Source organism: Manis pentadactyla, chromosome 13, assembly GCF_030020395.1.
Source record: "Manis pentadactyla isolate mManPen7 chromosome 13, mManPen7.hap1, whole genome shotgun sequence".
Taxonomy (NCBI): Eukaryota; Metazoa; Chordata; class Mammalia; order Pholidota; family Manidae; genus Manis; species Manis pentadactyla.
In genome coordinates this window covers 95,626,910-95,697,767 of record NC_080031.1, presented here as the reverse complement: position 1 = coordinate 95,697,767, position 70,858 = coordinate 95,626,910, and the positions used below count along the sequence as shown (strand labels likewise).

General features: G+C 43.6%; 2 protein-coding genes across 5 annotated transcripts; both read left to right on the top strand.

Annotated features, from left to right (window-relative positions):
• Positions 1–11,909: 11,909 nt before the first annotated feature.
• VDAC1 (voltage dependent anion channel 1) lies at positions 11,910–35,266 on the top strand. Of its 4 annotated transcripts, none has more exons than XM_036898551.2 (10): positions 11,946–12,061; positions 17,434–17,463; positions 21,305–21,377; positions 21,918–21,967; positions 22,663–22,815; positions 22,911–22,963; positions 28,217–28,444; positions 31,484–31,634; positions 33,337–33,394; positions 34,334–35,266. In XM_036898551.2, exons 3-10 carry the CDS (start codon positions 21,311–21,313, stop codon positions 34,423–34,425), a joined length of 852 nt encoding a protein of 283 aa, XP_036754446.2. In that variant the 5' UTR covers positions 11,946–12,061; positions 17,434–17,463; positions 21,305–21,310; the 3' UTR covers positions 34,426–35,266. The 4 variants fall into 4 exon arrangements, with proteins under 4 accessions (XP_036754435.2, XP_036754446.2, XP_036754457.2 ...); XM_057490878.1 differs by having other exon boundaries at positions 12,028–12,061; positions 21,308–21,377; XM_036898540.2 differs by lacking the exon at positions 17,434–17,463 and having other exon boundaries at positions 11,910–12,061.
• A 3,202-nt stretch (positions 35,267–38,468) lies between these two features.
• Positions 38,469–55,688, top strand: C13H5orf15 (chromosome 13 C5orf15 homolog). Its single transcript, XM_036898589.2, has 3 exons — positions 38,469–38,667; positions 51,928–52,454; positions 54,211–55,688. The coding sequence occupies exons 1-3, from the start codon at positions 38,529–38,531 to the stop codon at positions 54,340–54,342; spliced, it is 798 nt and encodes a 265-aa protein (XP_036754484.2). The 5' UTR covers positions 38,469–38,528; the 3' UTR covers positions 54,343–55,688.
• The last annotated feature ends 15,170 nt before the right edge of the window (positions 55,689–70,858 follow it).

Genomic DNA, 70,858 nt, shown 5'->3' with positions numbered 1-70,858 from the left:
TTCTGAAGCTCTATTAGATTGTATGGATGGCTCTTCCACAGGATAAATGAACAACTGGGGAACACCCTTCCCACGTTGAAACACTGAACACTGTTACAAATGATCATGACAAACTCCATAGCAATGTGGGGGAAAAAAACTTTTATGATACAATATATACACTTGAGGGGTGGTTGAACTGCTGTAGCAATACATGGACAAGGTCTGGAGATGAATTTCTTATAGAAAAAAAGAGAACAAAGTTGCAGTTGTGATACATAGCAGGGAGGGAACTGTGAGTAATTTGAAGAAATGCTGTTGGTTATATTGTTTTTTCAGCAAACAAGGGTCATTCCTTCTTCAGACAGCTCAGCCATAGCCTCTCCAGAGACCTTTCCAACCTGTTGATTAAAGCTAGTCCTCTCCGTATTATTTGGTATCTTAGTGCCTTGTTTATGTGCACATAGCACTTGTCACATTTGCAAATATGTTGAATCTTCCTGTAGCCTATGAGCTCCATGAAGAAAGGTAGGGACTGTGCCTCCTTCTGTCCTCTCGGTCTCTCCAGGACCAACACGGTATCTTGGACGTGCTTGTCAGCCCCTGAACTGTGAATGAGGTGAGTTTTGAGGGAAGATGGAGGGAGATGCTGCAGGTGAAGGAGGCGATGGGAAGCCTTTCGTGCCTGGCGTGGGGGTGGAGCTCAGCTTTGGCCAAGGACCCCTGGTCCAGGATATCTAAGACTTCATGGACCTCTGACTCTCCAGTAGCCGATTAAATCTGTACTTCTCAACCCCGGCACTGTTGATGTTTGGAGCTAGATAATCCTTTGCTGTGTGGGGCTGTCCTTGTGAAATGTTTAGCAGCATCCGGGGTCTCTACCCAGCAGATGTCAATAGCACATCCTCCTCTGTCCTGACTATTAGAAATATCTCCAGATGTGGCCAAATGCCCCCTGGGGATTGCCCTTGGAGCTGGGTCAGAAAACCAGCCCAGCACCCTGTTGGGCCTGAAATCTTTGCATGAAGATGAACTGGGGATGTAAGTGAGGGAGATTGATGACTCTTACAAACAGGAAAATCTCCCTTGAGAAGTTGTTATTCCAAGCCTCAGGGGGAACAGGGACAGGGTGTGCTGCCACCTGTTGGTGAGTGGGTGGAAGTGCACCCGTGGCTTGGCCAGCCCAGCTCAGTGAGGCAACTTGCCTGGCAGATGGGCTGCATGCAGCTGGGCTGGCCCATAAGGGCCTCTCCTGAGGCTGGGCCAGGGAAGCCCCAAATAAGGCCAGCCAGGGCGTGCAGCAACTCGGGGGGTCAGCGGGAATGGGACATTTTCCTATCATTTTGGTCAAATGTTTGCTGATGTACTTGTTAGAAAATAAATCAGGCCAATTTCATTTATATCCCTCTTTCTTTTCTTTACAAACACTATGATCCCTCCTCCTTAGACACTCTCTGATTTGGGGAGTGGCCCCCAAGGGTTTGCATCAGGACAGGGACCCTGTGAGTGGGAGTCACGCCCAGCCTCTGGCTCCTTGACCCCTCCCCTTGGCCAGACTGGTGGTCATCCCAGGGGCAGCTCCCTCCCCACGGCTGGACTTGGGGGAAAAGGCAGAAGGTGGGCCCTTCCAGGGGCCAAACGCAAACTCACTCTCTCTCCCACACTCGCCTCTTGCTGGTGCTCCCAGCTCAGCAGAAACGTCACCACCAGCTCTGCATCCTACAGGCTCTGCTTCCCAGTCTACCTCCGGTGTTCCTCCGGTGTTCAGAGCAGGCACACCATGAATTTCTCTAAGTGAAGTTATGTAAGGTCACAGCATTTCTCCCAGCACTTCTCCCCCACCCACTGCTGCGTCCACCATTGTCCAAGCCAGGGCCAGTGCAGTAGCCCAGCCGAACGGGTCTCCTGTTTCATGTGGTACTGCCTGGGGTCGCACTTGTGGCCACATTTAGCTGGGAGCTTGTGAGGGCTGGAATGTTCTAGATGTCCACACTCACATATCTGGAACCTCAGCTGGCTGGGGGTAGGGTGGGGGTGGGGAGGCAGCTGGGCCTCTCTCTCGAGCAGGGTAGTTGAACTTCTTATTTGGGAGGTCTAGGGCTGCAAAAGACAGAATGGAAGCCGCCTGGCCTCTAAGGTCCAGAACTGGCACAGTGTCCCTTCTACTACATTCTGTTGGTCAGAGCAAGGCCCGAGGCCAGCCCCGTTTTACTAGGAGGGGAAGTAGACACTCTACCTCCTGTTGGGAAGATTTGGCCACCACCTCCGCAGGCAAGTCTCCGTGCCCTCTTCTCTCAGGTCAGGTCAAGTCCTATAAATACCCACTTGCTCACTTCTTTCTTTTCTGCTCAAAATTCACCTCTTTGGAAAGGCCTTCCTTGCCTGTCCTGAAAAGATCCTGCACTGCTCTCTGCACCCACCCTGCCTTAGTTTTCACAGAACACTTAAAGCACTTGACACTACAGTTCATATTTATTTGCTAATGTCAGTCTTGCCCACTAGACGGTAAGTACCAAGACAGCAGGGGCTGTGTCTGTTCCATTCACTGCTGAGTCCCCACCACCTGGAAGAGTGCCTGGCCCATTGTAGGAGCTGAATACATATTCATTGAATGAATAAGTGTTTTTAAGAAACTTTCTTCCACAGCACTTATCAAAGTTCACCGTTACCTGTTTGTATGATGGTTTGAGCAAAGTCTACCTTTCCACAGGGAGGAGACAGTGTCTGTTTCTATCCACCATTATACTGTACCTCCAGTTCTTAGGGCAGCCTCTGGAAAATAGCAACCTGCAATGAATATTGGCTGAATGAATGAATTGTGAATGAGAGGGGCAAGATGGAGGGCAAAAAGTGAAGCATCTTCCTGTGGAGTCATTGCTACACACAGATTTACAACACACAGATGCTGGATCTTGAAAAAGAGAGATGTAAATAAAATGGTTCTGAATGGATCTTCCTTACTCCCTTCACCATCACCCCCTGCAAGGAGCTGGTGTTCAGAGCAGGTACAACATGAATTTCTCTAAGTGAAGTTATGTAAGGTCACAGCATTTCTCCAAGCATGCTATTTCAAATCACCCCGGGGTGCTTTAAAAAATGCAGGTGCTGACCCCACCCCAGAAATATAAGTGAGGAACCTCGAGGGGTGGGACCCCACCACCAGCCTTCCAGGTGATTCTCTTGTGCACCACATTTTGAGAAACATTGCCTTTCCATTTCTGTGTTCTGGATTTTCTTGGGCTGGCTTTTCCTTTAGACCACCTGTGTCTCTCAAAACCTCGGTAGTTTTATTTCCTCCAGAAGGCTTTGTATACAAGTTGCCTGTTCCATTATCCCTGGAAAATAAGGGATGTTTTCTTACCTTTTGAGGAGCCTAATGCTCAGAACCATGGCGAGGTCATAAGGTCCAGTCCTCCGTGGTTCACGCTTTAACCCCCACCAGGCAGGGAGGAAGCAAAACTGGGTTCTCTCCTTCAGAGGTTCTGTGTGTGGGATTATGAGGTTTGTGCATAGGGGACAAGAGCTAGAGTCCTTGATATGGGGTGGAGGAGGAGCTTTAGCCCCGTTAAGGGGAAGTTCATTTCCTCAGGGGTGCGGAAGAGTTGGGAAGGGTGAGGGAGGGACTAAAGGCCTAATCTTCTTACGTAAGAGTCATGAAGAATTTGTTTTGTAATCCCAGGGCTGCAGGGCTGCTAAGTTTAGACTTGAATCTGAAACTTCTGAACTTCGAGAGGCATCCAGGCTGGGGATACCTTGGGCTGTGTTGGGACTCGTGGGAAGGGCTGCATCTGTGGCCCCAGTCTCCACCCCAGGCAGCTGGGGAGAAGGCGGACATCAGAGGAAGGATGGACCCAACAGGTTTTAGGAAAGCTGAGGCATTTCAGGAGAAAACCTGGGTGGTCAGCCCAGTCTCTCCTCCAGCACAGACTAGGGTAGTAGGTCCTGGCGAGGTGAGGAGGCTTGGGTGGGGGTGGGGGAGGAGACAATGGCAGGGACAGTTGGGCTCAGTAAACAACTTGGCCGCTGATTTATTATCTGTTTACATCAGAAGGTCCTTACCACCAGCCAGGACAGTAGAGGAGGTTCTGGTGGTGGGACCAGTGAGGAAGCAATGACTCGGCGCCCGGAGGAGGTCTGCAGGGAATCAGAACCAGTAGGGAGTGGGCTTCCGCCAGGGCAGATGCTGGGCCTGCCAGCAGATCTCGGTCAGCCAGGAGACACCAGGAGAAGCCTGTAGAGAGTGTGTGTGGCTTCGGGAGAATGCCACGTTAGAGGGCGTGCAGTCCACAGGACGTCCCCACTGCCTACACCAGTTGCCACCCTTACATTTGATAGTTCACTAGGACTCGCAGGACTCACCGAGGGCCATTATACTCACAGTTATGGTTTATTACAGGGAAAGAGTACAGATTGAAATCAGCCAAGAGAGGAGAAGTGTGGGGCACAGCCCAGGAAGGTCCAGCTCTTCTTGGTTGATCCCAGGAGGACCAGGAGCTCCCAGGGTCCCCTCCCAGGGCAGGCATAGGCAGTGGTAACTCCTCCAGCAGTGATGGGTGACAACACACGTAGCATACTGCCAACCAGGGACACTCACTCAAGCCTTGGTGGCCAGGATTTACTTGGGCTCTGTAGTCAACTGCCCACGTAGCTGACATTAGCTTCTGGTCCAGCTGATACCTTGTGACTCAAAGTCCCCACCCAAAACACACCGTTCATTTATCCAGCATGGCCAGTCCCCACCCTAATTCACGTTGTTAGTTTATCCAGTGTGGCCAACCCTTTTCCTAAATAAAGGTACTCTTTTGACATTGCAAGGGTTTAGAGATAACTTTCCAGAAGCTCAGGCCAAAGGCCAGACTTCTCCTTGAGTGAGCTGAGGTTCAATTCGTTACTGCACAGGCAGGGTAAACATTCTCTAGCCCACACCCAGGCTGTGAGTCCTTTCCTCCTGGATGATTGACAGCACATGGGGCAGATTCCTAGCTCTCTGGCCAATAGGACAGAGAACATCTGTCCCCATGGGGTACAACCTGCATGGGTAGGGTGTAAGTCACTCCAAGTCGGTCCCCTCCCTTTATGGTGTGTGTCATTCACCATCTATCCAGGCATGTGTTTGCTCACCATTCACTGCACACCTGCAATGTGAACAGCCCTCAGCCCAGTGGGGGAGACAGAATGAAAGGCAAGCTAACTATTGAATAATATAAAGATGTGCTACCTGCTATGAAGGAAACAAGGGGCTGGGGCTGATCTCAGAGTAAGGATGGAGGGGAGGAAAGAACCTACCTTAGATGGCGCGACAGGGGAAGGCAGCTTTGAGAAGGTCCCATTTAATCTGAGAATGAGAAGGCACAGCTGTGGGGAAAACTGGCAGAAGATCACACTGGGTACAGGGACACATGGGCCTTGGCCGCCACATGACACCTCCATATTGGCATTGTGAAAAGGTGCCCGGAAGCATAGTCCCTTCTTTGTGGCTGACATAGTCTTGTCAGGACCCGAGGCTCCATGAGCCATGTATGGACAGGAGGGCCCCACACGTTCCCTTGGCCTGTGCTTGAGCAGTGTGTAAACCATACGACCCTACAAGGCAGGCTTGGACAGACGGTGCCTGGAAGCAGCACCTCTGGGCAGCCCTATCAGGTTGGCACCATATACCAGGCCATTTTAACTCCATCTGATCTTGCCCACATTTTAAATACTAAAAAACCAAGTTGTGCCTATTAGCCAAGGCCATGGTGCAGAGATTGGAAAAATCCTCATTAAGCCCCAGACCCTTGGGCAGTAGACAAAAGTCAACCGGAAGAGGCAGCTCCATTTCTATCTTCAGGGAAAAGTGCATGTGTTCGCCCTCTGGGTGAGGGCGGGGGGCTCTGGAAAAGGGGTTCCTTGTCTTTTGCAATAAAGAGGATCCTAGCTGAATTCTTTCCTGGTTTTTCTTCATCTTTCTCAGGAGCCAGCACATGCTGAGCAAAGGATAAACTCTTGCCTTCTCTTAGCTCAGAGAGCTCTGGCAGGATTCCAGCTGAGGCCAATTCTACTTACCATCCTCGCCCCCCCCACCCCCCCCACCCCATGCGCACATGTGCACACATTGGTGTTCCTCCCAGGGGACCTTACAAGTACCAGAGCCAACCTGGATGGAGGCCTGGGTTGGCCATACAAGATTAGGAAGGTCTGCACTCCAAATAGTAGTTCGTTTTATACAATAGAAATCCCTGCCACTTTTCATGATTGTTTGATTTCAATGTTTACTACATTACTTCAACGTTGAAGAGTAGAGAAAATAAAATTGGAAAAAAACACTTAAAAACTTGCCATTTATTATGGACTGCTTGTGTTTCCCCCAAATTCAAATGTTGAAACCCTAACCCCCAATGGGATGGTGTTAGGAGGAGGCGCCTTTGGGTGGGGGATGAGGTCATGAGGGTGGGGGTCTCTATGATGGGGTTAGCACCCTCAGGAAAAGAGGAGACGGGATCTCCCTCTCTGTGTGCGCACACCAAAGACCACGTGAGGACATAACCAGCTGAGGCTCTCACCGGAACTGGGCCATGCTGGTCCCTGAGCGCAGACTCCCAGCCTCCAGAACTGTGAGGCATCTGTTGCCTAAGCCCCCAGGCTATGGTATTCTGTGACAGCAGCCCCAGCCCAGCTAAGACACCATTCTAACAAATCATTTATAGTATTGTCTTCCAGAGGTTTGTGTATTAGTTTCCCGTTGCTGTTAGAACAAACTACCATAGATACAGTGGCTTAAAACAATTTAAATTTATTATTTTACTGTTCTTGAGGTCAGAAGTCCAAAACCAGCCTTACTGGGCTAAAGTTAAGGTGTCAACAGGGCTGACTCCTTCCTGAGGGGAGAATCTGTTTCCTTGCATTTTCCAGCTTCTAGAGGCTGCCTGCATCAGGTGGCTCAGTCCCTTCTTTCATCTTCCGAGTCTTCAGGCTAGAATCTTTCAAACTCTCTCTTCCTGTTCTCTGCTTCTGTTGTTATATCGCCTTCTCTCACTCTTTTTCTTCTTCTTATAAAGACCCTGGTGATGGACCCTCCTGGGCAAATCCAGGTTACCCTCTCCATTTCAGGAGCCTTAACATAATCTCATCTGTTAAGTTCCTTTTGATGTGTAATGAACATATTTTAGGTTTGGGTGATTAGGATGTGGACATCTTCGGGAGGTCATTCTGCTGTCTACCATAGTTTGTCTCTATAGTTTTTAATATTGTGGTTGCAATAGTACTAACTATGTGATTGCCTTCTATTAGCATTGTAACAGAAGTATTTCCTACAGAAAGTCTTTGTAACCTTCTTTCCTCAAGGCTATGATTGCTTCATAGAGGGATGTGCTTCAGTTCTCTCAGTTCTCTCAACCTGGAAACCAGGCTGTCTTCCATTCAGGCTGTTCTACATCTGCCCAAAGCTGGCATTCCTCATACTTGGGATTATTGCATTAGCACAGGTTCCCAGGGCAGGTCAGAGGGAATAGGTGTATGGTTCTTATTACATATTGCCTAGTTGCATCCTGATCAATCTCATTTGGCTTTCTTAAGAAAAAAAAAATCTTTTTGCAGTAACGGTATTATACCCTCATTAAAGAATATTTGGGAAATACAGAAAGAGGCAGAGGGAAAAAAAATCACTCAAAGCCCCATAAATTGAAGCACAACTTTCACTAATACTTAATGTATTTCTTTCCAATATTTCTCTCTGGGTATATGTATATGTAGTTTTTTAAAAACATGACATGATGTTGGAACTTCTTGGAACTTTTAGATCTAGAACACCTCTTGCTTTTGGATATGGAGAAGAAAAAAATTTGTATTGTGCTTATCTTGGGATGGTTTCCACTCTGCTTTCCCAGTTGATCACTGATCTCCACGTCACACACAACCTGGAGGCCTGGCCAGGTCCTTTCCTGACCGAGTGTCAGATCCCAATGTGGGGAGTACGGCCTGAGATTCTTGACCACAAACCCTCAATCTTGATTCCTCCTATCTAGACTCCATTCAGGAAAATGGCTAGAAAGGTTAGATTTTATGACAATTTAGCTTTATAATCCAATTCACTCATGTTAGTTACAAGCATAGTATTTTTCCCTTTATCTCATCTTCAAGTTCTGGTTACTTGGTAAGAAATCACGGCTGGGTGGAGAGGTGCTGGTGTGGCCCCTCCTCCCTTGCTTGTCCCTGAGACGTCTGGCACATGCTGCCTATTTGGCCGACTGGTCTGGCCGGAAGCAGTGGCCCAAGGGACCTCAAGGCCAGGCCAGGAGCAACTGTGCCTGCTGGCTGAGCATCTAGAGCCTTCCAGGAGCCCCTAGGGCCTTGGCAGCCACCTGGTCTGGGACCTGAGGCCCCGTCCCACCTGTGCTTGCATGCAGGACTACAGCCCTGACTGGCCATGTGTCCTGGGAGACCATTGCATCCTGCCCTGGGGACCAGCCCCAGAGTACCTGGAGGCACCTGGGCCAGTGGACATTTGATCCTGGCACTCTGGCAGGAGGTCAAGGCTGAAGTCATCACTGGCAGAGTCATCGCAGCGTCATGACATCTGAGTACATGTGGTGCTGAACAGATCACCCCGGAACTACTAAGAAAATGGAGCACCATCCACCTTGAGATCTTCACAATCTCCAAGCTGGACACAGTCTGCAAAGGGCGCAAGCTGAGGAAACAGCTCTTTATGTGGGAGGTGTCCATTCTCATGGCAGAGGGAGAGAACAGGAGTCTGCTCTGAATCCTGCAATCACATTTAAAGTTTCTTCCCAGAGGTGGCACTTGGCACACCTGCTGCCGAACGTCTCTTGTGGGGTAATACTTTGTATCCCGAAAAGGAGAAGATACTCATGCGATGCTTTTGCAGACCCATCATCCATGACATTGATTGAAGACCATTGTGAGTGAGAGAAAACAAAGCAATCCTCACTGGTAATTTGTTTAGAGATTTGTATTGAGCATGGCAGAAGACACCAGCATGGACCGGTAAACTCAGTGGTGCCTTAGGAATGAACTTAATGAAAAATAGTAGTAAATGCAAATCAAAACTGCAGTGAGGTATCACATCACACATGTTAGAATGTCCATTATTGAAAAGACAAGAGATAACAAGCTTCCGTGAAGATGTGGAGAAAAGGGAACCTCATGTACTGTTGGCGAGAATGTAAACTGGTGCAGCCACTATGGAAAGCATGGAGGTTCCTCAAAACATTAAAAAGAGAAGTATCATAACCCGGCAATTCCACTTCTGTGTATATATATCTGAAGAAAATTAAATCGTTATGTGAGAAAAAAAATCATGTTGAGGTACAGGGACATCTGGTCCTGAAAAGAATATAGGTTCTTAGGAAGGTGACTGGCTGCTTCCCGTCTTGGTAAATATCTGTAGCAGGAGCCCTATGGCTGTAAATTAGATACAAGAAAGAACCTCCCTAAAATGAAATATTCTTACACGGGTTGGTCACCCACTCCAATATTCAAAACATAAGAAAGATTTCATCTTCCCTGGATGTCGTCCATCGTTCTGCTTGAAGCCGGGAGGGGACGAGAGTTAGGAACTGGGAGAAAACCTAACTCAAAGTGGACTCAGCAAAAAGGGAACTTTTTTGGCTGGGAGAGCTGGAAATTCGCACAGGGGGTAGCCTGAGGCTAGGTTCCTGAGCATGATGTCCCCAGAACATGACCTCTGTCTCTTTTGGTCATTCTTAGGTAATGTCTTTATTTCAAAAGCCCCAGAAGTCTGGCCTGGTCTCATTAGTTTCTCTCTATCACTAGGGGGGCCACACCAAGAACAGCCCTGGAGTCAGAGAGAGAGTCAGGCCCATCAGAACTTGAGAACCGAGAGGAGAAGGGTCATTCCCCCAAAGAAAAACTGTTAGACTTGGCCTGGGTTTCTTAGTTTAGAATTGCAGGGAAGGATCTGATTGGCTGGCCTTGGATCAGGGCCTGTTCCCAGCCTAGTCAGCTGTGGCAGACAAAGTGGAGGTCGGGGGGAAGCCTGGTATGACAGGCTGCCTTTCTTCAGCTCTTCCCTTAGGGTTGTGGTGGGGAGGGGTCAACACTAGGCCCTGAGCACCAGATTTTTCACTGTTTTCTGAGTGCTTACTTGTTAAGTGTCTTGCAACCCTTGGAAGTTGAAGCTGAGAGGTTCATATGGTGCCTCAAAGGGCACTCAGGTGATTATATGAAAGCAGCACCTAGGGGAGCCCCAGAAAGGACCCACAGCAGGTGGGGCAGGTGTACCTCTACCAGGGTCCAGGTGGTTGGCAGCGAAGTACTAGAGTGGAGGGAGCACCTTAGTCTTAGTATCACACCTGGGCTTCACTGACCCAGGGCGAGCATCTGCTTCCAGCTTCTATGAGGCTTCCAGAGCCCATCTTCCTGCACAGCCGGCTGGTCCTGCCCTGCCTCTCTGAGGTCCTGTCCTCCCAAACTCTCATCACCGTGTTCATGGGTGACCCAGCGTCAGTGGCTTTCCCTGCCTGACCTCTCAAGAGTGGTCTGAGGCCTCTGTGTGCAGTGTGGGGATGCCAGGTTGGAGATGCGCGAATCCCTAGTCAGCCATGGGGCAACTCATGGGCCAGGGGAGAGTTCTAGCATTGGCCCTCCGCTCTCCAGGGCCTCAAAAGAGGTTCAGGAGCTCCTCCTCACATTTTCAGTGAGACCCGAGCCTCCTGTCTGCACCCCACTCCCCCAAAGCTCTCTTCTTCCTCAGCACCCCGCCCCCACTGCAACGCCAGCAACCACTTTTCCATTTCAGCTGCCTGTCCCGATCGCCCCAGCTGTCTACTCCTTTAATGTGCCACAGTTGATTGTGAGTCGATGTCCTGATTCTGTAGCCCGGTGCCGCCTCATGGGGCTCCAGACGCCTCAAGCCCTGGAGAATGTTTGTTGTTTGAAAGAGAAGGCTGTGCACAATCTTCGCCCAGCCACGAATTCATTAGTTCTCAAAGTTGGCTTGGGGTGGGCGGGCCTCGCGCGGGCAGCCGGGCGGTTCAGTGGGGAACTAGACCACCCGCTTAGGCCCAACAGGGGGAGCGGGAGGCACTCTGCACGTTTAATCGTGCGCCGGCCGCAGGCCGCGGAAGGAGGCGGGTTCCCGGAGGGGTCCTCGGCTGACTGCAACCTGCGTTGCTCTGGCGCGGCCAGAGCGCCAGCAGAGGATGTCCTTGCAAAACGCAATGTGCAATTTTCACTTCTCAAATGCTCCGAAAATGGCTGCTAGCAGCTTCGGTACGGGGGAAAACTGCTCATCTGGAGCGCAAACTCGGCCCACAGGGGAGTTCTGGGCGCGTCGTCCCGGGCCACCGCAGGGCTCTGAAAGCAGGGCGCAGCGTGAGGCGGGGTTCGAGGCTCGGGAAACAGCTACTCGGGAGCGAAGCAGCAACTGTCCCGGCCGCTATTCGGTATCCACGCCGCCTCGGGCGCCCAGTGCCCTGGCCCTGGCCTGCTCCTGGGGCGTGGAGCCCGATTTCACACCCCGCGCGGGCTTGCTTGGCTGTGGGAGCCTGGGGATCACCTCGTCCATTCAGGCTAGGCCCTGGTCCAGCACCGCCCTGCACATCCACTCCCAGCCCCGAGGCCGAGCAGGAGTCGCGGGAGGCCCTTTAGCGCAGCAGACACCAAGCCACAGCTCGGCGAACCGGAAGGTCCTCCTCCCGAACGCTTCCAACCGGGCGGGATTTCCAGCCCCATGGCTGACTAGGGGGCGGGCGGGCAACACGCGTGTCCCGACGCACGCACACACCATGCGCACGTCAGCCCCGCGCCGTCCTGCCGCCCCGGGCGCACGTGGGCACCCACACGTGCCCGCCCACGCCCGTGGGCACACAAGTCGCTACGGACCCTGAGGGGCCCGGGAAGGTGAAGCGGCCCCTCCGCGGCAGGGCCGGACTCCGCGCAGAACTGGGCTGTGTCCGGGGCGGACCCAGGGGGCGGAGCTCGTGGGCGGGGCGCGCAGGATCGGGGCGGGTCCGCGCCGCCGCCCTCCGCGTCGTCCCGCCCCCGGCACCGCCGCTTGCTGGCTCGCTCGCGCTGCAGCCCCCGCGGGAGCCGCCGCCTAGCTCGCTGCACCTCCCGTGAGGTAGGCGCGGGGGAAACGGGTCGGGGCTCTGCCTGCGCCGCTGACCGGACCCCTGGGGTGTGGGAGGGGAGGAGGTGGCAGGAAGGACCGGGCGAGGGCCGGGGGCCGGGGGACGCAGCGGGAGCGGCCCGGCCTGTCAGCGGCGGGCAGAGCAGGCCGCGCGCGCCGGCGGCGAGCGGGCTGGGGCGGGGGAGAGTCCGGGCACTCGGAGGCGCCCGCGGCCAGGGGTAGAGCCAGCCGGGACCTGCGGGCGGAAGGGCGCGGGCCGCCGCGTGGAGGCCCGGCCGGCTGCTGGTCTAGGTGACCTTCCCTGGCGGCGCCCTCTGGCCCTGGTTCACGCCAGCGCGAGGCGGGTAGGGACTCGCCCGCCGCCCGCCGCCCACGGTTGCCTGCTGGGCCTACAGACCCGGGCCACGCCGTCGCCACGCGGTTGGGGTCATTGACGACCGTGGCTCCGCGCCCCCAGCCCCGCACACCCTGTCCGGCCTTTCCTGTCCACGCCTGGAAAAGCTGGCGCCAGGCACTGCCCGCGCGGTGCCAGCGCCTTCCGGGGAAGAAGGGGAGGCCAAGAGTCGACTTGGGCCGCAGAAGCCGGGCTTGGGGCCTGGACGGTAGGTTAGGCCTTGGAAAAGGAAGCCTCACTGGGAGAGATGTGGCTTCCTTGGCTTTAGGTTCGATTCCTGGTTCTGTTGCTCCTTCACTTGCCAAATGTGGCTGTGCGTGCACGAAACTGGTTCAGAGCCCTTTGGATTTGAGGGCTGCAACGCTAGTAGTGACTTAACCAAGGTCACATAGCTGAGAAGATACCAAGCCTCTGTTTACTCATCTGTAAAATGGGAGCAATTATACCTCTCCTTTCTTGGGTTTTGGGTGGACAACAGTGCCTGACAAGGAGAAGGCCCCCAGAAACCTTGACACTTACCCTTCAGACTTTTTGGAAGGATCTAGCTCGTCCCTAGCAGGCCATTTTGCTCCACATGGTGTTCTGGAAAGGGCTCAATAAGAGTAGCTCCAGTTAGTTTGGACATTATTATTAAGAATTTGTGTGCCAGGTATTCAGTAACTTTCAGGATAATTTATGAGAAACCTTTTAAGTTTACACACAGACATGGTGAGGCTGGAGCAGGAAGTTGAATATGAGTGCAGACCTGGGCTAAGCCTAGGCGTGTACTGCTTAGGGTCCCCATCCCCTTGACCACCTCCCCTCTCCAGAGGAGATAGGGAAATGGGCTCCTCTGCCCAATATAATGATGGCAAGGCCAGGGTAGACTGCCTTCTTTCTCTGCACTGCAGCTCTGGACTGAGTTCCTACAAGGTCAGGTTTAAGCCCTGTGTGGTTTTGTTTTCAGTGCCTGGAGTGGTCACCTGGCATGTGGTAGGTACTTGAGAAGGGTCTGTGGGGGTAAGTGCACTCTTTGCTTTTTACCCAGGAGTCAATGAACCCTTATTGATACGATAGTTTTTTGCCATTTCAGCATGTGGTTTATAGTAGGTGCTCATTAAGTGTTTGTGGAATTACTGAATGGGCATGTGGAGTGGCTGCAGGCCCAGACTGTAGTCCCTTGATCCTGGACATCCTTTCTAGGGGACACACACACGTCACTCACTTTCAGAAAATAGCCTTGCCTAGCAGAGTCACAAATATTTAAAGAGCTGCAATGGTATGTATAGCCCTAGAGCAGTAAGAGGCAAAACTGTTTCCTAATTTGAAAGAACTGCTTTCTCTGACTTTCCAAATCATGTGGGAAACTTGCTGAACTGGTGTTTCTGGGCTTGCAGGGGAAGGTGACCTGGGTGAATGGGATTCTCCTAAAGGCCTGGAGCCTGGTGCCTCTTTCCTCTGCGATGGTGGGTCATTGTCTTCTGCTGGAATTATCCTGAATAAGGTGCTTGGCCCTGGGAGGCTGATGTCTTAGTTTTATTTCTACTATTCTATAGGTTATAGGCAGGAACTATTGGTAGACACAGACATAGAGGCTCAGGAGGACCATATGGTGAGGTGTTGGCTGTGGGTCTCTGGTTCTGCTGGGCACTAGATAGATGTGGACAGTGACGTATAAGCTGGTGGTAATGAAGGGTGTTCCCCTCCAATCTTTATTGGTAAGATGCTCCTGAGACACTGAAGTGCATTTTGCCTTTGATGGAATTTCTCATGGTGTGTCATGTTTGGTGGTGGTGACCAAGAGAGGCATGTATGTTGCTGAGAGCCAGCCCAGGCCTGCAGGCAGCCCCTCTGGGTGCTTGGAGGGTCTGGGCCTTGGGCTCCCCACAGACTCCTCTGGTAGCCACTGAGGAAAGGTGGCCAGTGGAATCCGCAGCTGGGCCTGGGCACAGTCCTTATTTTATGGCTTGCTCTCTGGGGGATGAGGGTGAGTGGGAATCTTTACCCAGAACTGTGCTGAAGAGTCTGGAGAGCAGACTGAGCTCACAACACATCTCGGACAAGGACCACAGTGCCAAGCACAGGCCGGGCCACCTCCTTGTTCCTCAGCTTCTCCACTGTGACTGTCTTTGTCACGGTCGACCCCACTGGGGGCTTGAGTAGGTTCAGTGACATTGAATCCACCATCCTAAGAGGGAGGGACTGTTTCCATTTCACGAGTCAGTAGGCTTGAGCACAGAGAGGTGTGGTAACATAGCTCAGCAGGAGTGGAATTGGGATTCAAGGCCTGGTCAGAGCAGCTCCAGCCCTGGTGCTTTCTCACTGCAGTTGCCACTCAAGGGGCCATTGTGAAGAGGTAATTGTGAATGCCTTTTGGAAAGTAGAATTTACTGTTCAAAGGGAAAGTGTTCTTTTACACTTGTTAGAGTGAGGGTGTGCACAGCTGGGTGTAGACTAGCTGTCAGTGGTCAGTGGAGTCACCCCTGTTTGTTGCAAGGACATTGGGTGTCTACCAGGAGAAGGGTCAGCTTTCCCTGGGATGAAGTGGGAGGCATTCTTCCTGGACTTGGCTGGACAGTATTCAGCTGAACAATACCTCTTTGTGGTCAGGGAGGACACTGGACCCTGTGGTTCAGGGTGACCTTTTGGCAAATGTACAGCAGCCATAATTACAATAAGAAACATAAAAACTTGAAAAAAGAAAGTCTGTAAGAGAACACTATCTTTGTTTCATACTTACCAGATACCAGCCACTGTACCAAGTGCTTTTTATTCAGTCTCATTCAGTCCTCACAATGATGCTGAGTCAGGTACTCTTTCCTATATTGGAGCTGAAGAAAAATGAGGTGTGGATAGGTTGTGATTTGCCCGAGGTCACATTATCTAGCTAGTGGTGCAGTGGGACTGGAACTCAGGTTCATTCCTTTGTCTACGTGCCCAAGCGCTGTCTAGTTTAACCTCACTGGGTCAAGCCAGGCAGCAAGGCCCCGGGTGCCTGAGGTTAGGCAGGAGCCCCGTGAGCTCCTGAGACCCCTGCCGTGGCATGCTGCCCGTCAGCCCGTGGCTTCTCGATGGGTGGCAGGTAGGCTGCCCCCAAGTCAGCTACATTCTCATGAGTCTAGGGGAAGGCTGTGTTGGTGGTGGCCCAGCTCTCAGGGTGTTTTAAAATAGAAGCAACGCCTGGAAAGCTGGCTGTCCTGTGTGAACTGTTGTGGAAGGGGGAGGGGAGGACAGCTGCCCTGGGGCGCAGGCCTGCTACCAGAGCGTGGGGCATCAGCTTTGCCAGGTCCTGGAGACCCAACCAGGCACTCTTCTCCTGGGCTGCCTCTTTCTGGTGAGGAAGTGTGGGGTGTGGGATGTATGTGGAGGGAGCTTCTGATGCTGTTAGCTTCGCATAGGGGCTTTGGGGGCTGGGCTGGCCTCCTGCTGGGAAAATTGGAAGGGGAGGGGGAGGCGCTATTGCTCTAATTTCTGGCTGGCTAGTCTGATGCTCCCCCTGTAAACTGGCCCAGTTCTGTCCTGACAGATGACCTAGAATGCTGCTAGAGGAACAGCAGAGGTAAAGGCTTTCCTACAGTTCCCCACTCCTAAGGGGAATCCTGAGGGTGAGGATGAGGGTGAGGGTGACGACTGCTCTGTGGGTTGGGGTCCTTGCCGGAATCGGATGCTCACTCACCAGGGGTAGTCAAAGACAGAATAATGGGATCATTTATGGATCACAGAAGGATCAATTGCAAAGGTGTGGGCTGAGTGTGGGACACCTGACAAGGGTGTGGCCCCAAAGTCCTTTGGAACCAGGAGGGGGCCTCTTGGCAGGAGTTGAGGCCTTAGGTAGAGGAAAGTAGTCACTGCCCACAAAGTCCAACCACGTGGTTTGGGGAGTCTAGGGGATAAGTACCCTAACCTTACTCTCCCATCTTCTGCTTATGTCTCCTGTTGGCTGACCATAAGCCATTGATAGCAGTCCATAATGATCAGCTTTTGGGGCATACAGCAGGTTGGAGGAGGACGGTGGGTCTGGAGGGGCAATCAAAGAATATCTGGAATAATGGATTGTGGTTACAATTACGATTTATTGAGCACTCCCTGTGTGCAATTCTTGTGTGCTCTACCTATGTAACTTAATCCTTGTAACAGCTCCTGAGAAAGGCACTACTGTTAGCCTCAATTTATAGGTGAGCAAAATGAGAACTTGGGAGTATAAGTGGCTTGTCTAAAGTCAAGCAGCTAGTAAAGCCTGGTGCTGGCTAGAATCTCTGCCGGGCTCATAGCTCTTTCTGGTAGTCATTGTGCACTGCTGCCTGGGCACCTGGAGGGGCACTGTGGCAGAGTGACTCCTGCTGTTCAGGTCTTGGTCCTGCTACACCTTCCACAGCAGTCTCACATGGGCCCTGCTATATGTTTGCCCGTGAAGATGTTGTCTCTCAATGTATTGCGTGTTCTAGTGCTCAGAAGATTTTTCCTCCCAACTGTTACTAACTGAGCCTTGGGAACTCATGGCTACCCTGCTTCCTGTGTCAACTGCAGTGGCTGTTGGCTCTCTGGGGGCACTAAGACTTCCTGGCCTGGCTCCTTCTGAGGGAGCCTCTGCAGAGAAAAGAGCATGTTTCTGAAAAGGGCTTCTGGTGGGTGCTTGGTGCATGGAGCAGCTCCATTCCTCTCAGTTGTATGTGAGGGTTGCCCTGCCTCGGAATAGACCTTGGCTGTTAATCTTGCCACCTCTGTATAGTTTGCATTTGTCTTTGGAACCAGTCTATCACCTTCCAGAGAGCTTTTCCTTCTGGCACCTCCATTGCAACAGCTTTTTATATACAACTTGTGGCATTGCTAAGTTAACACGGCTTGTTTTCAGACATGTTGGTGGGTCTTTAAATTTTCTGTCCTAGAAAAAAAAAGCAGTGTACACAAACAACTTAAATAATGAAGTAGAATAAAAAATTAAATTCCTATTTTAACTCCCCTCCTTTTGTAAACCCCCTTACCTTTCCAGGAGCAGCTCTGAGGCAGCCACAGTTTACAGGTTGGTTCATATCCTTCCACATGCTTTTCTATCCATTCACAAATGTGTGAACATGTAACGATATGTATGTAAAATGGTTGTCCTTTAATTATATGGAATACCATATTTTCTCTGACTTGCTTTTCTCATGTAACTGTATTATAGCTAGCTTGCTTTGCTCCCACATATAAACCCACCTCATTCTTTTTGATTACCACATGGTACTCCTGAGTTTGCAAGTACCTTAATTTTTATTTACTTATTTCCCTATTGGTTGCTCCTGGGTTTTGTGTTACAAATAATGCTGCAGTGAGCATCCTCATGTACACATCTTTGGATGCTTTGGGTGCGACTGGGGGATGGGTTTGTAGCAGTAGAATTGCCTAGGGTTGATGTGTGCCCTCTTAGGCACTGCAAAGCAATTGGCTCCAAAGGGGTCGTACTATACATAGTATTCCCATTTGGTGTGGAATGGGAGTGACCACTTTCTGCAGCAACAGTAGATAATGTCATTTATATTTTTGGCCAGTCTGTTGGTTGAGTGAGCTTCCCAAACACAGATGTGTTAGTTACTCCAAAGTGGCCCACTGAGGCTCATAAAAAAAGTCTACACTTGGTTCTGAGGTTAGAAATGGCAGTGCTGACTTCTGAAGGCACTTGGTCTTCTCTGCCTGAGCTCAGCTTTCCTGAGGCCAAGGCTGGTGATTGCTAGTAGAGGGTGTGTGTCTCCCCACCGCATCCCTGGTGGTGCTGCACCTTCCTTGCAGAGGGAGCTCCTGCTTCCTGGTTACATTGTCTTTTACTTAGTCTCAATTGCAGATACTAAGTTTCTCTTTTTTCCTACTATAAAAGATACTTCGATGCTCATTGTGCATTACTCATTAAACAGACATTTATATTGAATACCTGCTATGTGCTAGGCCTTGGCATCTTTGTACACATAGCGTTTTCCATATTTCAGATACATTTATGCATGACAGGGTTCAAGGGTGTGATTTGGGGGTACATATGCATTTGTGGGGGTAGTGAGGGTGCTGAGAACAGAGCAGCTGTCACTGCCAGGCAGGTGATGAATCAAGAAGGATATGTCCCCCCAAGATGGAGGTTATATAAGTGTTAACACAGACAGTGGTGGACGATATCCTCTCTCTCCTCTGAGCTTCCAGTATGGGCTGGATTTTCATTCCTCGGCTGGAGTGGAGCTTGCATAATCTGTTCAAGGTCTTGGTAATCTGTTCAGGGTCAGCCGGGGAATGGTTGGATAGATAGGCAGGTAGGCAGTGGAGGGGAACCAGGGACTCTTGTCTCCTGGTGTGACTTAATGGTCCTGAAGTCATCAGTGACTGTAGGCAGGCTTGCCCATCTCTCACTTCCCACTTGTCCTTGGGAACCGTGCTTTGCCTTGAAGCCATGACCCAGGCAGAGACCTGGTGTCCAGCCTTCCCCAGGCACCCTTCTGACATCCATCTGTCCGGGGCTGGCTGCCTTGACCATGTCAGGGTGCCCAGCTGCACGCTCAACCTCTGGAGGCCAGGCTTCTGAAGGAAACTGGGGCTGGTGCTGCAGACTTGAGCGGTGAGCAGTTTGGAGCTGATCCAGGTAGAGGGAGGGGCCAGGGCCAGGGTTCAGCCTCCAAGTCAGTGCAGGCTGGGTGTTAAGTAAGAAGACAGAAGGCCACGTTCTCTTCCCTCTAGACCTGGACTGAGAAAACATGACTAGAAATCATTATTCCTACAATAAATCAGTTTTTGGAGCAGGTGCTGAGACCTGTGTAAGACAGGCGTTTTCTGGGTGCTGTAAGAGAGCTAAGTTGCTCAGAGGCACAGTTGCCTCAGGCCTGACAGGTAAATGCAGCAGAAGACGAGGCTGGGGAAAGAGGAAGACTGCACAAAAAAGCAGAAGGGGAAAGTCACAGCCCATAGCAGTGGGGACCTGCAGTGAAGGGGGAGGTGGCCCCTTGCCCTTGGTGGTGGGTGTCGCCTCAGGTCCAGGTGGGTTTGGCTCCACTCAGCCACTGGTTTCTGGGCATCTTCCCTGCCCAGTGCTGAGCTGGGCCACAGGTAGAGCCTGGCCCGGTCTCAGCTCCGTATGCCGTTCCAGCAACCTTGTCCTGGGATGGTAATCTGCTTAGTGGCCATGTTCTTTAGGGTGATGCTTGCTGTGGGTGGAGTGTTTTTTGACAGGTGGCTTTGTTTTTTGGGTGTTAGGGATTAGTGATGAGGGAGGTCATTTGGGAAACATTAAATGTTGAGTGTTCTGCCTTTTCCCTGAGGGGTGGACCAGTCCAGATGTGAAAGCTGCTTGTGTCTGGTGAGGCAGGTCCTGGGCCCTGTGGTTCAGGGAGGTCTTAGCTGACCCAGGGGCTACTTACCTTCTCACCCTGGGCTGAGTTTGTGCCCCAGCTGGCGAGGGTCAGCACTGAAGAGGGGTGCTTGGTCCACTGATACCTGTTAGCTGTTGAGGGGGTGGAGAGTGTTTTGGGCCCTTTGCTGAGATGTTTTGCAGGTTTCCTCGGGGCGGGGTTGTTGTTCCTTTGCTTCTCCTGGGAGGGACCAGGCTTATCTGGGGCTGGGCATATGGTTTAGGCAAGAGGGTATTTCTGGAGAACCCAGCTTTTTTCTCGTCTGTGTCTGGAGTGGGTGTGCCTATGGGTTTGTTTTCAGTGGAAGGGCAAGAGGTTGGTGGAGGAGAGTCCCCAGTCTTGCGAGAGCCAGTGGGGACAGCTTGAAATGGATTTTTCCCTTTGTGCCCAACTCTAATGTGGACTGAGTTGCCCATGGTTGCAGTCTGATCAAGTGCAACACGTAGACTCAATTTAGGTATATGTACTGTAATTTAAAAATGAATGGACCTGTCCTTGGGTTAATTTAATTCCTGGCTAATTGAAGGTAATGGTTTTGGAGATGCAGAAGATGGGCTGTCTCATGGCCCCTCTCCTCCTGGGTGAAGCACACAACATATGCTATCCCAGATTAGGATTTTAGTTCCGTGTTCAAAACATGTCAAAGCAAAGCCTCTCAGGGACTCAGTGTGGTCTTTAGAGCAAGGACTACTTGAAATACTTGCCTTTGAATAATGAGATGTTTAATAAATGCTTGTTGACTGACTTAGTGATATGCAGTAATCCCAAATAGTACTTTGATAGTTGGTTTTAAAAATAGTCACATTGGAGCTCAATAAATGTTTATTTGAATTAAATTTGGGGGAGCATGTGGTTGCATTTCCCTCCATGTGAAGAGTTGCCCAATTAGTTAGGCTTTACTCTCTCTCTGTGAGGAATATGATACTCTGAAAGTGCATTCCCCTAAAATGCAAAAGTTTTGTGAAGAGTTGGGTCCGTTCTGGCACATAGTAGGTTCTCCATAAATATTTGTTAAATGAATGTAGTCAGAACCATGTGGAAAATAGGTTGCCATGAAAAGCTCTGATTTTTAATTGATGCATTTAATAATGTCCTAGCAGTCAACATTTTGTAAGAAGATATGTTTTATTGGTGAGAGTCTTGCAATTCAGTTAAGTAGCTGGCTCATGGGAATGTGTTTTTGACAATTAATTAATTCAACAAATATTTACTAACTCCTACTACCTTCTGGGCCTGTGCTCAGTGCTTGAGGGTGCAGAAGAGAAGAGGTCTAAAGTCAGGCTGATCTGTTGTCAACAAACATTTATTGGGTGTGTCAAGCCCTGGCCGCAAAAAGAAACACGGGACAGCACAGGCTTCTCTCTCCATACCTGGGAGAATGAGACACCTGGAACTCTGTGCGGATGATTTTTATTGGTTGTTAATTATATCTAATAATTTTTATGGTGGAAAGTTAATTTCTGTAATTACCAATGTATTCTGATAGGTCTTTTATTGTAGCAGAAGATGGCTGTGCCTCCCACATACGCTGATCTTGGCAAATCTGCCAGGGACGTCTTTACCAAGGGCTATGGTGAGTGTTGCACAGAGCGGGCTTTCCGCTCAGACTGGGATGGTGTATTTGGGATTTTATCCATCACAGTTTGAGAGAACTGGGTCAGTCAGCTCTTAGAATTTTTCATGTCAAGGGTAAAAGGTATGCCATCTATGGCTAGTAACGAAGTTTTGGTTGTGCGCGCCATAGGGGCAGGCTTATGAATTGCTGCAGGCAAGTGGACATTTTTGTTTCTTCTCCCAGGCATGGGAGCAGCTCTGTATATGTTGCTGCAGTAGAGTATGGTTTCTAAATGTAGCCTGTCCTTAGGCACATGCCCACGCTGTCAGGAACCTTTCTGTCAGACTCTGCAGGGAGCACAGGTGGGGCATCAGGGGAGCCTATGCCTGTTGTGTCTGTCAGTTTCGTGGTACCTGAGCTCCGCACACGGGCAGGCAGCAAGCAGTGGAAACAGGCCCTCCACACCTATGACATTGTGCAACAGCGTCAGGGGGGGCAGAGGTGCTGCTCTTAGGTTACGTACTTAACCTGTTAACAGTTACTGTCTTCTGTCTTTAGGATTTGGCTTAATAAAACTTGATTTGAAAACAAAGTCTGAGAATGGACTGGTAAGTTGTCTGTCCCCAATGGAGCATGGGGATTATTATAGATCAGCAAATAACTGCCATGTCCTGGGTGGCAGTCAAATGAAAGGACTTAACTGTGCCAATTTGTGGTCATTACATTCATTGCATTTTCTGTGGGATGGGTGGTCCAGGGGACCCCCTCCCTCAGGAGGTCCCTAATTCAGCAGCTGTTAATACTCACAGGAATAGGGAGCAGGCCTGATTCATTTTTCCTTGTGTTTTTTATTTCACAATTGACCTGTGTTAAATGCCACTTTATTATTTTAAAAAAGTAAATCTCAGTAGTCCCTTTTAGACTGTGCACATGGTGGTTTTTGGAAGGAAGAAGTTTTGGGTTGAATTACTGTGGTGTCAGCTATATCCAATGCTTTTGCTCTGTGCTAGGCTGGAGGCTGCCTAGCACCAGGAGGAGTGCCTTCTTGTCTAGACTAAAGCTTTACAGGGGAAGCAGGAAGCTGTCCTGATAAAGAATTCCCCGTAAAAGTCCTTTAATTAGCAGACTCCTGTAGCCCCTTCTGTACTTAAATATCTAATTGAATTATGGAATGAACCTTTGTCCCCACACATTCAGGGTCTCATTTCTTGCACAGAGGGAAGGAAAGTCTGTGTAGGGTGGCATGATGTAAAGTGAAGTGCTGGTGTGGAGCAGGTTGTGACTCTCCCTCTCTCCTCTGTAGGAATTTACAAGCTCAGGTTCGGCCAACACTGAGACCACCAAAGTGACGGGCAGTCTGGAAACCAAGTACAGGTGGACCGAATATGGTCTGACGTTTACAGAGAAATGGAACACAGACAACACACTAGGCACGGAGATTACTGTGGAAGATCAGGTAATGGTTGCCTGCAAAAAGTCACAGTTTTATTACTGGACATCTTTGGGCCTGCCTTATGACTAAACCTGCTGGCAAATTTCTTTTCTGTTCAGCTTGCACATGGACTGAAGCTGACCTTTGATTCATCCTTCTCACCAAACACTGGGTAAGAATCTCATCTGTTATCTCTGCAAGGACATTCAGCAGTGTTTTATAGTAAGGTTCTACACTGTCTGTTACTGTTCTTCTCACCTCAGCTGTGGAGGTCCTCAATATTTCTGGCCCAGTAATGCTCCATTTTATGTGAGTGAGGCTACTGGTAATGTAAGTGGCCAACACTCAAGGGCAGCAGGTGACACTTCGAAGCTGGGGGGCTAACCGGTTACTGTCACCAGTTCCATTTTTGAGGCTTGGAGGGACTTACCCCAGCTTCCCACTAGTGACACTGAGAATGTGTGGGCTTTAACTGCAGGGTGGTTCCTGCGGGTGCCCTTTTTGTCTGAGGCCTCTGGCCACACACTAATGCAACTTGATGGTTATTGGGCAGATCAGGAGGCAAGATGGCATGTTGGTGTGCCTTAGCTCCTGGGTGCTTTTCAGAGTGAGGAGATGGAATTGTTCTCCTTTAGAGTACACTTATGTTTTTTTTCTACTCAAAGTTGTGGGTCTCCTCAACTTGGGGAAGTTTGTTTTGCATGCTGATGGCATGTACTGAATTTTATTTTGTAGTTTTTTAAAAAAATTGTGGTAAGATATACATAAAATTTACCCTCTCAGCCATCTTTAAGTGTGCAATTCAGTGGCATTACGAATTTCACTTTTTTGCCATTCCCTATTATTTTCCTCTCTCTCTCCTTTCTTTTTTCCTTTCTGACAGATGTTTACTAGAGGGAGGGTCTCCTGAGTTGAGGCCCTGTACTGTGTGTGTGGTGACTACCGGGGGCTGGGCAGACAGGGCTCCTGCCTCTGGAGGGTATAGTCTTTTTATAACTTGGTTATGGATGATCTGAATGCCATTGGCCAGGAGCTGAATTCACTCTTGTTCTCATCTCTGTTGTAGTTTCTCCTGCAGGAGCATTTGGTCTCTTGCTTGTCTACTTCCCCCAGGCACTCTGCTGTGATGGGGAAGGTTATCTGGAAAGACCTTTGTTAGGCCTAGAGGGCTGAAGGATATGCCCACATGCTTGAATTTGCTGCCTAGGATTTTTGCTTGCTACCCTGAGATGGCACACACTTTAGAATTTGTAAGGGATTTCCCACTACCTTTGGGAGGTTGCAGAGAAGTCTCCAGGTCCTGTATATGTGTAAGAGGAAAGGTTTTTGTTTTTTAAATTTAACTATTTTAAAATAATTTTATACTTAACATATATAGAAATGTTGCACAAATATGTGCAGTTCCCTTACATTCTCCATCCAGTTTCTCCTAACGTTAGCATCTTACATAATTGTAACATAATTATCAGAACCAGGAAATTGGTGTTGATATTATAGTGTTAACTAATCTCTTGTCCTACTGATCTCCTATTTCTGGTCCATAATCCAGTTCAGGACTCTACATTTACATTTAGTCTTCAGGTCTTCTTTGCCTCTAATCTGGGACATAGTCTTTCTTTGTCTTTTATGACCTTGACACTTTTAAGGAGGATTGTCCAGTTATTTTGTAGATTCTCAATTTAGATATATCTGATGTTTCCTCACGGTTAAACTCAAGTTGTGCATTTTTAACAACCACAGAAGTGATGTGTTGTGTCTGTTCTGGTGCATGATATGACAGTGTATATCAATATGCTTTCTTACTGGTAAAATTAACTTTGACCAGTTGATTAAAGTGGTGTTTGCCAGGTTTCTCTATAAAGCTACTCTTTTTCTCTTTGTAAGTAATAAGTATCTTGTGGGGAAATACTTTGAGACTTTGCAAATATTCTATTTCTTATATTTGGACTCACTATATTAACATTCATTGGTGATTCTTGCCTGCAACAAATAGGTTTGGCAAATGGTGATTTTCTAGTCCCATTATTCCTGCTACATTTATTAATTGAGATTCTACTGTAAGGAAGAGCTCTTCTGTTCCACTTACTCACTTAATCAATTATTTATATCAATATGGATTCATGGACATTTGTTTTATTCTGTGGGTTATAATCCATTACTGTATTTTGATACTCATGTTGTCTTGGATGTGGCCATTGGGAGCACCTTTAAGTTGACATCCTGTGTGTTTTTGACAAGACCCTGTCTTTTTTTTTTTTTTTTTTTGCATACCTTCAGAGGCTGTATCAGGTTCATCCTCTACTTGGTCTTCTCTAGTTCTACTGTCAGTCATTTCCCCAAGGAGCTTTGGTTTCTTTTATTGAAGAATGGTGTCTAGAAACCAAGATAGTGGGTGTAAGGTGTTCACATTGCTACTGAGCATTTGAAGAAAGTTTTGATGACTTGATGAAGATGGAAATGAAAGTTGGCTTTCCAAAGTGATTGAGGGGTATAGTCAGGGAAAGTGTCCTGCCTTCTGTGTGTGGCTAAGCATAGACCACTTCTAATGAGAGTGCAGACCTCATCTAGGTACCAGCTCATTAACCCCGAATCAGAGTCAGGCCCCTCTCAGGTGCTTGTCACATTAGCACTCCTGTTAAATAGCTTTAAAAAGACCCAACAATATTGGAAAGAGGAAAAGCTCTAAAGGTGGGAAGTGCTGCATTAGAGCAGAATCCTGGAGAGAAACCCGAGTAACTGTCCCAGCACTCCCTAGAGACCTGGTGGCCATGGCCAGAACCCAGTGGGACAGTGTGTGGAGGCACAGTGTAGTTGGTCCTGTGTGACTGGGGGCACCACTGGTCAGAGGCCCTGCCACCAGCTCATACTTCGTGGTCAGCAGCAGCATTCTACCTAGTGGTTGTAAGATGCCTAGTTTTTACATATATCCTTGTCTCCCTCTCTTTCTAAATGTCAGCTTCCCAGCAGCTGTCTTTTCATTCACCACCCCACTCAGGTTGATGCCAAATGGATGAGCCAAATCCCGACTTTTTCCCTCAAAGATCAGGCAGACCAGAATTAGTTTGAGTTTTTCCTATTGAGAGATGATTTTGTTGTTACTCCTTTTCTTCAAAGCTTGTGAAAGTGCCCAGCAGCTAATATGGATGAAAGTTTCAAGTTTTATTGTCACTTGGGAAGGTTGTTGGCTTTATTTTCAACTATGACCCTTGAAACTTTTGTTCAGAACTTGGAATATTTAACCTTTAAATGTTTTATTACAGCAGATTTCTAACAAATAAAGAGTGCAGAAAATTATATTTAACTCTCATTGTGTTCCAATCACCCACCTTTAATAATTGTCAATACATGGCCAATTATGTTTTATTTATATATCTAATTAAGCCCTCCCACCCTCAGATTATTTTGAAGTAAATAACAGATATCATATAATTTTATCTGTAATTATTTCAACATGTGTCTTTAAGATTCCTTTTAAAAAAGTATAACCACAGTATCATTAGATCGTAAAAAATCAATTGTAATTCCTTAAAATTGTCAAATCTGTAGTTTGTTCAAATTTACAAGATTTAATGATATTTTTTTTTGTAGAATCAAAAATTGTCCATGCCAAATTGCAAAAACTGGTTCATATGGCTCCTGTATTTCCTAATTTTTAGATTCCCCCTCTCTGTTTTTGTGCTCCTGCCATTTGTTTGTTAAGACGAAATCATTTGTCCTGTAGAATTACATATAGAGTAAATTTTGCTGTTTATATCTCTGTGGTGTCATTTAACTTGTTCCTCTGCCTGCCGTATTTCTTATGAATTGGTATGTCTAGAGGCTTCATCACATTTAGATTCCATTTGGGGTAGGGTGGGGGTGGTGCTAAAATATAAATGTGCTATGTGCTTCCTTTGGGGGTGCATATAGAAGGCCCAGTTTTCTCTATGTATTTTGATGCCATTTGTAATCCACTAATTAGGGGTTACAAATTGGTGATAAATACACTTTTGTCATTCCTTCTTCATTTATTAGTGGAATATTTCTATAAAGAGGAGATTCTCATCAACTCTTTGGTTACCTTAGGATACATTTAAGATAGTAATGGTGGCATAAATGTGGGATTCCTTTTTTATTGACTATTTCTAGAATAAATTGGTTCTCTAGTCTCTAAAGATGGCTGATGTGTGTGTTTTGAGTGTCATTATGAGCTCCTAGATTTGAACACAACTGTTTCAGTTCATCGCCAATATTAGTCTTAAGGATGCTGGCGTTGTCCCGCAGTTGCGGCCTGTGGGAGCCTCTTCAGGGCAGCTCCCAGGTCCTTTCCCAGACCCAGGAGTCTGTGACGGCTTTCAGCTTCAAGCTCATCTCGCACATTTCCTCCCTGGCCTGTAATCCACTCTTTCCCTGAGGAAAACTGGTTCCCTTTGGAGGGAATGGTATTTAGGGCGCACAGTCTGGGTGCTGGGGGTGAGGCTTTAATCTCAGTGTGAGTGAAGCTGGGGTGGGCAGGGCTGCACAGGCCTCGAGCCTCAGAGCAGACCTGGTTTCTCCTGTGGTCCCTGGTAAGAAGGCAGCTTGCAGCGGGAGATGTCCATTTTGTAGCTGAATGACTGAAACGATCAGGTGAAAATAGCCTAAATTTTATTTGAGAGCTGTGATCTTGTCTCCATTGTTGACTTTTGGTAAAAAGCATGGTGGTAATATATTTATGCAGGTGACACGACTCACCTACCCTTCCTGAGGAATTCTTCATCTTGAGCAGTGGGCAAGGGAAGCATGGTGCAACCCTCAAATCTGGGGCCAGCAGGCAAGACTGGGGTCTCCTGCCTCATCTGGTCAGACAAGGCTTGCTGACCTTCATGACTGCAAGGCCCCAGTTCTCTGAAATAATATTCACCAGGATCTCATGAGTACCGAATTTAAAGCTGTCTTAACTGTTGTAACTCCTTAGAAGGGATTCTTTACTGAGTGAGCCACAAAGTAAGATGATGACCGTCTCCTTAAAAGCTGCTGTTTGGATAGTTGCCTTCATGACAGATATACTGTACCTTTTTCCACAGACACGAGAAGAGCAAAGACCCATCTGTTCCCTAATTACATGGTGGCGTTCTAATAAATGCTTGTGTGGGCCACTAAATTAAGCATAGGGAGGAGATAATAACAGAAAATTACTTGCTTTTTTTTTTCAAGTGGTTTTTCAAGCTTTTCCTGCCTGTGTTCTCACTTTGTTTTTGTGGCATCTCTGCAGACTGGGTTCTGATTGCAGAGAGGTTGCGTTCAGGCTGTAGTGGTGCAGCAGCTGCTAAAGGGAGCTCTGGGGTCCCAACTGGCCCCCTAGGCCCGATATATACACTGAGATTGTTTTAAAATCTGCATTTCTTGGCATGGTTGTTGCAAGGTGAGTTAGCTTCTGATTTTAATATAATTTATTTTCCTTCAGGAAAAAAAATGCTAAAATCAAGACAGGGTACAAGCGGGAGCATATCAACCTGGGCTGTGATGTGGATTTTGACATCGCTGGGCCTTCAATCCGGGGCGCGCTGGTGCTGGGTTATGAGGGCTGGCTGGCTGGCTACCAGATGAATTTTGAGACTGCAAAGTCTCGAGTGACCCAGAGCAACTTTGCGGTTGGCTACAAGACTGATGAATTCCAGCTTCACACCAATGTGTAAGTGCATGGGAGTGTGGGTGAGAGTAGGGGGATTGTTTCTTGTAGCTCAGTTTTTAATCACTGTAAAATGAGTTTGTTGGAATCAGATGAGCCAAACAGCTTGCACATGGTTTTCTGTTTCCCACCTACCCATTTCCTGAAGTAACTTAGGGTCTTCCTGTTCTGTGAACAGTAAGTGTTGTCACTGGTACATACAGAATGACTGATCATTGCCAGCAAGGGCATGGTGTCAGTCCAGAGGAGCATCCCTTCCCTGAAGCTTTATGACATTGGAGGTCTTCTCAGTTTCAATTAACAAAATGCAGAAGCTGTTGCTCTCTCTCTTTTTTTGTATAGTGCCCAAGGATCAGCTTGGTGTGCTTAATGAAATGTAGACATGGCAGACAAATTAGGAGATGATTATCTCAGTTAAAGAGAGTATTTTTTCTGTATGGCAGAGCGCTTAAAAGTTTATTAACTACTGGACAGTGTAGTGAAGGGCAGACAAAACTACAAGTTAGGTTTGAGAGAGCCCCTTGTAATCAGGCTCGAGAGTTGAAGTAGAGTGCTGATTTAGGTTAAGAGAAACAAAAATGTCACCCATAAAATCCCTGTAGACCTGAACTCACCTGTGGCACATGTAGGGTACAGCTGCACCCGATTTCTTTCTTTCCACTAGAGGTCACTACAGAGGTGATTTCTTAAACTTCAAAGACAAGTAAATAGTGTTAGTGTCTAAACTGACAATATTTCCATTAATAAAATTTTTGAGAAATTTTACAGTGGTCCCCCTTATCCTTGGTTTCAGTTATCCGTGGTCAACCACGGTCTGGAAGCAGATGATCCTTCTGATGTGTGGTCAGAAGGTCAGTAGTAGCCTAATGCTAAGTCACAATGTGCACGTCACTCACCTCACTTCATCTCATCACATAGGTATTTTATCATCTTGCATCATCATCAGAAGGGTGAGTACAGTACAGTAAGATAATTTGAGAGAGAGAGACACCACATTCACATAACTGTTATTACAATACATAGTTTAAATAGCTCTTTTTTGTATTGTTAATTTCCTACTGTGCCTAATTTATAAACTAAACTTTATCATAGGTATGTATGTATAGGAAAAACATACTATATATAGGGTTTGGTACTATCTGCTATGTTAAACATCTACTGGGGGTCTTGGAAAGTATTCCCTGTGGTTTAGAGGGGACTACTGTAATTAATAAGTTGATATAATTAGCATAATATAATGGATCAATATAATAAATTTGGAGTCTTTTGAAACTACAGAGTCACAGGGAAACTAGAGACAGTCCAGTACTTGGGGTGGAGGCGGGGAGGGTGTGATGCTAAAATGGTGGCATGAGGGAGTTTGGGGTGAAACTGTTGTGTGTCCTGATTATGGTGGTGGTCACATGAATATGAATATGTGTTAAAATTGATGGAAATGTACTCCCAAAAAAGGTCAGAAAGGGTAGGTAATATACAAAAAAGTCAGGAAAAAATCACAAGCATTGAAGTGTTTTTTAAATTAGAGTTTTGACTGAAATGGAAAATACTTCCTTGGTTTGGAATTGGGGATTGGCTGTTAGCTGTTTTCCCCACATACCTGAGGTTCAAGATTTTTAATCGGTGGACATGGTTTATCTTTGGAACTGGCATGGAAACAGCGGGCACAACTAATCTGGGTTGCCCTCGTGCCTGCAGAGGCCTAGATGTGTAACAGACTTCTTTGTGCCTCCTATAGATGAATTTCCACGAGTTCTCTCTGTTTATGGTTTTGAGAACTCAATATAGGAAGGCAGTGTTGCTGGTTTTATAACATACTGGAAAATCAGACGTTTTTAAAACACATATTCAAAACCTAGAAAATTTTCCCATTTGAGTTGCACCAGTAATTCAAAAATCTATTACTTTTGACAAGCACGGGTGGATGAATCCTGTGGCATGCGTGGACTTCCTGAAGAAGTCAGTTTCCCTGTGCATCAGGTGGTGCCTGGGCTCTCTCAGTACTTGCTGGAAGCACAATGTCTTTCTGGCCGAATTTCTGGAAAAACAAGATTCAGAATGTATTTAATGAGCCTCTACTTTAGGGAGAGTGTATTGGTGAAGAGCAGAGTTTGCAATGAAATGGCAAAAATTTGTTCTTGGGTTAGTGAGTTCTAAGCTCTTTCCAATACCATTTCCACTGGAGATGCTCAAAATGCTGAGGCAGGACTATGACTGTTTCTTTTTTTAAGATTTTTTTTATGACTGTAAGGGAGGGGAGGGATTATTCCCCAAAGATGGAGTCAGTATAATATAGTGTGTTTGGAAGAGAGGAAGGAGTTTGGCCAGCTGGGTTTCATTCCATTTTTGAAAGATAGAAACACTTCATCATGGAGCAAGTAGTTCATTTTCACATCCCATCAGGACTGTAAATGTTGCAGCGGGGGCCAACAGTATGCGCAGGTGGGCAGGTCTGAAATGTAGGTTAAGCTCTTTGGTAATTGCCGCTCCTCCAAGGGTCAGTTCTGGCTGTGTCTCCCTGGTGGTGGCTGCAGCTAAGAACTATGATCTGCCTTCTGAGGAACATGAGTGGCCCAGCCTTTCTTGCCATTTCTGGCCATGTTCTGTTCTCATTTGCTTCCTCTCCTCGCTTGCCATATTTATGAGAGAAGCATTTATAAAAGTAATAACATTAGCTGCAGTAGAAAGAAATCACTCAGAATCCAGAATCCCAATCACTCAGAGTCCAGAATCTCAGAATAGAAGCTGTTCCCTCTGTTTTAGAGAATATGTTGGAAGCAGCCTTCAGGTTCTGTGCAGCTGGGGCAGCCGGCTGAGCTGCCTTTGGGTGCTCCCAGGGATGGGTTAAATAGCCCTTCCCTTCCTCACAACCTTCCCAGCTCTCGTGTCTGTTCCATTCCTATCGGTGCCTGTAATTTGGTACGTGTTTTGTGATCAGTTAAATCCATTGACAGCATCCTTGCCCTCTGTTAGATTTGGGCATCTCTGCCCAGCTTCAACCCACCTTCCCAGGCGGTTTGGCATGTGTTCTGTGCTTTTTTGCAGAAATGATGGGACAGAGTTTGGTGGCTCTATTTATCAGAAGGTGAACAAGAAGTTGGAGACGGCAGTTAATCTTGCCTGGACAGCAGGAAACAGCAATACTCGCTTCGGAATAGCAGCCAAGTATCAGATCGACCCTGACGCTTGCTTCTCGGTGGGTACCTATGGGATAATGCATTGTCCATGCGCAACCTGAACTCTTAGAGGTTGGAATCTCTTTTCATAGATTTTCTAACTATGAAAAGAGTTAAAAATGAGGAAAATAGTAGTAATAGTATGTACTGTGGGGGCCAGGCACTGTGTGGGGCCCATTATATGTGGATTAACTCAGTGCCGAACTCTTACACAACCCATTTGAGGTGGGTGCCTTTTTTTTCCTCAATTTTTCCATCCCTGTTTTCACAAATGGGGATCTGGGAGCTCAGAGAGGCTGAGTAACTTCCCCAAGAGCAGAAACTTGGTAAGTGCTGGAGCGTGGACTTGACCAGACTGGCTTGCTATGGAGTCCTCTAAACAGTCCCTATTTATGCTGCGGACTGTAAAGAGGGTTACTTTGAACCTTAAGGTTTTCAATATTTATTCTTCTCCTCATTTTTCATTCTCTTGTCCAGCTCCTTTATTTCATATTAAGAAATCAGGCCCTGGCATTTGCAGTTGGCATCTTACCTTGCAGACCATGTGGCATTGCTCATGGACCCTTGGGTTGCTACACAGTTTTTGCTTTAAATCCTGTTGAGCTCATCTCTTTTGTCACAGGGCACTGCTGCCTGTACCCCTTTTGGGGTGGAATGAAGAAATCTTGTGTTGCAGGATGGTTTCTGGGCTGGTTTGTGTAATTTACACACAGCCCACTTTTAAATCTTCTGAAATGGGAACTGAATTTTGCTCCCTAATGTTAGATACTTGAAAACAAAGGAAAAGGGGCCTCATTGTTTGGATGGTATGAACAAAAAGAAACAGCTAGATGGGGCACTGACTGCCAGGAGGTCTTTCTTCCCCTGCTTTACTCTTTCTTAAGGGAAATGTCAGGTCTGAAAACGGCATTTAAGCAGGAAAACATGCACGTTGACAGCTCCAGCTTTTGCCAGGACTCAGTGTTCTTACGGCTTGAGCCAATTCTGCACCTGACCCCCCCTTACTTCACCAAAAAGGGGTCAGGAAGAGGCCCAGATTCCCCTACAACTCAGGCAGAAGAATGAGGGCAAATTGTTATTGACTCAACTGCTTTAGTGAGCTTAATTATTAATCATATTCATTAAGTGAATGCTGAAAATTAAGTGAGTGGCTAAGTCTTTCTTCTGCTCAGTATGCAGTTTAAATTAAGGCTTGCCAGCCCAGAACTTTCTTGATGTCACTATGACTTCTGCTTTTCTTTTTCATGAAGAGAAAATTCCAAGAGAATATTCTGCCTTAAAAAAAAAGTCTCAAAACCCATCTGACGTTTGCTGTTTTCCCTGATGCCAACAAATAGATCTTGAGGAAATCTATTCCTACAAGGAAGGCTTTTATGTGTCTGGTCATAAACGGAAGTGTCCTTACCTGCCTGTTGTAACTTGAATACAGACCTACCCAGTATGAATGGAATTAGGCATTCATACCTTTAGGAATCAAATGTAAATAACTTCCTTTTAACTGAAGATTTTGTTGACTCTTTGAGTCTCCCTTGTGAGACCTAGCTCCCAAATTGGATACATTTCATATTGAATTTAATGAATCCTGTAAACAAACTGATCATGAAAAAAGAGAATTTGATTCTGAAGTTCAGAGTTGGTTGGTTAAAAAGCTCTTACTCATTTTAGGGATGGAAGTGTGAAATATTTAACATTTTTACTCTGTCTTGTCTTTTCCTTGACTAGGCAAAAGTGAACAACTCCAGCCTGATAGGTTTAGGATACACTCAGACCCTAAAGCCAGGTATGTGTTGGTTGTGAAAATTAATGAAATTAATTCTTTGTTTTAAAAAAAAAACTGTGGAGCTGGTTTGCTGCTTTATGTTATTTCTTATAACATGGCACAATGTAAATGAGCATATATAAAGTTTTATAATTAGATGTGTATACAGGAGTGCAGAGTCATTATAAAACATTTGGAAATGAGAGAAGTAGTAAGTAGAAAAAAAGGCTGAGACTAACATACTACATTTTTGGTTATTTCCCATCTTTTTTTTTCCACTGTGCACCTAATGCTTGATAATGTATTTCCAGCACATTCTTACTATAAGCTCATAAATCATCCCCATTGTAAAACTGGTTTGCAGGTTTTCCCTGCACAGTTGGCTAGGCCAGTCCACAGTGTGTTAGAGCTACAGGAGGTAATACCACCTTGCGATTAGTCTGGTCAGGTTGGGCATCTGAACTCTGGAAATCTAAAATCTTGATGGCAGAATCAAGTTATTCTAGGGAAAACATTAGTTAGTTGTGTCTGTGTGTGTGTGCATGCTGTGAATGCCAGTATCAGACCTTGGAGTCTGATTCATGGTTGGAATTTCATTTCAAGGAGGTATTGCTAAAGAACTTCCTGCATGGTGCCAAAGGTAGAGAGATTAATTGTAGCAGGGGACAAAGAGAGGAAAAAGGGAAAGTAAGTCCTTCAAGTGGATTTGGGTAAGCTGTGGAATAATTATTGTTTTATAAGCTCATTCTAGGCTACCTGTTAATTAGTCAAATGGTGTTAAGTCACAGGAATTGAAGGGCCATGTGGTTTTGCCCCTGCAAGTCACACACAGCTGGAACAGGTTCTGAATGTGGTATGGTTTTGCCATTGTGCTTAAGCACTCCTCAGTGTGTTGATCTGTCTTCTCTCTTCTTTCCTCCATCCCTCTCCCTTTGCTCTTTCTGATTTTTCCCCTTGCAGGTATCAAACTGACGCTATCAGCTCTGCTGGATGGCAAGAATGTCAATGCTGGTGGCCACAAGCTTGGTCTAGGACTGGAATTTCAAGCATAAACGAATATTGTACAATCGTTTAATTTTAAACACTTTTGCAGCATAGCTACCTTCAGACTTTAGTGTACCTTTCAATGTTGTATGTCTGGGACGCAAGTATTGCTAAATATGTTAGACTTCCAGGTTAAAGATGATTCAGCTTTAAGGTGTTACCCTTTCAGAGGTACAGAAGAAACCCAGTTCCAAAATCGGCCCTTTCAGCTGCGGACTTGGGGGGAACTTGGTGGCCCCTCTAGAGATGTCAGGTTTCTTTTTCAATTTAGAAATGGCTGCAAGTGGAAGCTGGTAATTTGTAGGCACTTTGTAAATTTATATTTACTAAATGAATGAAATTGTGACTTACTGAGAATTGAATCTTGGTATCATACCCTAATTGAGGTCATTGATGGTGTGTATAAACTTCTGAAATGGGCTTTTTTAGACAGATCTTCATAACCTGATTCTACCCCAGTCTATCAGCTCTTTTACATCAAAGGTAGTCTGCAGGGCGTGGTAGCTGTATCTTTTGTGCCATTTTGGGGTGGAGAAGGTGGATGTGATAAAGCCAATAATTCAGGACTTAATTCCCTTTCATGTGGTTTTTTGCTCTTGCACCAGAGTATGAAATAGCTTCTAAGAGCTCCAGCTGCAAGCTGGGAAGTCTCCGTGACTGTAATCACATGGTGACAAAACTTGGAATCTATATTGGACTTCTGTTATATTTTCAGCAGTCTGTTTATTTTTTAGCAGTTTAATGGGTACATTTTAGAGTCTTCCATTTTGTGTGGAATTAGATCCTCCCTTTCAAATGCTGTAATTAACATCACTTAAAATAAAACTTGAATAAAATATTGAAACTTCATCCTTTTGTGTTTATTTATAAAAGTCTAAATAAATGGCATTTATTTGGGCAGGGTGTGTGTGTGTGCGTGTGATATTTTTGGTTTTCTGTTGCTGCATAACAATTCCCACAATTTATTGACTTAAAACAGCACTCATTTATTTAGTTCACAGGTCTATAGGTCTGAAGTCCAGGCCTAGCATGGCTGGGCTTTCTATTAAGATATCTCAAAATGCTGAAGTTAGGATGTTAGCCAGACTTCTCATCTGGAGCCTGGGGGCCTCTCCCAGACTCACATAGTTGTGGCAGAATTCAATTCCTTGTAGGATAATGGTCCCTGTTTCCTTGCTAGCCGTTAACTAGTGGCCGCTCCCTCCCGGCAAATAGAGGCCACCTGCATTCCTTACCGTGTGGCCTCCTTTGTCTTCAAAGCTAGAACAGAAAAGCTCATTGTCAGACCCTTTTCACACACTTCACATCTCCTCCAGGAAGAGCCTTAACCCCCCCCTTTTTTTTTTTTTTTTGTGAGGGCATCTCTCATATTTATTGATCAAATGGTTGTTAACGACAATAAAATTCTGTATAGGGGAGTCAATGCTCAATGCACAATCATTAATCCACCCCAAGCCTAATTTTCGTCAGTCTCCAATCTTCTGAGGCATAACAAACAAGTTCTTACATGGAGAACAAATTCTTACATAATGAATAAGTTACATAGTGAACAGTACAAGGGCAGTCATCACAGAAACTTTCGGTTTTGCTCATGCATTATGAACTATAAACAGTTCAAATATGAATACTCATTTGATTTTTATACTTGATTTATATGTGGATACCACATTTCTCTCATTATTATTATTTTTAATAAAATGCTGAAGTGGTAGGTAGATACAAGATAAAGGTAGCAAACATAGTTTAGTGTTGTAAGAGAGCAAATGTAGATGATCAGGTGTGTGCCTGTAGACTGTGTTAATCCAAGCTAGACAAGGGCAATAAAACATCCAGGTAACCCCTTTTTAAAAGTTATTTTTATTTATTGAGGTACAACTGGCATATAACATTATATTAGCTTCAAGTATACAATGTAATTCCATGTTTATTTTGGAATGATCATTAAGTCTAGTTAACATGTCATGATACATAGTCACAGTTCTTTTATTGTGATGAGAAATTTTAAGATCTGATCTCTTAGCAACTTTCAAATACACAACACAGATTAGTTAGAGTCACCATGATGTACATTACATCCTCATAATTTATAACTGCTTCAACCTTTTAAATAATTCAACTGATCAGGTCAGGCCCACTGAGGTAAACTTCTTAAAGTTAACTACCATATAACATAACCTAATCACAGGAGTGATATCCTATTCACAGTTCCCTCCCATACTCAAGGGCAGGGGACCTTACAAAGGCTTGGGTCATTGGGGGTCATTTTAGAATTCTGCCATATACACTTTAAAACATAATTGTGGAAATTACATAAAGTAGAGTAGTAATAAACTCTACATATACATTATCCAACTTCAGCAAATACAAAATTTTTTCTATTCAATGATGTATATGTTTTTACGCAGAATTCCTTTATGGATGTTTGACATTTCCAAACAGGTACCAGATTTACTTTTAGTATTTTGTGTAATTGATCACTCCAAACCTTGTGGCCTCAGCATTTGCCATATTGTCTTCATCAGTTTCATAAGGACATGCAGCTATTTCAAAGTGAACTTTGTTGACTTAGTCTAGAGATTTTGACACATAATGGTTGTTGGGTACATCCCATCAGATGCCAGGTGCAGTAGTGGTATTTTGAGCTGTACAAAGGGCCCTCTTGAGTATAAGGGAGCATTTCCATCTCCATTTACATATTAAGTATCTGCCCATTGTATGCAGCATGTTGGAATATTGTGCAAAATACCTTGAGTTCATGATATCTCAACAATAAGAGAACAGTCTGTTATGGGGACAAAGGAACAAAATGGACCAAGAAGAGAGGACTGAAGGTGTGTTTATTTCACAGAAGGCCCTGTTTAACTGAATTTTCCAACAAGCAGAAGCTAGAATTGAGAAGCTTATGAATTAAACTGAGTTGGGGTTTCTGTACAGAAGGGAAAATGCCAGGGGAACTTGGAAAGACTGTACCTTGGCTACCCTGGAAGGTTTGCAATAAGGGCACCATTCAGTCTATCAGGGCTTGTGGTGGGCTTTGGGAAATGAACAGATGAATGACCTCTTAGTTTTCTTTAACAACACGGTTTGTGTGTTGGAGCTGTCACAGGGGCCAGTTAAATGTTAAAAGAAACCAGATTCAGGAGAATACAGGCCCTTCTCTCTTCAGAGAGGCAGCTCAGCTGTGTCTGGGGGAGAGCAGCAGCCTTCTGAAGAAATCAGGGAGACAAGAAGTGAAGCTATGGGTAAAATGTCTTGCTTCATGCCACGCTAGTTTCCCTATAATTCAACCAAGCGAAACCTTTATGATTTGAAGCTTGTAGACATTTACTAACGAAATATTCACAGAACAAACAGACCAAAGCATTGTGCCAGGGCAGTAAGGGAATTTCCTGTAAGTTTCTAAATTTGCATTTTCATAATGGGAATTTTAAGTTACAAAATACAAAAAGTAATAGAACTTATTGTAGGAAGTGTAGAAGCTGCATCCCTACTTCATCACGTCCTTGCTTTTCCTCCGTAATACCTTTACTATTATGTAGAGTGTATTTTACACTATAGTCTCCCGCACAAGAAAACACAAAAGTAGGGAGTTTGTTTTGTTCTGAAATATTAAGTATTTCCATACTGAAATATGGGAAGGTCCCCACTATCTGAAGTTATAAATAAGTATGGGGAAAGATAAAAAATAAAACATTTACCTATAATTCCACCACCTAATGGCCAGTGTTAACATTTGTGTTCCCTTCCTCTTTGGGAACGGGAGGACAGTTACCTTTCGGGATCAGTCTATTACACAGTTGGATTCTCCTCTTAAAAATGTCTTAAAACATTTTTAACTGTACAGTATCCCATTATGTGGGAGCTGGGAGGTGCTTGTTCTCATCCTCTCCACACCTTACACACGACACGCTTCATCCGCAGAGAAGTTTGGCCCGCGGATCTCACTTCACTGTAACTTCCAACATGCTTTCGCCCGGGTTCCAAGAGTCCCGCGCCAGGCGATGACGTTATCGCGCCGGGACGTAGACGCCAGGGGCCGTGCTGCCTTACGCAGTGCCTGACGTCATGACGTAGAACCTAGCAACCGTGCAGGCTCCCGGCCGAGTCCGTTATGGCCGCTGCCACCCTGAGGAGGATGAGGCAGGTCGCGCAAGCGAAGCTGCCGTTCTGGCCAGGCGTCCAGGTGCCCGGGGAGTCGGCGCGGTCGCTGGTCCTGGCGCTGCTGTTTGCGTCCGCCACCATGTCCAGCGGTAAAGGAGGCGCGGCGGCAGGAAGGGCGTGGGAAGACTCGGAGGGCTCCGGCGCGGGCGAAGAGACTGGCCGGGTCAGGGAAAGGGCGCTTCCGAGGGTCTGAGCAGATGGCGTTGCCTGCGGGGCAGGATAGCCACGGCCCGAGGTGTAAGAGTGCGCTGTCTGAAGGAGTCTCCTAAGGCGTCTGAGAAGTGGGGTTGAGAGATGCAGGGACCTGAAGAGCAGGAAGCAGAGTGTAGATGGGCGGGGAGGCGGAAGTGGTGCTGTCTAGAGAGAATGGGTTGCTACCCGGAATGGCGGTGGTGGGGTCTCTGAAATTTCTTGGAGCTGGTAGTTAGGAGAGTCTAGAAGAGGGGGCGGAGGAGACAGGTGCTGAAGAGATGGCCGTGGTTAGGAGGTGTGGTGTCTAGAGACAGACCAGGGTGGGCAGGGGCAGTGACCGGTCTCAGCTGATGGAGTATTTCCTAGGGCGAATGTGAAGGGGAAGAAGCATCGGGTATGGGGCATCTCAGGTCTGGGAGGTTCTGATGCTTGGTAAAGAGCCAGAATACAGGGGCGGTAGGCTCTTGAGGGGATTGGGGGAAGGAGAGTTGTTCTTGGAAAAAGGAGATTCTTTATAAATGTGGTCCCCTTTCCCTGTGTCCTAGGTTAATTGGACAACCCTGCTTCTCTTTAATGAATTGTAGGATTTGATTAAGTATTTCTAACATTTTTTATTTATATTTTTAAACTTTTTTAAATTGAGGCATAATTGACGTATAGCATTACATTAGTTTCAGGCATACAAAATAATGATTTGATACTTGTATACACTACAAACTGATCACAGTAAGTCTGGTTACCATCTGTCATTAAACAGTTACAAATTTTTTTTCTTGTAATGAAAGCCCTTAAGATTTAACTCAGTGATTTTCAAATATACAATACAGATTTATTAACTATAGTCACTATGCTGTACATTACATCCCCATAACTTATTTTATAACTGGATGTTTGTACCTCCTTTTACCCTTCACCCCCCTCCCCTATTAATCTCTATATCTGTGAATTTGTCTTGTTGGCTTTTGTTTTACTTTGATTTTTTTTTCTTTTTGGATTGCAAATGAAAGTGAAATTATACAGTATTTGTCTTTCTCTGTCTTATTTCACTTAGCACAATGCCCTCAAGGTCCATCCATAATGGCAAGATTCCATTATTTTTAATATGGCTGAATAGTAGTCTATTTTATATAATATCATAGCTATTTGTTTTATTAAAGTGTCATTGATATACAATGTTATGAAGGTTTCACATGAACGTTGTAGTTTCAACATTCACCCACATTATCAAGTCCTCACCACCAACCCTCCCCCCACCCTCACCCCCTGTTGCAGTCACTGTCTATTAGCATAGTAAGATGCTATAGGGTCATTACTTTCTTCTCTGTAGTATCACAGCTTTTTTATCCATTCATCCGTCGATAGACATTTAGGTTGTTTCCATATCTTGGCTATTATAAATTACGCCGTATAATTAAATATTTCTTTTCTTAGAAATGTTACATTGTGAATCAAAATGTTGAAAGCTTTATTGAGAAATGGTGAAATCTGTAAACCAGGGCCTAAGATTTAGGGGGAACAAGTCCATTAATAAGAATTTACAATGATTACAGAGTATGTTATTTAGTCATCCCTTTTTCTTTCAGGCCAAGACTTAATCCTGCCTTTTTTCCTACGTCTTTCTTGAGTTTTCAGATGCAAACAGTGTGAATGGAATAGTGTTCTTTTGCTTTCCAAGAGTGGCTGTCCAGCCACACATTTCTCTACTACAGTGCTGGTTCCTTACTTAGGTGTTCTCGGCAGCACTGAGGGCAGGGCAACCGGACCACCCTCCTACCCTCCCAGAAGTGTCTGTAATTCTGTGGAGGAAGTAATGCGTCCATTTTCCCAATCCCCTTCCATTTTAGTAAAATATAATGAGGATTTCCCTGATTGATGCTGATATCCTGTTCCTGGAGTATGAAAGTAGCATCGCTGTTTTGTTCATGTAATCATCTAAGAAGAAACTGACATTAAAACATATTTCTCGTTGGAATGCTTACCACTTACGGTTGGGGGCATCTATAGCTGATAACTATAGTTTCAGAAAGAACTTTTCCCCCTAAGAGATGGTTGAAAATCTTGTGATGAGGGTAAGCGAGGGAGAGAGGGGGGTATTAAGGGGTCCTCTTGTCTCTATTTTCATTTGTTAAAACCCCATAAATATTGCTCCAACTATTCTGGGATATTTCAGGGAATCTTTTTCTTTTTTATTCAGTCTTTATATCAATTGTAAATTCTAATTATTCCTTACTGAAAATAACAAATGTAAACGAGCATATATGTTTTGAATAGGGAAACAACTCTATTGCAGTATAGTGTAGCATTTGTAAAGCTTTGGGTAATAAAATTTTTTGTAAGTGTGCCTTATGGTGGAATGATTTCAATGTACTTACTCTTGTAATAAGAAAATTATAGTCTAAATAGAACGTGTTGAGTTCCAAACTTCAGTTAAGCATAGAAAGTTAAAAAGTAACCACATAGATTTGTTTAAACCTGTTCCATATTACGTTTCTTAGTATTCTAGTGCTTGGATATATTCTTGGCTATCTGTAAGAATTTTTTAGTTTTCTGTTTTTATTTTGATGAAGTCTAAACAGAACTAATGTAAACATTATTTTGGATCACTGGTGAGTCTTGCTATGCCATTTAAAAAATGTGTACTTTCTGTGTTGACATCATATTGCTCCCAAATGATCACCTAAATTTTTTTTTTTTTTTCCGATAATTATTTTTTATTGAAGGGTAGTTGACACACAGTATTACATTAGTTTCAGGTATACAACACAGTGATTCAACATTTATATACATGATAATTCTAGGTACCAGCTATCACCATACCAAGTTGTTACAATATATAAAAATACAATAAAAAAAAATATATATATAAAATTCTGTATAGGGGGGTCAATACTCAATGCACAATCATTAATCCACCCCAAGCCTAATTTTCGTCAGTCTCCAATCTTCTGATGCATAACGAACAAGTTCTTACATGGAGTACAAATTCTTACATAGTGAATAAGTTACATGTGATCACCTAAATTTTTTATGTTTATTTTTATTATTAAGGTACATCGATATACAATAAAATAATAATATTTTTATTATTAAGGTAAATCGATATAAGGTTTCACATAAGCAACATTGTGGTTACTACATTCACCCATATTATTGAGTCCTCCCCACGCCCCACCACAGTCACTGTCCATCAGTGCAGCAAGTTCCTACAGAGTCACTACTTGTCTTTTCTGTGCTATACTGTCTTTCCTCCCTGTCACCCCACCACACACCATGTGTGCCAATCATAATGCCCCTCAATCCCCTGCTCCCTCCCCGACCCAGCCTCTTTGGTAACTGCTAGTCCCTTCTTGGGGTGAGTCTATGACTCTGCTGCTGTTTCGTTACTTCAGTTTTGCTTTGTTACACTCCACAAATGAGTGAAATTATTTTGTACTTGTCTTTCTCCACCTGGCTTATTTTACTGAACATAATACCTTCTAGCTCCATCCATGTTGTTGTAAATGGTAGGATCTGTTTTCTTGTTATGGCTGAATAATATTCCATTGTGTATATGTACCACGTCCTCTTTATCCATTCATCTACGGATGGACACTTAGGTTGTTACCATATCTTGGCTATTGTAAATAGTGCTGTGATAAACATAGGGGTGCATATGTTTTTTGAATCTGGAATCTTGTTTTCTTTGGGTAAATTACTAGGAATGGAATTCCTGGGCCAAATAGTATTTCTATTTTTAGTTTTTTGAGGAGCTTCCATATTGCTTTCCATAATGGTTGAACTAATTTACATTCCCACCAACAGTGTAGGAGTGTTCCCCTTTCTCCACATCCTCACCAGCATTTATTGTTTCTTGTCTTTTGGATGTTGGCCATCCTATCTGGTGTGAGGTGATACCTCATTGTGGTTTTAATTTGCATTTCCCTGATGACTAGCAATGTGGAGCATCTTTTCATGTGCCTGTTGGCCATCTGAATTTCTTCTTTGGAGAAGTGTCTGTTCATATCCTCTGCCCATTTTTTAATTGGGTTATTTGCTTTTTGGGTGTTGAGACATGTGAGTTCTTTATATATTTTGGATGTTAACCCCTTGTCTGATATGTCATTTATGAATATATTCTCCCATACTGTAGGATGCCTTTTTTGTTCTACTGATGGTGTCCTTTGCTGTGTGGAAGCTTTTTAGTTTGATGTAGTCCCATTTGTTCATTTTTGCCTTTGTTTCCCTTGCCCTTGCTAGCCTCATAGAATGAGTTTGGAAGTATTCCCTGCTCTTCTACTTTTTGGAAAACTTTAAGGAGGATGGGTATTATGTCTTCTTTAAATGTTTGATAAAATTCAGCAATGAAGCCATCTGGTACAGGGATTTTGTTCTTAGGTAGTTTTTTGATTACCAATTCAATTTCATTGTTGGTAATCAATCTGCTCATATTTTCTGTTTCTTCCTGGGTCAGTATTGGAAGGTTGTATTTTTCTAGAAAACTGTCCATTTCTTCTAGATTATCCAGTTTGTTAGCATATAATTTTTCATAGTATTCTCTATAATTCTTTGTGTTACTCTAGTGTCCATAGTGATTTTTTATTTCTCATTTCTGATTCTATTGGTGTGTGTAGACTCTTTTTCTTGATAAATCTGGCTAGGGGTTTATCTATTTTGTTTATTTTCTTGAAGAACCAGAGCCTGGCTTCATTGATTCTTTGTATTGTTTTATTCTTCTCAATTTTATATATTTCTGCTCTGATCTTTATTATGTCCCTCCTTATACTGACTCTGGGCCTCCTTTGTTCTTGTTCTAGTTTCATTAATTGTGAGTTTAGACTGTTCATTTGGGATTGTTCTTCTTTCCTGAGGTAGGCCTGTATTGCAATACACTACCCTTTTAGCACAGCCTTTGCTGTGTCCCACAGATTTTGCAGTGTTGAGTTACTGTTTTCATTTGTCTCCATATATTGCTTGATCTCTGTTTTTATTTGGTCATTGATCCATTGATTATTTAGGAGCATGTTAGCCTCCATGTGTTTGTGGGCTTTTTTGTTTCCTTTGCATAATTTATTTCTTTCATACCTTTGTGGTCTGAGAAGCTGGTTGGTACAATTTCAATCCTTCTGAATGTACTGAGCCTCATTTTGTTGCCTAGTGTATGATCTATTCTTGAAAATGTTCCATGTGTACTTGAGAAGAATGTGGATCCTGCTCCTTTTGGGTGCAGTGTTCTGTAGATGTCTGTTAGGTCCACCTGTTCTAATGTGTTGTTCAGTGCCTCTGTCTCCTTACTTATTTTCTGTCTGGTTGATCTGTCCCTTGGAGTGGGTGATGTGTTGAAGTCTCCTGAAATGAATGCATTGCATTCTGTTTCCCCCTTTAATTCTGTTAGTATTTGCTTCACATATGTAGATGCTCCTATGTTGTGTGCATAGATATTTATAATGGTTATATCCTCTTGTTGGATTGACCACTTTATCATTATGTAATGTCCTTCTTTGTCTCTTGTTACTTTCTTTGTTTTGAAGGCTATTTTGTCTGATACAAGTAGTGCAACTCCTGCTTTTTTCTATTATTTGCATGAAATATCTTTTTCCATCCCTTCACTTTTAGTCTGTGTATGTCTTTGGGTTTGAAGTGAGTCTTTTGTAGGCAGCATGTAGATGGGTCTTGTTTTTTTATCCATTCTCCCACTCTGTGCCTTTTGATTGGTGCATTCAGTCCACTTACATTTAGGGTGATTATTGATAGATATATAGTTATTGTAATTGCAGGTTTTGGATTTGTGGTTACCAAAGGTTCAAGGGTGGCTTCTTTACTATCTAACAGTCTAACTTAACTCACTTTGTATGCTCTTTGACATTCAATTTAAAGGTTCTTTTAGTTTTCCTCCTCTTCCATTCTTTATATATTAGGTGTCTTATTCTGTACTCTTTGTGTATCCCTTGACTGACTTTGTGAGTAGTTGATTTAATTTTGCATTTGCTTGGTAAATAATTGGTTTACTTCCTTTACTGTTGTTTTATTTTCTCTGGTGACAGCTATTTAGCCTTAGGAGCATTTCCATCTATAGCAGTCCCTCCAAAATACACTGTAGAGACAGTTTGTGGGAGGTTAATTTCCTCAACTTTTGCTTATCTTGAAATTATTTAATTCCTGCTTCAAATTTGAATGATAATCTTTCCGGATAGAGTATTCTTGGTTCGAGGCCCTTCTGTTTCATTGCATTAAATATGTGATGCCACTTCCTTCTGGCCAGTAAGGTTTCTGCTGAGAAGTCTGATGATAGCCTGATGGGCTTTCCTTTGTATGTGATCTTTTTTCTCTCTGGCTGCTCTTAATACCCGGTCCTTGTCCTTGATCTTTGCCATTTAAGTTTTTATGTCTTGGTGTTATCTTCCTTGGGTCCCTTGTGTTGGGAGATCTGTGCACTTCCTTGGCCTGAGAGACTATTTCCTTCCCCAGCCTGGGGAAATTTTCAGCAATTATTTCCTCAAAGAGACTTTCTATGCCTTTTTCTGTCTCTTCTTGTATCCCTGTAATGTGAATATTATTCCATTTGGATTGGTCACATAGTTCTCTTACTATTCTTTCATTCCTAGAGAATCCTTTTTTCTCTCTGTGCCCCAGATTCTTTGTTTTCCTGTTCTCTAATTTCTGTTTCATATGTTATCTCCTCTACCTCATCTGATCTGCTTTTAAGTCCCTCCATTGTATGTTTCATTTCAGATACTGTGTTTTTCAAAGTTTCTGTTTCTTTCTTGAAGTTCTCCCTGAGGTCTTGAATAGTTTTCTGTAGCTCTGTGAGCATGTTTATGATTTTTATTTTGTAAGCTTTATGAGGAAGATTGGTGATTTCAGTTTCACGTGTCCCTCTTTCTGGTGTTTGTGGGGTTTGGTTTGTACCCGGTTCTTTTGCCATTTCATATTTGTATGAATAACATGAGATAATAACTTTGTGTAGGCAGTCCTCTCTAGTGCCCAGAAGCTCTGCTCTCTGGAGCTTCCCAGCCCCTGGAGTGATGGCAGGTGTCACAGGCAAGCGGCACCGGTACCTGCCAGGAGGAAAGAGCTCTTTCCTGCTTTCTGGCCACCATGCCTGCCTCTACTGCCAGGGCCAGTGGGCTGAGCATGCAGGAATGAGCCTCTGCATTATGCCACTGTAGCTGCCATAGGTGGGGCCGCCCTCTGGCTGGCCTGATGCAATGTCGGGGGTAGCACGTTTGGGAACAGATACTGGCTGGGAGGAAGGAGCGGCATGCTGCTTATCACATTGGGGTGTCCTGGTGCATGTTGCCAGCAAGTGGGATGGAGTGCATGAAGCTCCTGAAAGTTCCCAGTGTGCTGGCTGAGTGTGCCAGGATGATTTTGTCCATCTGTCCTTTCTCCTGAGCAGCAATGTCTGTGTAATCCTTGCCCCTTTAGCAGCTCTCTCGCTGTTGGGAAGTCTTTCAATGTGCCCACCTTTCAAGGTGTCCCATAGCAGCCAGTTGTGAGTACCTGTTCTCCACAAGTGGCTGGAATCTCAGTCTCTCCAAGTATACTGCCTGTCTTTGCTTTCCAACCCCACTAATCTCCAGAGCACCATTTAATGTAGGTTTGTGCTCCTAGAGCAGGTCTCCAGGGCTGGATGTTCAGCAGTCCTAGGCTTCTGCCCCCTCCCCACTCCATTTCTCTTCCTCCTACCTGTGAGTTGGGGTGGGGGGTGGGCTCCCAGAGGGTTTTCAGCAGATGAGTAATGTCATCTAACTTAGTTTTTATAGGATGACACTGGCTGCTGTGTTGAGAGTGGACAATAGGGGTTGAGGTAGACACAAGCAGATCATTTAGAAGGCTGCTGTAATAATCCAGGTAAGATGATAGTGGCTTGGACTAGACAGTAGTAGTGGAGGGGTGAAAAGTCTTCAAATTCTGCATGTAGTTTAAATGTAGCATAAGATTGGATGGTTAAGAAAATGACTCCTAGGTTTTTGGCTTGAGTAACTAGAAAAATGGAACTGCCATTCATTGCTATTAAGGGAGATAGGTACAAGTCTTTGTTTTGTTGTTTTGTTTTTTCTTTTTGGAGTGGGAAGTAAAAATGTATTTCTTTAATTGTAGGTTCCTGTATCATTTTACCCAGTTTTCCCAATGGTAACATTTTACAAAACTAGTACAATATCACAACCAGGATACTGACAATGGGCCAGTCAATATACAGAGTATTTCTGTCACTATAAGGACTTCTCATGTGACCTTTTTTATAGTCATCCCCCACCTCCCTCCTATCTCCACCCCCTCCTGAAATCCTGACAACCACTAATCTGTTTTTTATTTCTATAATTTTGTCAGTTTGAGAATGTGATATAAATGGAATCATATGGTATGTCACTTTTTGGGATTGGCTCTTTTCACTTAATAATTCTTTGGAGATCCATCCAAGTTGTTTCATATGTCAATAGTTTGTTCCTTTTTATTGCTAAATATCCATGGTGGGGATCTATTACACTTTATATACCATTCATCTACTATAGCACATCTGGGTTTTTTCCAGTTTTTGGCTATTATGAATAAAGCTGCTATAAACATTCATGTTCAGATTTTTGTGTGAACATAAGTTTTCATTTCTCTGGGATAAATGCCCAGGAGTGCAATTTCTGGGTCATATGGTAGTTGCCTATTTAGTTGTTTAAGAAACTGCCAAACTTTTCTGGCATGGTTGTTCTATTTTACATTACCACCAGCAACATATGGGTGGTCTAGTTTCCCTGCATCCTTGCCAACATTTGATATTGTCAGTATTTTTTATTTTAGCTATTCTAATAGGTGTGCAGTGAAATCTCATTATGGTTTTAATTTGCTTTCCTGTAATGGCTAATATCATTTCATGTGCTCATTTGCCACCTGTATATTCTCTTTGGTGAAGTCTCTCTTCCTGTCTTTTGTCCATGTTCTAATTGGACTGTTCGCTCTTCCACTTGTGAGTTCTCAGAGTTCTTTTTGTATTCTAGCTGCTAGTCCTTTGTTGGGTTGGGGCTTCTAAGTATGTTTCCCACTTTGTAGCTTGTCTTTTCATCCTTAGAAGAATATTTTTCATGGAAAAAAAGTTTTTAATTTTGATGGAAATCTTGAAAAATTTATGAATTTTTCCCTTTTATGTATTGTGTATTTGCTGTCAAGTCTAGGAATATGTTTCCTAGCCCTAAATTCCAAAGATTTCCTCCTGTGACTTTTTCTAAAAGCTTTATAGTTTTACATTTTACATTAAATTTGTGAAGCATTTTAAGTTAATTTTTGTAAAGGTGTGAGACTTAGGTGGGTTTCATTTAGCTTGTTAATATGATGGATTGTACTGATTGGCTTTTGAATATTGAACCAGTCTTACATCCCTGGAATAAACCTCATTATTCATAGAATATCAATCTTTTTATATATTGCTGATTTTTATGTCTAATATTTTGTTAGAGATTTTTGTATCTATGTTCATGACAGATATCAGTCTGTAGTTTTCTTTTTCTGTAGTGTCTTTGGTTTTGGTATCAGGATAATAGCACTTGCTTCACAAAGTGAATTGAGAAGTGTTCCCTCCTCTTCTGTTTTCTGGACGAGATTGTGTAGAATTGGTGTTAATTCTTTAAACATTGGTAGAATTTGCTAGTGAAACCATCTGAGTCTGGGAATTTATATTTTGGGAGTTTAAAAAATAATTCCATTTCCTTAATAGTTAAAGAGCTATTCAAATAATGCATTTCATATTGTGTGAGTTGTGGTAGTTTGTGTTTTTAATACTCTAGTCTTATTTAAACTTTCTCTTTTAGTTGGCTTTTAATGACATCACTCTGGCAGGAGAAGGGGGGTTGCTGCACATCACTGCCAGGTAGAGGGAGAATTCTAGGGTTTCCACTTGATTTCTATTGACATCCAAAGGGTGGTGGTCATCTTGTTACTTCTGGGCAGGGGTGGGAGTTCTGGCTGCCCTCATGGCCTGCACAGTCATGGTGGAAGAGGTTGCCTTGTTACTGCTGGCTGATGGCTAAAGTTTTGGCTCTCCACTTGGCCTCCTCTGACACCATCCCATTGTGGAGGGGAAGGGGCACCTCATTACAGCCTGATAAGGGGGGACATCTAGGCTCCCCACTTGGCCTTTGCTGGTGTGGTTTTGAGTGGAACCACAGTTTTTTCTGGGGTGTTTGCCTGGAGTAGAGCTGTCGTTATCTAAACGCTTTCTTGGTAGGCTGCCTCTCTCCTGACCATTTGGCTAGAGAGAGCAGGCTTTTTGGGGGACCCATTTTGTCTGTACTCTTTGGTGTTTCCAGGTTGCTGACTTCTTCAGCTCCATGTCTGGAATACATGAGGTAGAAAAAGAAATACAGGGAAGTTACCACCAGGTCGTTTCTCGGGTTCAGAGGTCTCTAACTGCTCTGACTTACTCTCTCTACCTTTCAGAGTCTTATGTTATTTTATATATAACATGCAGGATCTTTGGTTGTTTGTAGTGGAAGAATAGGGAACAGCATGTGCATTCCATCTTCCTGAAAGCTGGTCAGAATTCATTTTGAATGTGTTGAATGTCAGACATCTAAGAGGAGATGTCAAGTGGGCAGTTGGATTTATGAGTCTAGAGTTCTGGCAACTCACGGAAGTTCTCTTCTGATGGCTTCATTTTTCTCTGAGCAGTTAGGAAGTGATGCCATCGGTTAAAAATGAAGACAACAGAGAAGGTGTTGGAAGGTTGAGGACAGAAGAAAATGTGAAATGGTCTCCTGAGGGAGCAGGAGGGTGAATGGACTAGGCAAATACAGTGTGACTGCCCACAGCACTACATATACATCCAAATTTTGGCATTGATCTATGTATTTATTTCCAGCCATGTTCAGCTGTTTGGTGCAGATGGGAAGTAGTCAGAGAATTTGATTTAACTCAGGATGCAGCCTCGCCAAGTAAGTGGGACAAAGTGAGTAAGGGGGAAGGCATTTGAAGGTGTGTGTAAGGGAGGGATAATGGCTGACCACGAATTGAATGTGGTAAAGAGGGAAGACTGTGTGTTGTGAGAGCGTGGAGTGGTGGCCATGAAGGACTGAGAAGGTGGTAGGATCAGCGAATTGTAGGTCGTGATGGATTCAGAATATCAGGGAATGAACTGGAAAGGTAGGAGGTCATGTCAGCAAATGGTATGCGTGAAATTGAGACTATGGAGGGGTGATGATGATAGAGAATGGCCATGGGAGTGAGGGGTTAAGGTTAGGGGAGAGCTGGATGATCAGAAGAGAGTCAAGGATTTTGAAATCAAGCAGTAGTTGAACTCTAGAGCCAGGAGCTAAAATAATTGAAAATTAGGGACTGTGAACTGGGAGTTGGTGGACAAAGGTTAGTGGGTGATAGCTGATGACAAGAGAATCAAGGCTGGAGTATTTAGGGAAGGGAATGGGAGAATGTTTCTGGAATGGGCTACCCCCTTCCCAAGGAGAATAGTCCCCCTCCCCCAGGGCACCCAAGGATGTGGGAAAGAAACAGCTGTTAATGAAAAGGGCTGCAGGGAAAGTGTGTGCTTAAGGGAGGTCTAGGGTTCAGTTACACCAGGAAGGTGAGTTTGCTGGTGACGGACTGAGTTCTTGAGTGCACAGGGGAGGGGTTTCTGGATGTGGAGAGGGGGTGGGAGATGGGGACAAATTGCAATTATTCTCCTGTCAGCTTGTTTCCTTTATACAGAGTTATTCTAAAGTCAAGCATGGAAAAACAAATTTTTAAAAAAAGATTAGTTAGTTGGTGCCCAGTTTTTTTGAGTTTTACTTTAAAACATGTTTTCCCTCACTTTGGCAGGAGGGTTAAATATATCAGAAAAATAGTAATTTGTAAATGCCTGAATGATAACTAAGTTGAGGTGATAAACGTAAAGTTCTTTTAAGAAATTCCTGTCAATAGTCCCTGAACAATGTACTCAATTGTAAGCCCTGTTTATTTCTGTTCTTCCAGGGAAAAATTTCAAGGAACCAAGTGTTGAAAATGTTTAAGAGTTTTTCCTAATTTACTAAGTTGTTTTTTCTGAGATTCTATGTAGTCCTGTTCAGACTAGCTATTTATTTTTTCTACATGAAATAGATTCCAACTGTGGTACACAAACCAGGGTATATTCACATAAGCAAAGGTTGTCTATTATGAGATTGTTAATTTGCACACATGGTTATGAAGACCCAGGAATGATTTGGTTAGTCTTACCCCTATAAAGTATATTACCTTAATTTGATAGTCTTAAAAATATTTTCTGAGTATTTTTAGATCTCAAGTAACAGTTCTTTTTTTAAAGTATAATGGATATTCTTGAAGTTCTTCAACAGTTACTACATTAGATAAGTTAGAAACACTGTTAAATTTCAACAGGGAATCCTCTGAACTTTTAGAGTTAACTGCGGTAAATAATTTAACCTTTAGTAAATTTAGATGTTGAGTAGGTAGGAGCAGAGGGAAGAACTTGCATTTATTTGGTGTCATCCCCATGCTTCAACTGCATGCTGCAATCTTTAAAATAGTCTAGTTCACACTTAGTTTTCAAGTCCGGTTTCCAGTTCTTTTCCTTTAGGAGTTTTCCCTTCTTGCTGAGAATACTTTTCTTTTTTTTTCATTTGGGAGAGACAGTCTTCCATGCCTAGTGTCACTTAGAAATGCTGCCTATAGTTTGCTTATAGCTACTGTTGAATTTGTCATATTGTGCTGAAAATATTTAGGTTCAAATTCTGGGTCTAGTTCGTGGCCTTTTCTTTAGCTAGAATCAGCTACCTATCTTTCTGTTCTGGGGGTGGGGCTAGATGGGAGTCTGGGCGAGGATTTCTCAGGTCCAGCCTCTCTGTGAAGTAAAAACAGAGGGGATGGGTCAGAGCTCTGCATGGACTTTGCCATTGTGACCTAAAGTCACACCCCTCTCTATTCTTTCTTTTTCCTTTTGGTGGCCGCCTATATAATGCAGCAGGTCTCTTAGGCTGTTTAAGATGTTATTATCTGGCAAGGCAGTTGTTATTTGAGGAATAATTACGAAGAAATGTAACTGATTACTGGCTATTGAGACTTACTAACCAATTCTCAAGAGAAGGTTACAGGAATTTAGCAAATAAATGCTTGGTGAAAAATTTAGGTAAATACGTGTCTAGCTTGGTGGAGATAAAGTTGGAGATGTCAGTTTAATGTTCTTAATTTGCTTATTTTAGCTCTACCACAGACTGATTCGCTGAGCCAAACTGTACTCAAGCCAGAGGTTTCTACTCCAAATATGAATGCTTTAAAACATGAAAACCAAACCAAACTTTCTATTTCCCAAATCAGCACCACTCTCCCTCCCGCAACCAGTACAGAGAGAAGTGGAGGGGCATCTGTGGCCCCTCGTCCCTCACCTACCGCCTCTCTGTCCCAAGAGGAGGCCGGAAACAATGAAGATCCTAGCATTGAGGAGGATGATCTTCTCACACTGAATAGTTCTCCGTCCGCTGCCAAAGACACTCTGGACAATGGGGATTACGGAGAACCAGAATATGACTGGACCACCAGCCCCAGGGATGAGGAGTCCAGTGAGGCCTTGGAAGATAACAGGAGCTACATGGAAATCGAACAGTCAGTGAGATCTTTTAAGACCCCATCTTCAAATATAGAAGAGGAAGATAGCCATTTCTTTTTTCATCTTATTATTTTTGCTCTATGTATTGCTGTTGTTTACATTACATACCACAACAAAAGGAAGGTAAGTTGCCCTTTATTATCTCATTCATAGTTCTAATTAATACTTCTGATGATTCAGTTTTTTTCTTTTTAGTCAAGTTTAAATTGATGGTGAAATATTGAGATGTCTAATCAGTTTATAAATCTGGCATGTTTTAACAAAATACAGACAGAATCCTTTACTCCATGTGATTCCAAAAGAGTCAGATTATTTTTTAATAAGCAAAAATTAAAGCCCAGTGTTTATTAATTTTTTTAATTGAAGTATCATTGATACACAATCTTATATTAGTTTCAAATGTACAACACAGTGGTTCAACAGTTACCCATGTTATTAAATCCTTAACCCCTCTAGTGCAGTTCAGTCTTTCAGTGTAGAAAGATGTTGCAGAACCATTGACTATATTCTCGCTCTGTACTGCTGTCCCTAGGACCAACTTATATTATGATTGCAAATTATTGTGCCTCTTTAATCCCTTCACCTCCCCCACCAAGTGGTTTGTTTGAAAAAAGGATTATATCTTACATTAGCATTGCTACTTCAGTGGGAATACTTGTAGAGAAAGATTATTAACGTAAGACTTTTCATTTATTAAGCATTCAACTTAATGATATTTTGGTAACTTTTTTTCTGGTTGTAAAATTATTTCGCGCTTATTTTAGGGAATTCAGGAAACACAGAAAAGTATAGAAAAGAAAATTTAAGCTATCAATCATCCAAAGTTGACCATTATTAATATGTTGGTATATTTCTGGTCTATAATTATGTATATAATTGAGATATAATGTGTGTATGTTATATTTTTGAATGACTTGATCCCATAGAGTTTTATATCTTGCTTTTTACCTAACAAATCATGAGCATTTTCCATATCATTAATACTCTTTATAAACATGATTTAACAGATACACAATTTAGCCATTTTTCTATTGAATATTTAGATGGTTTCCAATTTTTAGTTCAAAAATAATATTGTGATGAACATTTCTGTACTGGAATTGACTTGTTGATTACATGAAGCAAAGGAGGCATATGTAGGACTGGATGGAAAATTTACTATGAGGGTACATCTTGGCACTGGGTAGTGGCAGAGCTGAATAGTTCAGCTTTTCAGATGCTTAACGGGAGGCCAAACACACAATGTCTTTTTAAATACTTTCTGATTAGGAAATGTCTGTTTTTGACTTTATTGTAATTTGCTTTGTGATTCTGGCAAGCCATCTTCCCTTTTGGGGCCTTTATTTTTTCATCTGAGAAATAACAAAACTGGACCAGATAATTTCAAGATGCCTTCCAGCTTTGAGAATCAGCAATTCTTATATATAACTGTTGGTGGTTTTGAGTTAGCAAACAAGCCCTACAAACCCTTTTGGTTATTTGTGTTTTATTAGTTTATTGCTATCATTAAAAAAATTTGTAGGTGGGCAAAATTTTGAATGCTAATGACATTCTATCCCAGTGTTTAGTGTTGGGCCATCTCTATTATAGCATCTAAGGACCTTGTTAAACAGGTAGGCTCCTGGGCTCTGCTGCAGTCTATTAACTCATCTCTGAAGATGGAGCCCAGGAATCAATCTTTAACAAGCACTCCTATGTATGTTAAAATTATAGAAGCACTGTCTAGCCTTGTTTACAAGATGGAAAATAAAACAGCCTTACTGTTATTTTACTTGTTGTATTTGGGAACCTAGTAGAGAGATATTTCACTTGTTATGAAACTTTTTAACGTATCTTCCATTTTCTCTTTTACATATCTAATTATTTTGTTTTATTCCAGATTTTCCTTCTGGTTCAAAGCAGGAAATGGCGTGATGGTCTTTGTTCCAAAACAGTGGAATACCATCGTCTGGACCAGAATGTTAATGAGGCAATGCCTTCTCTGAAGATTACCAATGATTATATTTTTTAAAGCACTGTGATTTCAGTTTGCTTATTATGTAATTTTATTTGCTTGACTTTTTATATGACATTGTGCAGATGTTTGCCATAGGCAACTGGTACTTAAATGAGAGGTAGGTCTCTATTTTGCCTTGGTGCTTTGGAAATTAAATATCACAAACAAGGAGTATATAATTTATTCCTACACTTTTAGAAGTGAATTCAATCGGGTGTCCAAAATGTGGAGCTAAGCATTACCTGTTAGTTTTTTTGTTTTAGATTTCTTTATTCTACTTCTTCTGGAAGTATTAGTAATTCTACTTTTAAAAAATCCCAAACTTGTAACAAAATTCTAACATATCTGAAACTGCTGACTCAGATTCTTTCTGCCACCCAAGTACTATTTTTTAAACACACATTTCTTTGTGCTCCCAAACTGTAATCTACAAGGATGTATGTGATAATGCTTTGCATATAGATAACATTTTTTCTTCCAGAAAAATTGCTTTGAATATTTTTGGGTAAGTTAAACATGACTTAAGATAATGATATTGCTCAATCTGTCCACAATTTTAGGTAACACATTCATAAATGTGTCTAGAAATTCTGACAGTAGAGAGACAGTGCAGTTTGCATTGGACATAGGCAAAATATTATAGAGATGCCATTTGCTGGTTTGAATTACTGAGTTAAATTTAGAAGTAGAAATTATGGTAAAGTATCAAATACATATAAAATTGCTTTTAGTTAGCAATTGATTGTAGCACAGGTTCCTCTAACCTTTGAAGCAAGGAGTAGAATTTAAAATTATATCAGATTTGTTCACTTTATTATCTTGTAATACGTTTGAATAAATCTTAGAGGCCATTATCACTTAATTAATATTATATCTAGATCTTTCAAATTAAAATTATACCCAAATGAAGTTGTTTGTATACATAAAGGATGTAGGAGTACACTTTTTCACCCCCTGTACTTGTTTTTCTTTTTTTTTTTATAGCAACTGGAAATTATTTACTGTATTTCATTTTATTGTGTCCTTCTATCATAATTAATTGATCCATATGTAAATATATGATTTGAACCATGGTTGACTTACAAGGGTCTCTACAACTTTTTAGAAAACATAGCCCCTGGTATACACACTCACAAAGCCCAGATGAGCCAGAGGGCGTGTGCTCTGTGTAAGGCTGGAGGAAGTGGGGCCGTCCGTCATTTCTCCAGGGTGGACGATTTACTGCCCTAATAAGGAAGGGAAGCACAATGGAAATACACCTGAACTGTTCTACTGCAGTAATTTTTTTCATATCTGAAATTGTATTATTTAATATTTTGAATAAGATTTTAAAAAATAAATGGTAAAGATATATAAATCTATGATTTTATAAGTGTGTTTCATTTTAATGATGGCATGTGGGTCCCTCATTTGGGTGGTGATGAAGAGGTAGTATTGTGTGTGGGTGGGAGCGAACCTGACTAGCTTGCTTTTGTTACTTTTAGCAGAATTCTGCCTCTGTGAATTCACTTATAGTTCTAAATCCTACTTTAGGCCTAACTTACTGCTAAATACTGAAGTTTATTGAAAACTGTAGCAAAGTAGGATGAAAAGAAAGGACAGCAGTTAGATCAGTGTGTGCTCTCTAGCATTCTGGCCTTCTTGTCTCCCCGCTGAGCACCCCCTCATTCTGGAGGATCAGCCCCAGTGGACCTAGAGCTCTCGGGCACCTGCTGACGGCAGCCTCTGCGGCCCAAGTCCCAACGCTGCAGTCAGGTAGCCTCTGACCTGGAGTGTCAGGCCGTACATCTGATGAGAAGTGCCCCCAGAGTCACAGAGGCACCTGAGCTGCTAGCCTGTAAATATGTATGTAATTCACATGCATATGTATGTTACAATATTACATGAATTTGATCACATAGTTTTGCTTCTTGCTTTTTACCTAACAAATCTTACCTAACAAATTTGGATGAATTGATTAATCCAAATTAATATGGATTAATGATAATCCAGATATTAATCCATATCATTAATATTCTTTAAGAACATTTAATAGTTACATAATTTATTTAGCTATTTTCCTGTGAAATGCTTAGGTGGCTTTCAATTTTTGGTTCAGAAATAATACTGTGATGTCATTTCTGTACTAGAATTGGTTTGTTGAACTTCATGGGGCAAAGGAGGCATACATAGGACTGGATGGCACAGATAAAATGCACACTCGGGTCTTTCAGCATTGTTGTTTCCTGCTTAGGTGTCGTACTGTCTTTCCTTCTCCTGTTTGCCTTTTGGATAGACCAGAAGCTCTGCAGCAAGCGTTAGTACGGATGGCATAATAGGTTGTGCTTTAGCTCCCAGTCCTGTATTTTATCTGAAAAGGAATGTGTTGAAACTTGTGAGGCAGACGGAAACAGGCATTTAGAGTTTGTGCAGGCAGGCATATCTTGACTGGGGCTTTGATTTTAGATGGAAACTCCTGAGGCTGAGTGCGAGCTCTCTCATAGAATGTGTGCAGGAGGCGGCCCTCTCTATAGTTTGCTCCGTGAGATGTGAGCTTGAGAACAGAGACCAACTCTTACTCATTTTTAGCCCTATATTCAGCATTGCCCAGCAGCTGCTGGCCCCCTGAAATCGTTTGATGATGTATTTGGAAAATTAGATGAGAAAACCTAACACAAATCAAGACTCTCCATCTGCTTATACATCTAGCATTCAGTCTAATAGTACTACCTGAGACCTAGAACGAACTGCAGCAGTGTTGGGGGGACCAAGATGTGGGATGTCAGCTTTATCTGAACATCCATGTCCCTATATGAAACTGAAGTCCATATGAATTGTGTGAGATTTCACCCCTTCTCCCCAATCCCAGGTTGTGATGAGAGCAGCTGCTGCTCAGGAAGGCGAAGGGGAGGGAGAGCGTGTAGCTAGCATGCCTGCCGAAACGTTGCAGTTCTCTCCCGGGCTGACTTTGTCTTTGGCCTCCTCTCACCCTGCTCCCGTGGTGCTGGGGCAGCAGTTTGCCTTCCTTCTGGGTTCATCCTTCCCAGGATGAAGCCCAGGCATCACGAAGTAAGCAGTTTCATCCTTCCCAGCAGAAGTTCAAGACCTTCAGAGTGTTCTGAGGGCCAGATGTCTTCCCAAGGAAGGGAAAAGGAGGCTGTCCTGAGGTTTGAGGCAAGGCTGCACCTGGATTCTGCTCACCTGTGTTTTCACTTTGGCAGGTGGAGGGGAAGTTGCTGGGACAGATTCTGGAAATGGAGGTGGGGCATTTCTGAATAGCCCTGGGACGTAATGGCCTGATGTCTAGGCAGCGGGACCCACGGGAGTCTGATTTTGGGCCGGTAAATAGCAGCTTCTACCCCATAAGCTCCAAGCCCACCTCTCTTCCAGCTCCTCCTCTGCCACAGTTGATGAAACTCCAGATTTAAAAGTCCTGCCCTTTAGGAAGCCTTTCTCCACCTAACACTCTTCATATTTGCTCTGAAACCCTATGCTCTTTTCTCTCACAACGCCCAAACTGCCTCTGCCTCTGCTGGGAATCCCAGAGATGCCATAGTCTGGGAATCCTTGACTTCCTGCCGCCCCTCCTCAAAGGGCTGTTTGTGCTCTCCCAGGCCACCCCTTCGCATGTGGGTTTGGACATCACTCCTGTCTGAGACCCTTCGAAAGGAGGCAATACCTTGTAGTGGGTTAGAGCTATTGTGGGGCCTGGAATTAGACAGCTCTGTGCTGGATTCCCACTCTGGGCCTGACCCCTAGGCCGCAAGAGTGCTCCCTACGCTGTTTGGCAGCCCCTAGGGAGCGGCCAAACACATTTCCTGATCCCTTCAGGAGCGAGGAAGGGTCTGGGGTCTCAAAGGCTGACTTGACTGCTCTGGGCTTTTGCTGGGGCTAAGGATATCCCGGTCTGTGTTGCACCTGTCTGCTCCTTTAGAAAGACAGACCTGGGGAGAGATGGTGGGGAAGGAGGAGGGTGGAGTGAGGTCAAGACTGGATGAACTGGGTCTGAGCTCTTTGTGTTTTTATCAGCCTCTATCTTATAAAATGGGCAATTGATTAGCTCACAGGTTTGTCAGGAAGGGAAAATGGATTTATATTTGTGAAAGGACTTTGTGAATGGGGAGGAGTTTCTAATATGTATTGGCCACAGAAGAGCCAGCTTGAGCCTTGGGCCCACTGAGGGGTGAGAGTCTGCAGGAGCTGCTCAGGAGCTGCCCCTGGTCCTGGCACTGCCCTCCCAGCTTCCCTAGGGCTCCTCTGAGGCATGAAGCTTGTCATGCACTATCCAGGCATGTGTGGTCTGCTAGGTGACAGATGGGGCTTTCTTGGAGCCTCCCAACTCTATTCCCTGTACCCCATCCTCATCTTTCCCTGAAACAAGTCCATAGGGTTCTTTGTATCATGCCTTGGGCTGTTTCTAAGAACCTTGTCTAGAGGCAGTGGGACCCAGGACCCTAGAGAGTGCTATTTTAGGGCTACTTAGCATGCTTGAGCTAAGGGAGCTTGCTTCTCTGGGGAAGCAAGGATGAAGGTGGGGCTTGGTGCTGAAGTTCACTGTTGGGTCCACATTCTGCCATCACAGCAGCACGTTATAAGCAACTCAACGCTGTGAGCTGGGGCTAACAGTAGGTCAGGGCAGACACCGTCCCCATGGTGCCTGTTGTCAGGCAAAGAAGAAAAAGAAGCAACACAGTGAAGTGTGATGAACGTTATATGCCAAAACCTGAATTTCACTTTTGTTTCTTCGAGGTAACTTACTAGACTTAGATTTATAGGAGTAGCAGCTAGCAGTTAGTGAGGCTTACTACGGACCAGGCCCTCACTGTTCTGTGTGTGCACAGCAGCCAATAAAGCAGCTGCTGTTATTATCCCTGTCTCACAGGAAAGGAAACAGAAGCATACAGTTAAGGGACTTGCCTGAGGTCATAGAGCTGATAAAAGAGAGCCGGGGTTTGAGTTAAGGTAAGGTCTGACTCTATAGATGCCCTGTTTTTTTTATTTTTTATTTTGGTATCATTAATCTACAATTACATGAGGAACATTATGTCTACTAGATTCCCCCCTTCACCAAGTCCCCCCAACAAACCCCATTACAGTCACTGTCCATCAGTGTAGTAAGATGCTATAGAGTCACTAGTCTTCTCTGTGTTGCACAGCCCTCCCCGTGCCCCTCCCCCCCACATTATACATGCTAATCATAAGGCCCCTTTCTTTAGCATCCCCCCCTTATCCCTCCCTTCCCACCCACCCTCCCCAGTCCCTTTCCCTTTGGTAACTGTTAGTCCCTTCTTGGGTTCTGTGATTCTGCTGCTGTTTTTGTTCCTTCAGTTTTTTCTTTGTTCTTACACTCCACATATGAGTGAGATCATTTGATACTTGTCTTTCTCCTCCTGGCTTATTTCACTGAGCATAATACCCTCTAGCTCCATCCATGTTGTTGCAAATGGTAGGATCTGTTTTTCTCTTATGGCTGAGTAATATTCCATTGTGTATATGTACCACATCTTCTTTATCCATTCATCTACTGATGGACACTTAGGTTGCTTCCATTTCTTGGCTATTGTAAATAGTGCTGCGATAAACATAGGGGTGCATCTGTCTTTTTCAAACAGAGATGCCCTGTTTTTTAATCACTAATTGCCTGTTACAGAAAACGAGACAGCTACAGAAAAGTACGAAGAAAAATTATCTGAAGGGTTTCTCCCCTTAGGTCCTAAACATTTAGGTGTATTCTCTTTTCTTCCTTTTAAAATTGTTTTTTACTATTATGAATATAACATAACACACTCTATGAAAATAAATCAAGGAAATGCACAGCTTAACAAATTATTACAAAGCAAATGTTTGAATGGCTATCACCCAGGTAGAGAAACAGAATTTTGCTCACGTCTCAAGCTCCCCTTCCCAATCACTACCCTCTCCCTCCCTCCTTAGGGAGCTATTATTTTGATCTTTATGGCAGTCACTACCTTGCTTTTCTTAGATTTACCACCTAAGTATATATCCTTAACCACTATAATTTAGTATATTGGGGGCTTTTATATAATTTGATCATACAATATGTATTGTATATATTCTTTTGTGAGTGGCTTCTTTCATTCTACATTATGGTGAGATTTATTGTGTTTGTGTGTTCAGTCTAGCTGTAGTTCATTCATTCTCGTGTGGTATTCTATTGTAGAAATGCACTGCAAAGTATCTAGTCTACTGTTGATGGATGAGTTTTTTCTAGTTTCAAACTATTATGGATGATACTATTAGGAACATTCTTACACAGTACATGTCTTTTGTGGCTTGCAGGAGCGTTTGCATTTCTGGTGGCTTTCTACCTGGGAGTTGAATTTCTGGTTGCATACGTCCAACGTGAATAGCTAATGCCAAACGATTTTCTCAAGTGATGGAACTGGTTTACACTCCTAGCAGTGTGTGAGAATTCCTGTTGCTCTACATCTTTGTTAACACTTGGTATTATTAGTGTTCTTAATTTTAGCTATTTTGGTGGATATGTAGTGGTATCTCATTGTGGTTTGACTTTGTATTGCCCTGGTGATTAATCATATTGATTATTTTTTCATATTTTTTGGACATTTGAAAATCGTCTTTGTGAAGTGCTTGTTCAACTCGCTTGCTTATTTTTCTGTTGGAGGGTCTGCCTTTTTCTTACTGTTTTGTGGAAGTTCTCTACTCTTGGTATGAGCTCTTGGTTCTGTATGTGACAGATTGCTTCTCTTACTGTGTCTGGCTTGCCTTGGCTCTCTTAATGGTGATTTTTGATGAACAGAAGTCCTTAAAATTTTTTGAGGAAATTGTAGCTCTGTTTTATTTAGATATACTTTACTAAAATACATAAATTCACAGATTTTAAGTGTTCAGTTCAGTTTGGACAATTGTGTGTATCTGCCACCCCGAATACCATATATGATATTTCCATCACCCCAGAAAGTTCCCTAGTGCTTCTTTCCAGGCAGTTCTTTACCCGCCTTCCAGAGATAACCATGTTCTGGTTTCTATCACCATAGATTAGTTCTGCCTCTTCTAGAATTTTATATAGATGGAATAAAAAGTACATATCCTCTAATGTCTGACTTCTTTTGGTCAATATAATGGTTTTATTTTTTGTTTTTAGATTCACTCATATTGTTGCACTATCAGCAGTTCATTACTTTTTATTGCTGAGTAGTATTCATTGAGCCATAGACCACCCTTTGCTTATTCATTCTCCTGTTAGTGGACATTTGTATTGCTTCTACATATATGCATATATATATCTAAATCTGGATTTAATATATATTATACATGTTAATATATATGTCATATAATATATTTTAATAATTTAATACTATTAATATAGTAAAATAAAATAGTAAATGTTATAAATTTATATTATAGTAAACTTTTCTATTTTTAAATAATTATAGATTAATATGCAATATTAAGAAATAATGTAGAGATCCTGTATCCTTTACCCAATTTCCCTCAATTGCATTTTGCAAAAACTGTGGTATAGTGTCACAACCAGGATATTACCTTGTTATAGTTGAGATACAGAGCGTTTGCATGGGATACCTGCGGGTCCTCCTTGTCGTCTTTTTGTAGCCATCCCTACTTCCCTCCCACTCTTAACCCCTCCTTAATCCCTGACAACCACTAATCTGTTCTCTATTTCTATTATTTTGTCATTTCAAGAATGTTATATAAATGGAAACATACAGTATACAGCCTTTTGCGATTGGCTTTTTTTTTAGCATAACCCTCTAGAGATTCATCCAGGTTGTTTCAAGTATTAATAGTTCCTTCCTTTCTATTGCTGAATAGTTTTACATGGTGTGGATGTATGACATATTCTTTAAACATAACACCTGTTCAAGGACATCTGCGTTGTTCCCAGTTTTTGGCTCCTGTGAATAAAGCAGCTATAAATATTTGTGTACAGCTTTTTGTGTGAATGTAAGTTTACATTTTGTTGGGATAAGTGGTTAGGACTGCAATTGCTGGGTTATGTGGTAGTCATATATTTACTTTTTTAAGACAGTGTTAAAGTGTTTTCTGGAGTGACCGTCCTGTTTTACATTCCTACCAGTGACATACGAGTGACTCTCTACATCCTTGCTGACAATTTGTATTGTCACTATTTTTTTACTTTAGCCATTCTGCTAGACATGTGGTGATACCTTATTGTGCCTTAATTTCTATTTTCTTAATAGATAATGATGTTGAACATCTTTTCATGGGTTTGCCATCTGTATAACCAATTCAGTGAAAAGTCTCTTTGTGTGTTTTGCCCATATTATAATTAGATTGCTTGCTTTTTTGCTGTTGTTGTTTTAAAAATTATTTTACTGTGGTAAAATACAACAAAATTTATCATTTTAAGTATACAATTCTGTGGTTATTAATTACATTCACTCTTGTGCAACCATCACCACTGTTTCTAAAACTTTTTCATCATCCCGACAGGAACTCCTTACTCATTAGGCAATAACTCTTCACCCTGCCTCATAGCCTCTGACGTACTTTCTGTCTCCATCAATTTGCCCATTCTAGATACTTCACATTTATAAATGGAATTATACAATATATGTTCATTTGTGTCTTGCATATTTCATTTAGCATAATGTTTTCATGTTGTGGCATGTACCAGAACGTCCTTCCTTTTTATGGGTAATATTTCACTGTATGTGTATACCACATCTTGTTTATCCATTCATTTTCTGATGGACACTTAGGTTGTTTTCACCTTTTGTCTATTGTGAATGTTGCTGCAATTTACATTGGCATACAAATATCTGTTCAAGTCTGTGTTTTCAATTCTTTTATGTATATACCTAGGAGTGAAAATGCTGTGTCATATGCAGTTAGCTTTTTTAGGAACTGCAAACTACCACAGCAGCTGCACCCTTTTTACATTCCCACCAGCAGTGTATGAGGGTTCCAACTTCACATATTTGCTAACACTTGTTATTTTCATTCATTCATTCATTTATTTATATCTTAATAGGTATGAAGTGGCATCTTGTTGTGGTTTCCATTTGCATTTCTCTAATGACTGAGAATGTTGAGTATCTTTTCATGTGCTTCTTGGCCATTTGCATATCTCTGGAGAAGTATCTTATCAAGTTCTTTGTCCATTTTTTAAATTGAGTTGTTTGCCTTTTTGTTGTTTAGTTTTAGGAGTTCTTTATATGTTTTGGATGCTGGCCTCATTGAATGAGTTACAAGTGTTCCCTCTTCTTCTATTATTTGGAAGAGTTTGAGAAAGATTGGTGTTAATTCTTCTTTAAATGTTTGTGAAGATTCACTAGTGAAGCCATCTGGTCCTAAACTTTTCTTTGTTGGGAGGTTTTGATTACTGATTCAGTCTCTGCTTATAAGTTTATAGAAGTTTTCTATCATATCTTGAGTAATTTACTTGTAATTTGTGTGTTACTGAATTTTTCCATTTCATCTAGTTCTCTTAAGTTGTTGGCATGCAATTGTTCATAGTATTCTCATATAATTATTTTTATTTCTGTAAGGTCAGTAGTAATATCTCTCTAATTTCTGATTTTAGTTATTGGCATCTTTCTCTGTCCTTTGTCAGTATAGCTAAATATTTTTCAGTTTTGTGATCTTTTCAAAGAACTAACTTTTGGTTTCATTGATTCTATTTTTTTTTCTATTGTCTATTTTATTTATCTTTTTTTCTAATTCTTTTCCTAGCTTTGGGTTTAGTTTGCTCTTCTTTTTTCTAGTTCCTCAAAGTGTAAGTCAAGTTATTAATTTGAGATTTGTCTCTTTTTTTTAGTATAGTCATTTATTTTCTCTCTAAGTATTGTCTCCTCTGCATCCCATAAGTTTTGGTATGTTGTGTTTCCATTTTCATTTGTAGTTGAGTCTTTAAAAATTTCTCTTGTGCTTTCTTTTTGACCCATTGATGTTTAAAATTATGTTGTTTAATTATATTGTTTATTTGTGAATTTTCCAGTTTTTCTTCTGAATTATTTACTTCTAGCTTAATTCCATTGTGGTTAGAAGACATACTTTGCATGATCACAATTTAAAAATATTTGTTGAGACTTGCTTTGCTGCCTAATATTTTGTCTATCCTGGAGAATGTTCCATGTGGACTTGAGAGGAATGTATATGCTGCTGTTGGATAGTTTTATATATGTCTGTTATGACTCATTGGTTTATATTGTTGTTTAAGTCTTCTGTTTCCTTACTGATCTGATGTCTTGTTTTCTATCCATTACTGAAAGTGGTGTATTAAAGTCTCTAGTATTGTGGAACTGTGTAGTTCTCCTTTCAATTCTGTTAATGTTTGCTTTATATATTTTGAGGCTTGTTTGGTTTATATATATTTATGAATTATATCTTCTTGATGAATTGGCCCTTTTCTAAATATATAATGCCTTTCTTTGTCTCTTTCAAAAGTTTTTTACTTAAAGTCTGTTTTGTCTATTACTATAGCCATCCCACTCTCTTTTGGTTACAGTTTGCATGGAATATCTTTTCTGTACTTTCACTTTCAACATTTGTATCTTTGGATCTAAAATGAATCTTTTGTATATATAGTGTGTAGTTGGGTCATGTTCTTTTTAAAAATCCATTTTGCCAGTCTCTGCCTTTTCACTTGGAGAGTTTAATCTATTTACTTTTAAATAATTATAATAAGGAAGGACTTACTTCTGCTATATTGCTGTTTGTTTTCTGAATGTCGTACTTTTTTGTTCCTCATTCCTTCATTACTGCCTTCTTCTGTGTTCAGTTGATTTTTTGTAGTGAACTGCTTTATGTTCTCATTTCCTTTTGTATATATTCCTATAGATATTTTCTTTGTGGTTGTCAGGGGATTACATTTGACATCCTAAATTTACAATCCATTTTAAAACTCTGCTCTTTTACAATGCCATCCTCCCTCTTTAAGTTAGTCTTGCCACAAATAACATCTTTATACATTGTGTGTCCAGTAGCATAGATTTATAATATTTTTGTATATATTTGTCTTGTAAATCCTGAGGAAATAAAAAGTGGAGTTATAAACCAAAGGTACAATACTTGCTTTTATGTGCCCATGTGTTTATCCTACCAGAGATCCTTATTTCTTCACATGGCTTTGTGTGACTGTCTAATGTTCTTTCATTTCATTCTAAATGACTCCCTTAGATGTTCTTGCAGGGCAGGTCTAAATACTCAACTCCCTCAGCTTTTGTTTATCTGGGAATGTCTTAATTTCTCTCTCATTTTTGAAGGACAATTTTGCTGTATTTAGAATTACTGATTGAGAGTTTTTTCTTCCAGCACTTAAATATGTCATCTTGCTGTCTGCTGGCTTCCTTGGTCTCTGACGAGAAATTGACTTTTAATCTTATTGAGGATCTCTTGGTATGTGATGAGTTGTTTTTCTCTCACCACTTTCAAGATTCTCAAAGATCTGCCTTTGTTTCTGACAGTTTGATTATAATGTGTCTCAGTGTAGATCTCTCTCAGTTTATCCCACTTGGTGTTTGTTGAACTTCTTAGATTTTTGGATTTATTAATTCAAGTTTTTCATCAGTTTGGGAAGTTTTGGCTATTATTCCCTCAAATGTTCTTTCTGTCCCTTTCTTTCTCTCTTCTTCTGGGATTCCCACAGTGTTTGTCTGTTTGATGATGTTCCACATTTCCCTTAGACTCTGTTCATTTATTTTTTTTCTTTCTGCTCTTTAGACTTGATACTTTCAGTCTCCTATCTTCAAGTTTGCTGATTTAATTTCTCCCTGCCCAAATCTGCTGTTGAACCCCTCAAACAAATTTCAGTTCTTATACTTTCCAGCTCAAGAATTTCTGGGTGTGTCAGCCGAGTGCCAGGAGTACTGATGTGGTGTCAATGAGATTTCTTCATCTGGCAGGGCCATAACACCGATTTCCTTCCGCACTTCTGCTCTCAATGCAGTACCAGCTACTTTCTGGCAAGCTTCGGAAGGTTTCTTCTTATACGTGGGCAGCCTATTCACCAGCCACAGATTTATAAGGAACCCCTACATTGACCTGTTGTGCCCCTACTGCACAGTTCTCTTCTCTTCGCAGTTCTTCCTCTCAGATTATAGCTGCTTTAGCTGCACTGAGCTCTGATCTCTCCCTGCTCATCTCAGTGTGCTCTGGTTGGACTCCAGCTCTTTTTTTTTTTCTTTTTCTTTTGGGATCATTAATATAAGATAACGTGAGCAACATTACCAATGTGGTTACTACATTCCCCCCATTATCAAGTCCCCACCACATACCCCATTACAGTCACTGTCCCTCAGTGTAGTAAGATGCTACAGAGTCACTACTTGTCTTCTCTGTGCTATCCTGCCTTCCCTGTGCCCCTCCCACGTTATGTATGCTAATGTAATGCCCCTTATTCCCCTTCTCCCTCCCTTCCTGCCCACCCTCCCCAGTCCCTTTCCCTTTGGTAACTGTTAGTCCATTCTTGTGGTCTGTGAGTCTGCTGCTGTTTTGTTCCTTCAGTTTTTGCTTTGTTTTTATGCTCCACAGATGAGTGAAATCATTTAGTACTTGTCTTTCTCCACCTGGCTTATATCACTGAGCATAATACTCTCTAGCTCCATCCATGTTGTTGCAAATGGTAGGATTTGTTTTCTTCTTATGGCTGAATAATATTCCATTGTGTGTATGTACCATGTCTTCTTTATCCATTCATCTACTGATGGACACTTAGGTTGCTTCCATATCTTGGCTATTGTAAATAGTGCTGCAATAAACATAGGGGTACATATGTCTTTGAAACTGGGCTGCTGCATTCTTAGGGTAAATTCCTAGAAGTGGAATTCCTGGGTCAAATGGTATTCCTAATTTTAGTTTTTTGAGGAACCTCCATACTGCTTTCCACAATGGTTGAACTAGTTTACATTCCCACCAGCAGTGTAGGAGGGTTCCCCTTTCTCCACATCCTCGTTAGCATTTGTTGTTCCTAGTCTTTTCTGGACTCCAGCTCTTTGAAGCATGACTGAGAAATGGTCTTCAGTCAGAGAGCTGGATGGCTGAGCAGTTGAACAGCTTACATCACAAATTTCCCTTCTCTCAGGGATCACAGTCTTACACTGTCTGCTGCCCTACCTGAATAGTTGTCATATATATTCCAGTATATAGTTGTTTATCATGGGTGGGCTAGACTGCTACTAGCTACTCCATACTAATTAGAGGCATAAGTTTCCCTCTTTCTTTCTTAAAGAAGTGGATTATGTGTTGGCAAAGATGTTGAGACATGTCAGGCAGAGCCAACCTCTGACCCCCTGCCTTTGCCAGGTCTCTGAGCAGCAGGGCAATCACAGTGCATAGATGTGCTGTTTTGCATACCCCTGTCCTTAGCATACTCCAGATGAAGGGACTTCAACTCCATGAGCATGATGGCAAGATTCTCTTGGATCCTGGAAGTCATGCAACTTATTGTTGCCAGTAAATAAAGGATGTGTTCATTGCTCATTAAAAATCCAGTTCTGGCTGTATTAGCCTGCCTTTTTTTGCAACAGGGAAGTTTGGTTGCTCTGTTGCCTGGTTGAGGGAGGAGAGGAGCAGAACACTTTCGCTGGTCTGTTTGGCTTCTTTGCTGCTGCAAGTCATTAGTACGTGGACCAGACTCCCTGGCCTTGGGCCTGTAGGCAGAAAGCCTTGTAGTAAACCATGTTCCAGCAGAGGAGGACGCACAAGGATGTCTTTCAGCCCATTAGGAAGGAAGCCCAGCCAACCCAAACACCAAAACAGAGAAGTTACTCTGAGACCTGCTGCACCTATAAAGAAATATGAAGCTTGGCATCTCACCGTGCTCCAGGAGCCCACAGGCAACTCATTCATTTAACAGACACTTAATGATTGCATATACTGAGCCAGGCCCTGTTTTAGGTTCCAGCGATACAGGCTGAGGGGAAGATTCATTGAGGATTTGATGTTTGACTTGGCCAAATCTTGGTTCCAAAGAAAACTGAAGAAAAAAATTATGATGAGCTCATCTTTTCCATATTTCTGATTGAATAAAAGAACATACATTATTTTCTGGAAAGGGACCTAGAGATTTCATTTTGGAGGCTGGGGCACTGCTTTGAGGTGCAGCTCCGGCCTTGTCTAACCCACGCACACGCTCTTAGAATAGGCTGTCTCAAGAGCCCTACCTCGCTGAGTGTCCACAGCTGAGAGATGAATGGGCTCTGGCCTTCCTGGAGGGCTGAGGACTCCTGGTTTCCCTCCTCCTCCTGTTCCTGCTCCTTTTCCAAGGGTTAGGTGGCTGGGCTTGAGGCCGTGCAGCCCACATTATAGGATCAGGTGTGGACTTTTGGACTCCCTCCCTGGGTTACTCCTGGGACTAGACCCGCTTTTCTTACCCTCGTGGCGCCCTCAGTCTGTGGGGGAGGGTTTCTGGTAGGTAGAAAAGGGGAATTTCTATTTCAGGCGCCACAAACCTCACTCATGAGTAGGGAGACTGCCAGCCAGATTTGTGGGTCTGTGTGATCTTTGGATAAGTGAATCCACCACCCTCAAATAAAGTCTTGGTATTTTCTCTGAAAATTCAGTGTCTGTTGAAGGGAGGTCTCTGCCGGGCCTGATGCTCCTGAGACTCCAGAGACTTCCTGGGTTCCCCAAAATGCCTTCTGGGTTTTCTTTTGGCCAGTCTCACAAATACAGCTCTGATTTTTTCCTGGTCATGTTCTTGTGAGCCTTCTGTCTGGATTAGGGGCTTAGAGTCATAGAATAAGGGGAGGCAGGCAGGAAGGGAATCCTGTGCTCTGGGTAGAGTTTTGGGATTCCCTTGGCCAAGTGGGTGGATAAAGCCTCCAGCTTGGGGTCTGGCATTGCCCAGGACCATGCGCCTGGACAATGCCCTTGACCGTTTCTTGTCCTGGTGTCCCCATCCTCTCTCTGCCCTCCCTCTAGCCCTGTCCCCCTATCTGTTGTCACTGGCGTGATGATGATGATGTTCACATATAGAGTGCTTGTCCATGGACAGGCTTAGATTTTTGAGGAAACAGCTTTTTTTTTGAGGGAGAAAAAGTCCATGACATGGTGGTCAGAATTAACTATGATGGAAATTTGTAAATTCAAAAATAAAATAATTAGGTCTGGAAAAGATACCTTTGAAGAGGTTCTCTAAGTGGAAATGCGTGGACTATGCACTGTTTTGAGGTTGGAATGGGACTGTTGAATCAGGAAGGAGGCAGGAGCCTGCCGGAGAAGCAGAGGGACGCCTAGAGACGACCACCACTGAGGGCGGTGGGCACCCGGAGCTGGGATGTCCCCAGGTGGTGGTTACAATGCTCGCTCTTCCTGTCCTCTGAGGGTGTAGGTATGGATGCCAGGCAGGACAGGACAGTTCTGTCAACTGCTCGAAGCCATTTGGTGATACTAATGAAGGCTTACCAGGGAGCAACGGGTCCAAGGCTTAGACATGGTGCCCTAGACCCCTGGAAAGGCATGAGAAGGGGAGGAGCGGCAGGGGCAGGCGCAGAAATGGGAGTTCCCAGTCCTGCCTGACTCAAGCACAACAAATGAAACAAAAACAAAAACAAGTACAGACAGAAAAATAAGTAACTAGGGAAAATACATGAAGACGTGAGCCAGTATCGGCCAAATCCAAGCTTCTGAGAGACCTGACTTTGAGGGAAGGGTTTTCATGACGTGTAAACTGCTCTAAGCCCTAATGATTCCGATTCCTCCCTTTGCGCTCTCCTGGCACAGCGAGAGGAGGCTTTTGTGTAATTGGCCCTCGAAACACTATTACAATCACTTTGTGGCCTCCTTGAGTTTATTTTTAATTACAAGGTCTATTGCATTGTTAAATTATTAACTCTGACAATTACTTATCTTGGCATTTTCTTATCTTGGTGAAAATGAAAACAGCAAGGTCGTGTTAGCCATTTGAGGCTTTGGTTTGCTACTGCTTAAATAAGGCTGGATCAGCTCAGCAAATGTTTGCAGTGCAGGGAATGGGGGGGTTTTGCAGAGGGTCTGTTTTTGGAACAGGGGCTGGGAGAACTTGGCACCCACAGGTGCTCGTCCCAGGGCGGTCGGGCCAGGCCTTTGGTGGGGGTGGGAGGAGCTGTTGTAGGCAGTGGGGGGGAGCTGCATGTGGCTCCTTCCCCTTCACCCTTGAGGAAGGGCCCTGTGCACAGGCCTCACACTTTGAGAAGCTTCCTTTCCTGGGAGAGAGACAGCCCGAGGTCGAGCCAGGGAGTGATCACGTCCCTCTGCCTCTCCCAATGTTCCAGCTCTTCTCTGGCTCACTGCCCTGCTTTTCTAAGTCTCTCACATCTGAGCCGGATTCCCGACCCCTTCATCCCTGAGCCCTCTCAGCCCACACTGACCTCCCGTGGTGCTCACTGCATGACAGTACTGGCAGGAGCGCCAGCAACTCAACAACAGTAAAGGTCGCCAACAGGTGCTGAGCGCTTACTGTAGACCTGGTGCCCGGCCCTCGGCAGGCTGTTCCAGTCGGCTGCAGCAGGCCTCGCCGTCATTCTGACTTCTGTCCAGCAGGGGGTAGTGTGGCTACACATAAAGGGGGCCCACATGCTCTACCTGTGTTCTTGGAGAAAGTGAA

Excerpts from the sequence above, each read along its gene's own strand:
- VDAC1 (XM_036898540.2), top strand. The coding sequence starts at position 21,311 with ATGGCTGTGCCTCCCACATACGCTGATCTTGGCAAATCTGCCAGGGAC. Across the intron at positions 22,964-28,216 it reads TCCTTCTCACCAAACACTGG|GAAAAAAAATGCTAAAATCA; the intron begins GTAAGAATCTCA and ends ATTTTCCTTCAG. Across the intron at positions 33,395-34,333 it reads CACTCAGACCCTAAAGCCAG|GTATCAAACTGACGCTATCA; the intron begins GTATGTGTTGGT and ends TTCCCCTTGCAG.
- C13H5orf15 (XM_036898589.2), top strand. The coding sequence starts at position 38,529 with ATGGCCGCTGCCACCCTGAGGAGGATGAGGCAGGTCGCGCAAGCGAAG. Across the intron at positions 38,668-51,927 it reads GTCCGCCACCATGTCCAGCG|CTCTACCACAGACTGATTCG; the intron begins GTAAAGGAGGCG and ends TGCTTATTTTAG. Across the intron at positions 52,455-54,210 it reads CATACCACAACAAAAGGAAG|ATTTTCCTTCTGGTTCAAAG; the intron begins GTAAGTTGCCCT and ends GTTTTATTCCAG.